At 34.0% G+C, this 72,089-nt stretch overlaps 1 protein-coding gene, 1 long non-coding RNA gene and 1 pseudogene across 2 annotated transcripts in view; all 3 read right to left on the bottom strand.

Moving 5' to 3' along the window:
- Positions 1 to 29,071: 29,071 nt before the first annotated feature.
- Positions 29,072 to 52,560, bottom strand: LOC115980802 (annotated as a pseudogene).
- Positions 52,561 to 57,695: 5,135 nt separating this feature from the next.
- Positions 57,696 to 58,938, bottom strand: LOC115979513 (cell number regulator 2-like). Its single transcript, XM_031101568.1, has 4 exons — positions 58,823 to 58,938; positions 58,574 to 58,645; positions 57,968 to 58,189; positions 57,696 to 57,855 (listed from the first exon to the last, which is right to left on the bottom strand). The coding sequence occupies exons 1-4, from the start codon at positions 58,881 to 58,883 to the stop codon at positions 57,779 to 57,781; spliced, it is 432 nt and encodes a 143-aa protein (XP_030957428.1). The 5' UTR covers positions 58,884 to 58,938; the 3' UTR covers positions 57,696 to 57,778.
- Positions 58,939 to 67,660: 8,722 nt separating this feature from the next.
- The window catches only part of LOC115979529, a 4,610-nt gene continuing 181 nt past the window's right edge, over positions 67,661 to 72,089 (bottom strand). Inside the window, exons 2-4 of the long non-coding RNA XR_004089076.1 lie at positions 71,609 to 71,796; positions 68,806 to 68,843; positions 67,661 to 67,738 (exon numbers count right to left, since the gene is read on the bottom strand). This is a non-coding gene — a long non-coding RNA (uncharacterized LOC115979529). The remainder of the gene's footprint in view (positions 67,739 to 68,805; positions 68,844 to 71,608; positions 71,797 to 72,089) is intronic.

Below are 72,089 nucleotides of genomic sequence, written 5' to 3'. Positions count from 1 at the left end.
ACTTGAAAAAAAAATTTATATATAATAATTAAAATTTATTTTATTTGTTTACCCTTAAAAAAAAAAAAAAAAAAAAATGAGGAACACTCTCAACCAAAATAAGGAACACTCTCAAATTTTATTAAAAAAAAAAAAAAAAAATTGTAACAGAGCAAGCCCACAAAAAAGCCCAACATCAATCCTAAACATAAAGCAAACCCAATCTAAACAAAAAACTACACAACAGATGGTAAACAAAAAACAACCCAATCTAAAGCAAACCCACGGATTCTCCAAAAAAAAAAAAAAAAAATCCAAAACCCAATACTGCAAATCACTAAATCAGAAACCTCAAATCACTAAATTAGATATCACTATAGCAAACCTAAAGACAAAAACGGCAACAGAGCAATGCAGCCAACACAAGCCAACAGATGGATCAGGCATTGCCGCATCGGAGATCGATCAGCCAACACAACGCGAGCTCCAGTCCAGAGCACATCGCATTGGGATTCGGGCATCTAAGATTGCTCATTGGATCGGATCGGAGATCGTCGATTGGTCACATCGCTCGCTTTGTCGTTCGACTCAGTCACGTTGCTTGCTCCGTCGCTTGTCGCTTTCTCCGTCGCCCATCACTTGGCTTGCTTTGGTGCTCCCTCAATCTCAACCTCAAGGTATTTCATAACTTCTCTCTTTTTTTCTCTTTGACTCTCTCAGTCTCTCTCTCTCTCTATCTGAAAAATAAAAATGAAAGTGAAATCTTAAAGGAAATGAATGGGTCACTCTCACTCTCTTTTATTCTTTTAAGACTTTAATAGTTTAACTCTAATAATTTATCTGATTCTTGGCTCAACTTAGCTTTAACTTTATTAATATTTTGGCCCTGTTCTTGACTTTTTCTTTTTGGCTTTATCCGTTAGTGTTGGTGTTGTTAGTGAGACTTGGTTAGATACAATTAATTGTTTTATTGTGATTTGTGATTGTGAAATTTTTTGATTGGTAGCTGGCTTTTGTGATGGGGGTTTGTCTCATTATCTGTTGAGTGGGTGGGAGGTGGATGGGCACATGGGGCTAGGTGAGGAATTTGAATTGGGGGAAGTAAATGCACATGGTGCAACTAATAAACAATAATTTAATTAATCAATAATTAATTAAGAGAAGCAACTAATAAACAATAATTAATAATTTAATTAACCAATATATTATAAAAGATAAACAAATTAAATTATGTTAGGCTAAATAATAATTAATAATTTTATTAATGAAACAACAATATAACAAATTATAGTTTATAAAAGACAAATAAATTAATGAAATAACTAAACAATAATAATTAATAATTTTATTAATATTTCAAATGAACTTATAGTTTATTGTTTATTCTTTTGCTAGAATTATGGACAAATATTTGATAAAAAAACCACATATCTAAGATTCATCTCCTGTGCAAGATTCATCTTTATCTCCTTGATGAAGGCTTTGGATCTTTCAACTAAAAAAAAAAAAAAAATTAGGAACACCTTGGGAAAAATTTCTAGAGTGGCCACTGCTTCCCAAACCATATGGATGCAATTATCCTCTTTGACCTGAAATCTCTACTGAGAATTACTAGATTTTATGGTCACTCTAAGGAATGTCGTAAACAAGAATTTTGGATTTTGTTAAGGCACCTTCACTCTCGTATGTCTTTGCCATGCATGGGTATGTATTGGAGACTATAATGAAATTCTATCCTCTTAGGAAACCTGGGTTGAATCCCCAAGAACACGCACCAATGTTAGCCTTCCATAGTACACTTCTCCATTGTGGCCTTATTGAAATGGGGTTTCAAGGCACAGTAGAGACGGCTCACTGGGAGAGGCGTTTGTCAAAGAAAGAATTGATAGGGCTTTCGTGAATATTGCATGGAGAGAATTATTCCCCAATTTTCGTGTTGTGCACCTATCAGCCTCTTATTTGAATCATGTGCCTCTATTATTATCTATCCATCATGTTTGCTAGGTCGGCCATACATGGCGGCTCGATGTTTTGCCTTTTTGAAAAAATTAAATCCTGCCAAATGGCTTTGATAAGGTGGAGCAAAATGGCTTTAGGTAATACTAAGGTGGGATTACAGGAAAAGCACCGGAAAGTAGAAGAGTTTACTCAACAAAATAATTTAGAACAATTGGACAGAATTTGGGGAGTGAAGGCAAAGATTTATTAGTTGCTATTTCATGAAGAAATGTATCTAAGAGAGTGACTAGGTAGAAGGAAAAATTTATTTCCAAGGCGAGGCAAGAAATCCAGATTAAAACTGTGAGATTAACGCTCTATTTGTTTCAATGTAAAATATTTGATCATAAAATATTTTCAAGTGTTTGGAATGACAAAATACGTGAAAATGCAACCCACCACCAACCACCTCAAATGAGCAAAAATCACCAACAGCCACCCCAAAATGAGCATAAACCATTAAACCATCCCCAACCACCCCAAAAACCAGATCTGGAAGAGAGGAAAAAGACAACCATCACCTAAAAATTTGACCATTAAACCACAAATCTGAGCACAAACCACCAGCAATCCACAACTAGCATTAAACCACAAATCCGATCAAACAACTACTTAACCACCCCCCCCCAAAAAAAAAAAAAAAAAAAAAAAAACACCACGAAATAAAAACCAATTTCAAATCACAGTTTCGTTTTATCTTTGCTTGCCATTAAAGCACCTTCTGGATGTTGATGGTAGATCACAACCGTAGCACCTTAGCACCTTCCTTTGATCGCGACTATCCAGATCATGCCGGAAAGCTTCCTTGACACAACCGGCATCACAACTGCCCACCAAGAAGCCTCCCTGTGACTTTCTTTTTCTGTGCAAGATGGGTATGAGAGAAGGGAGATAGATCTAATGATGGGGGCACCGGCAGAAACTAGAGTTGACTGGTGGTGCCTCAGACTTGGGGCCGGAGATTGGTGGGAAAAGGAATCGGAGGTGGCTGGGTTTTTGGAGAGAAATTTGATTTGGGAGAGTTTAAGCGTAAAGTTAGTAGGAGTGAAGATTGTGATAAGTATCGGGGTTTGAGGGAGTGAGCAAATGTAAAATGCTTTACCAAAATTTTAAGTGTAAAATATTTTACAAAAATTTGCTTAGGTTGATTTAGCTGATTGAAAATATTTTACTTTTAACCAAATATTTTACTATAAAACAAACATAGTAAAATTGGAATATTTTACATTGAAACAAACAGAGCGTAAATCCACATTTCCTACCTAGACTATGAGTATTTTCAAAATTTCAAAGAACATGTGTGACGACATTAATTCCATCCTTGCTAAGTATCAGTAGGGGCAGCTGAGAGATGAGAGGAAAGTCCACTAGATTAGTTGGAAAAAAAATTGTGTCAACCAAAAATTAGGGGAGGCATGTGTTTTCAAGACTTTCAAGGTTTTAATTTAGCCATGCTCAATAAACAAGCTTGGAGGTTGTTTAATAAAACCCTACGCTTCGATGTGTGTTCGGGACCTCTTTAATTTACAGACTAGGCAAAGGGACCGTGGGAAACTGCAGGAGTATTTTGCTCCATCCACTCGCCAAGAAATTTGGCATTACCTCTATCAAACCTGGACTCAGGTGATCAACTCATTTGGCAGGAAAATAGAGCCCAAATTTTCTCTGTGGAGTCCGCATACCAGGTGGCACTCCAGCTATAGCAACAACCTGTGGTAGAGAATTCAACGGCCAGGCTGAATGGTAATTCATGGTAAACAAATCTGGTCCCTAAGGTTCGAAACTTTGTGTGGAGAGCCTGTTTCAATATATTACCAACTAGAGACAATTTACAGAAGAGGAGGGTAAAGGTGGATCCACGCTGCGAGTTCTGTTGTCAAAGTTTAGAGATTGTTGGCTATGTTCTTTGGGAGTTCCCTTTTGCTCGGAATATATGGGCATTAGTTTTGGGGAAGATCCAAAAGTGTCTGAATGCTGCACTTGATTTTTTCCTTCTTTTCTTTATGCTCCACGATAAACTAGAACAGTGGGATTTGTAAATTTGAGCAGTCACAACTTGGGCTTTTTGGAATGCTCGCAACAAGTTCAATTTTGATAAAATCCAACTCCAACCAAGGGCCATTGCTAATGGTGCCTTAGTTTTCCTAAGTAAGTATCAGCGAGACAGCGACATATCGAGGCTTAGAGGAGATCCTGATGTGTTTCATTTTTTGTTGTAGCACAGTATTCTTTATTCTTTATTTTTTCTCTTCCAGCTTAAGCCTTGTGGGCGGCTAAAGCTGAACTTTTTTGTTTTCAACCTGGACATGGTTCCCAGGCAATGTTGACTCCATTGTACTCTTGTTATGTGTTAGCAATAATATTTCTGTTCTTCATCTCAAATATATATAAATATATATATATATATATATATATATAAATAAAAGGGGCTGACATATGTAACATTTTTACTCTTGATATTACCTCGCAAGCTGTGATATTTATTAGGCATACAAAACAAGTTGAAATCAGCTTGACAGTTTTTTTTTTTTTTTTGGCTGAGAACAGCTTGACAGTTACAAACATAGAGAAGAAGAGAGAGGATATTTACTCCTTTGCCAATCTCTCAAACATGTGTCATGGTCTTGGTAAGTCGGTGTACAAAAGTTTTGGACCCTAGCCAAGTTCAATTAATAACATAAAAAATTGAACTTTCATACTTATACTATGTTTGGAAGTTTGGTGGGAGAGGAAAGTTATAGGTCAAAAATGAATTGATCCCTTGTGATGAATTAATTGATTAATTAGTCAATTTTATTAATTAATCAAATTGACATATAAACACGTGGTAGTATAAACAAGTAAAGGAATCCCAGTACCTTATACTAACCTACAGTTGAACTCTTACCCTAATATCCAATTGGATTTATTCTATAGTGGACAATTTTTCCTTTTAATGCACGGCTCCAAGTACATTACTAAGCAATTGCGCGAATCCTAGTACGTGACTTCAATCACCAACTAGAGAAGGTTGTTGGCTGCAAAGTTCTTTAGTTCATCTTAACGATGAAAATCAAGAAAATTCTTGGTCACAAAACCCTAAAGTGTACAAAACACAGCAACTTCTTCACAAGAAAGATGAATTAGGGCAAAACTGTGTCTCTAGTTACAATTTGCTTGAACAAACCTTGCTGAACACTTGTGCAACTTGTGAACACTTTGACGGCCCTTAAAATAATTATTTTATATGTATAGGGTTATGAGAAAAGAAAACCCAAACACATAATCACGGATTGGAGTCAAAAGAGAGCTGAAACTCTGTTTTTCATAAATCTCGACAGATGCCTATTTGTCAAGCTACTGTTGAGCACAAGATTGAAACAGCTTCAAGCTCGATAGATGGCTAGTTGTCGAGTTTTAATGCCAGACACTTCTTCAGTTTGTTTCTTGGATAGACTTGCATGTCTTCAACACTTGATTTTGAAACATAATTTCTTGAAGTATTAAACATATCCTAGATCTACCCAAATATAAGTATAGTGCGTTTTGTCAAAAGATTAACCAATTACATAAAATAGTGACATATGTTCCTAACAAATAAATCACATATGTCTTAATAGAAAGTAGAGGGGGGAGTAGAGAGAAGGAGAGTAGTGGGAAGAAGAGTAAAGGGGAATGGTTATCCTTCACCTTATTTAGATGTTTTAAAAATTACGTAAAGGGGAGGGGAATAATTAACATTTTCATAGTTTGCAATTTTGTTAATATGATAAGGGTAAATTTGGTAATTCATTTGGTCAAACATTTTTTTTATTCTTTACTCTCCCTCCAAATCTCTCCAATTTGGAAGAATTAAAAATGAGAGATTAAAAGTAGTTAGAACCCCTTCAAATCCCTCCCCATCCTCCCTTAAAAAATATCCAAATAAGGTAATTTAATTTACTCTCCCTCCTTCTACTCTACTCCCCTCTACTTTCCTTCCATCTAAACAAGCTATTAATCTTGGGATTTGGACAGAGTTCATGGAATAAAAACCAACATCCTATATAAACTCCTAACACTCCATATGCCAATGTAAGACACATAAACTACATTTTCCACTACAGTGAGTGCTAAATTAAGCATCAAAGTAGCTTTGGTTGGCTTGAAAATGATACCGAAGCCAACTCCAAGCTTTACAAGATTTTGTCTTTGTAGTTCTTCCAATGTTCACGTGGATTTTATTTTTATTTTTATTTTTTTATAGAGAATTCAACTTATGGTGTCTACTCCTGATATAGATAGCTCTTTATTATCTGATCAAGCCATCAATTTCTTTTTGATATAGGTGAAGATTGAATCTCAGATTTCTTATTCAACCATCAATGATTTTACCAATTAAGCTAACTGGAACTCACTGTTCACGTGGAAGTGTAACCACTACTTTCTTGCATTTTCTTGCATGTATTGAGTTCTAATTAATACGTTAGCCTTTCATAAGGCCTTGATTACTCAGCCACTCCATTGTATTACTGGACATTTGGTTACATCAATGGTCATACATTCACCATCTATCTTGGCTCTCCTATTTTAGACTAGTACTATTGGGTCGGCTGAACTCTAAATTTCTTTCTTAAAAACTTTGTATTTGTTGGTACAATAATAATGAAAATAACACCAAAAGAAACTAAAAAAAAAAAAAAAAAAAAAAAAAAAAAAAAAAAAAACTTTTGAATATTATTTATTTGAGTTAAAAATACACAATACTATTTGAATTAAGGCATGACACTCGCTCTCTTTAAAGAGACTCAAGCCCCTTAGTTGGCTAATCCTTGTAACTGGTACAGGCCTTCTTTGAGTTGTATCCCCCATGATACAATAGCCCAACAAATGTTGTATAGCTAGAACAACTTTTGCACAAAATGTTCAAGCCCAAACCTCCACCAAAAAGAATACCCTTCCTTGCCAAGAATCCCTATATTTGTTAGTGTGTAGAATGATTGTATTTGTTGTAATTTTTGTTGTTATAACACTGTAACTTGTAATGGGTTTGAATTAGTCTATTTATAGGCTTAATGGGCCTCATGAAATTGATTACCCAAATTAACTTGATTAATTACTTCTATTATTTTGATGTAGTGGGTGCACGTTACAAGATTAATTGTTGAATATAATGCCAATGGGTTGGAGTTACAAAATAAATGGATTAGATAAAGAGTTTTTGAAGAATAAATATGCCCAACGGCTTGTCTATTAAATAAGTTAATGACTCTTCATTTTCCATAATAAAAAGGTCATTTATTCACCAATGGATAGACTATTTATTCTAAATATATCTAGCCTGATATTTTCTTTAATACATATTAGCACATTAATCATCACAATTAAAAAAAACAAAAGTGTCTCAGTTTTAATGTGGGATTAAACATTTTACTAACTTCTTATCTTTCATATTAACTCTTATATCTTTATATTTATGTTGTAATATAAAATCATTTTAATAAAATAATATTAAAATGCTCCAACATTATTAATTAAGAGCTTTGTCCTTAGGTGCTGCCATGGTATTAACATATATCCTATGGGGATCAAATAGCATTTGGATCCTTTGAAGTAAGCCTCAGTGGGAAACCTATGTGCACTAAACTCAATGGAGGAAGGAGTGGAATGATGAGGTAGCGAGTGGATTACAACAAGGAGTGGACTTCTTTGGTGCTAAAGGGCAAGGACATTGAAAATAGGCAAACAAATCATGAAAAAAATAACACTAAGAATTACAATAAAATACATGCATGAAAAATGCGTGGGCATGTGACTCTTAAAATTCCCTAACCCCAAAAATTAAAAAAAAATTAAAAAACTCAATTCAACACTACAACACACATTTAGGAGCATCTTTCTCCGTACTCAGGGAGTACACATCTATGCTATATATGGTGTATATTAATTACATTTGTGCTATATATGGTGTATATTAATTATTGATGGCAATTGTTCATGTGTTGGTATAAATTCCAAGTTAACCTTTATGAGTTTCGATGTTTTATTTTTTATTTTTATTGTAAATTACTTATAAAGTTTATAATAACTCTTTTGATTTCTCAAAAAAGAAAAAGAAAAAGAAAAAAGGACATTAGTTTCAAAGGACAAACACTTTAATTATAATAAGTCTTTCTCTATCAAAATTCATCAATTTATAACTCTCTAACTAAATAATCTATGTTTAGAAAAATGCCATACCATCTAGCCCCATGCTTTATTTGATCATTGAATTAATACATAAATTTCATTTAGAAGTCATATATTTAACATAATTGAGTTAATTTATTCTTTTGGATCCAAATTAAATGTATCATCATGGTTTACAATATCCCATTTTTTTCTCTTTCTAAATGAAATTATAAGAGTAGTAACTTTTGCATATAAGTTTAATCATATATGACATCATTTGGGGAGAGAGGGAGATTGTTTTAAATGAGTTAGATCCTTCTATATGTAGGAATCTAGTGTCTAGGAATTGAGTTTCTTTGTGTGAGGTGTTTGATTCTCCTGCTGCTGCTTTGATTAGAGATTTTTACTCAAATCTCTCTATTTATTCTGAGGTGACAAGTGGTCATTTGACTTCTTGAGTTAGAGGTAAAGAGTTACCATTTCTAAACAAATAGTTTCTGAAACTTTAGGAGTTCCTCTTGTTCGTAAACCCACATATCCATACACTAATTTTCCTCCTGCAGATGACATCATGTCTTTACTCTATGGTAGGTCTGTTTCTTGAGAATCTAAACCAAGAAAAAATTCTTGTGAGTTTACTGAGCTTAACTATCTGTATTTACGGATATCCTGCCATAACATTTATCCTATCTCTTATGTACATACTGTTCTTATAGATAGGTGTGCATTCCTTTATGCTTTCATTACTGATGGTTCTATATGTTTTTTTCTTTTTTCATTCAAACTATTGTTGATATCTATAGGAGTAAGAGTAAAGGTCAAAAGTTGTTCTTCCTTGTGAACATATATAAGATTTTGAGATTTCTAGGATTATCAGATTTTCCTCCTTTAGAGTTAGTACGTCTCACTACCCCTATAGAAGCCACTTTTTTTAGATGGTGACAGGCTTAGATGAAGAGTGTTGAACCAAGCACTAGGACTTCAAAGTGATCACGAGGTGAAGCTTCTACTATAGCTACTGCCTTTAATGCCATGCCTACTGCTGAGGAGGCACATATGGATCCGACTGCTACTGTGGATCCTTCTGGTGGGGATGATGATGTTGAACCTACTGTTACCCCTCCTCTCGCTTTGTGCCATGATGGGGTCTTTTGTGACTACTTAAGTAGCTCATGGATAGCTTCTAGTTTAGTTACCTATTGAGGTGGTTGCCTTTTGAGCTAATTTTATTGAGTATAGGAGTGTTTTTTCACCTCCTCCACCCTCTGACAATTGATGGTTGCCTTTGGCAATACGTAACAAAAAAGGGGAGTAGGCTTTAGGACTTTAATGACTTTGAGAGTTCTTGTTTGTAGGGGGAGTAGAGAGTTTTTGTACTTAGGGGGAGTTTGTCAAATGTATTTTTTTTCTATCTGTTTAGTGTTATTGTTTTTGTTTCACAAACACTGATGGTTCATTGAATATGATAGTATATTTGATGTTTATATTCATTTGATATTCTTTTCTATCTATCTTTTAAGCTTTGTGAATTCAAGTTGAGTTTTTATTTATCGGATTTCTACTGTATCTTCCACACATGCGTTTATGGTTTGTTTTTAGTGTTTTAGGAATTTACAAGTTAAATATTCTTTCAATAGCTGCTGTCTATACTAGCAACTAATAGTTAGTAGTTGTGTTAGAATTGTATTAGGGCAATAACTTGTATTTGGGCTGGTATTTGAATTGATCATTTCATTTTGTATGTGAGTTTTGTCATAGATTGCCAAAAAGAGAGATTGTTAGCTTCTAAAGATTTACAATTAAATGTTTAGAATCATATTTTATTTGTGTTGGCAAACCAGGAATAAAACATGTCTAGTCTATGTGTTCAGTAATACTTAAAGGTGTAGGTTTCATGCTTCAAGTTCGAGCTGATTGCAGAAAAGGGAAGTTACATTCTACCAAGCTCGATCGATCGAGAATTAGACTCTACCGATCAAGAATCGCAGAAAAATGAATTTTGTAGAATTTCAAATCAGACCCAAGCCCGCGAAAATGTTTAGGGTTTCATTCTAATTTGTCCATATTTAAAAGGGAAACCCTAGCTACATTTTTTAGACTTTTGGAAGACTTGTGTGTTACTCTTTGTGAGATTTGATAGGTTTTGTATCTTCTAACTACACAAGAATCTATTGGAGCAAGATCTACAATCAAACGGCGGTGAAACCTAGTTGATGCTACAAGATTATTACTAACGGTGATCTAAAACCTCTGAGTGAGATCTCAAAGTCATAAGTATAGGTGCTTGTGTTATAGTAAATCCAAAGGGAGAATGAGTCCATTGATTCGAAGCTTGCACGTGATTGTGTTAATAAGTTACTACATGAGGTAGCAATAGATTTATGGTTAAATCTGATTGTAAAAAATTCGATTCTCTTATAGTGGATTTGCTTTACATGAGGTAGCAATATCTTAAACACGTTCACTTACACCAACTTCTACATATTAATTCATCAACAAGGCATCACAACATCATGAAAATTATAACACATTAAACATCCCCTGTTCACAAACATGCACCACTCCCTCCATTGATCAAGAGGAAATTTCGTCAATAAGAAAGTCCAACACTTTAAGTAGTCAAGCTCACCTTCAAATTCATCATCAAACCATTTGAAGGAGGTCTTGTGTGTAGGTATAATACCCCAACCATCATATTATACATATAGTAATGTATACGTATCACAACATCATGAGCGGCGATATGGAATGATATTTACTATCCACGCATGTATGTGTACTCGCATGACCATTAATTAATTTAGGGAATGATTATTTATTTCCTATAATATTATGATTAGTATTCATGCATTTCATGCAGGATCATATGTTGGTATTAAGTGCATAACAAGATCACCATCAATATCGCACGGACTCATTTATGGGTTTTGCGAACTTGACGCTTGACACCTTCCCATCTTACTAATTTAGCCTCTGAATGCAAGTGTCTCTATTTGTAGACAATTTTCTTATCATTTTTTCCTTATTTTTTAGATTGTAACTAGGAAACAAATTGCTGATATTTTCTACTTTGCAGAATGTAAGTAGGATAAAATGTTATGTAAATTTTCATTTTCTTAGATTGTATTTAGGGTCAAAATTATGTTTTTTTTTTTTTTTTTTTGGATATATTGATATAATTCAATTAATATCGATAATTATTTATATTCATTCCTAGTTTTCTTATTTTTCCTTAACTAAATTAAGTGCTGACTTCATAAACACAAAACACACCCACACCCACGATGTAAGGTTGAATTTATTCAACCATCTAATTGGCTTTATTCCGTGCCAAATTTGCTTGTATTTCAGTATTTAGTAACCCTGTATTTAGGTGGGTTTGATGTAAGGGTAGTGAGTGAGATAGAGTGAAGTTTGCTCAAGAGTGTGCAAGAAAACAGAGACTCGCGACTTGGCCTCGCGGGTGACTCGCGGCTGCAAGCCGCCAAACGCAGCACACGTGCCAGGCATGCCGGAAGGTGAACAGTCATGCTAGCTAGAGCACTACAGGACAAAACAGGACAACTGGCCATACGGTTATCTCGCGACAGGATCTCGCGACTTAGTCAAGCCGCGAGCCACCCCTGTTTTGTAAAACCTGACGTTTCACATTCCTCTCCCACTCCAGTATAAATACCCCTTTTACCCCACATATGTAAGAGAGCTTCCAGAGAGAATTTTGAGAGAGAAATCCTAAAGAAAATCAAGATTGATTCACCCACAATCTATACATTAGAGTCTCTTCAAATTCCTCAACTCTCTTCCTCTCCATTGTCAAATCCTTGAGAGGCATTTTACCAAACCTTGTTCTCACCATTTTCATTACTGTGAGAGAGTTGTTTAGATTTCTGGGAAGCAGTTAGGAAGGAACCAATCTTCATTGGTTGATGCTACGGTCTAGTAGCAGAATCCGGGAAGTTAGAAAAGAAAAAGGTTCGGCGCAACCTCGTTGGAGCAAGAAGTTTGAAGGGCTTAGGTGCACTGGGTAGATTAGGCTTGGAGGGTCTATTGCTGTCCATGTATTCCAACTATATTTTCTAGTGGATTGTTTACCGCTTGGAGAGCGGCGGAGAGGTTTTACGCTGAGGGCTTCGGTTTCCTCTTCGATAACACATCACGTGTTGTCTTTGTGTTTGCATCTTCCTTCCTCTCTATCTTTGCCTTTTTTATTATCTTCTGTGGGTTGTGATTTTAATTTGACTTAGATAGTTTTTCCAATTCCATATTATAGCTTATGTTAATTTTCCGCACACTAGTTGTTTGACATAATGCTTGAATTGGTTAAGTTGTAATTTGGGGGTCTAAACGTTCAAGAGTGTTTATACACATATTTGAACTTTCATTTGGTATCAGAGCGGGTACACTCTTATTGGTTTCAATACCATTGTGTGATCCTTGACTCCCTTTTGAGATGGATTGGTCTCAATCCCTAAATGCACCTCCATATTTTGATGGTAGTAATTATGCTTTTTGGAAGGTTCGCATGAGAGCTTTTCTGTGTTCTATTGATGAATCTGTTTGGGATGCTGTTGAAATTGGTTGGATCAGACCTAAGGCAGCCAAATCCACATGGGATAAGGCAGCACTTGCTATATCTAATACTAACAGTAAAGTACTCAATGCTATTTTCTGTGGTGTGTCTCCAGATGAATTTCACAGGATTTCTCACATTACCGTTGCCAAAGAAGCATGGGAGATTTTGGAAACCACCTACGAAGGCACGAAAAAAGTGAAAGACACCAAGTTGCAAATGCTGACCACTCGGTTTGAGGAGCTCAAAATGAGTGAGAATGAGTCCTTTGACTCTTTCTATGGGAAGCTAAATAAGGTGGTTGTCAGCAAGTTCAATTTGGGGGAGAAAATGGAGGATACTAAAATTGTAAGGAAGATCCTTCGATCATTGCCGGAAAGTTTTCGTGCTAAAGTGACAGCAATTGAAGAGAGCAAGGACCTTGATGACATCAAAGTCCAGGAGCTGGTTGGTTCTCTTCAGACCTATGAGATGTCGCTGCCCAATCAACGGAAGAGTAAATCTCTTGCTCTTAAGACCATTAATGAGAAGGTGGAAGATCATGACTCATCAGAAGAAGATGTGGTTGACAAAGATGTTGCATACCTTGTTAAAAATTTCAGAAAATTCTTGAAATTCAAAAATAATGGCAAATTTGATGATAAAAGAAAATTCCAAAGTTCTGGAAGGGAGAAAAGGGAATTCAAAAAGAAAGATGGAAAAGAATCCCAACCTACATAAGGTGTCACTTGGTTCGAATGTAACGGGCATGGACACTTTAAGAAAGAATGTCCGAATTATTTGAAATTGAAAGGCAAAGTGTATGCCATGACATTGAGTGACTCAGATTCATCTGACTCAAAATCTGAAGAAAGCTGTGATGGAGAGTGGAACTATTCAGCTTTTATGACTATTGCTCATGTTGAGTCTTCAGACGAGTTGAATCTGCTTGTACGAGACCTTGGAGAACATAGTGATGAAGAATCACTGGGAATTGTTGAAGAATCAGATGCTGAAGAAGATGAAAGCACAGCCAATCTTCAAGAGAATTATAACTCACTTCTAGAGAAGTCGGGTGAGTACACAAGGGTGGCCAAGGCTGCTGTGAGAAAAATGAAGAAGACAGAGGAGGATTACAAAAGTCTCCTAATCCGATATAGGGAGGCCAAATGTGAGATAGAAACACTGAATGGTGAGCTGTCCGAAGTTTACACAAAAGTGAGATTTCTTGAGCAAGAGATTGTGCAAGCAAATGCTAAAATAGAGAGGGTCACCACCAAGAAGCTAGATGATGTTATTTCATCTTAAAAGAATTTTTCAGACAAATCCGGATTGAAATATACCAGAGGAAGTAGCTCATCTGGAACTGTCACTAAAGAAGTGAAGTTTGTAAAGGCTAAAGATTCAGTTGTAGTTGACCTTGCTGCTGAGAAGCTCAAGATGGAGGAGAAGAAGAATGTGGAGAACCAACGGGTGTTGAATCCCTGCAATCAGTATGTGGGTAGGTCTGAATCTCGTGCCAAGTCACGCCCACGACCACAAAGAGGTCCTAGAGCAACTTATGTGTGTCATCATTGTGGACTTCAAGGGCATACTCGACCAAATTGCCAAAAGCTGAGAGTAAAGAAAAGTGCAACTCCTCAAAGGCCACGAGGACCTAGAAATGATAGAAGAGATTGGGCAAGTGAACAATCTAAAGATCAGAATGGTGATCCCGGAATGATGAACATGATGAAGATGATTGGTGCATTCATCAACTGCTTGGAAAGCTTCTCACGAAAGTTTGAAAGCCCTAACTCCCGTACCCAATCCTATAAGGAAATCACCCCAAACGCAAGTGACATGTGGGTGAAAAAGGGTACTCATGCATAAGTATTACAACATGTCCATGCATTAATACTTCTTATGCTTTGCGACGATGTTTGTTTGTTTGCTTGGTGTTTTTGTTGTTGGTTGGTTTGCTTGTCTTCTTGTGCATACTTTTATTTTATTTCGTTTTGGATCAATCTTTTTCTTCTTTTATGTCAAAAATCCAAAAATCACATAAAAATTAGAAAATCAAAAAGTTTGATTGACATTGTTGAGCTTTAGTCTCAAAACTTGTTTTGCCTTGTACCTTTGTGCTAATGGCTTTGTTCATTTTCGAGTATTGCTTGTCTCTTTGTACTCATATCACTGTGGAAGAAATCTTGAAATCTATGTGATTGTTGTAAATAGATCTTCAATCTTGTCATGAATGATTAGTGAATGGTTATGTTGATCTTGAGATATGCATAGACTTGTGTCTATATATCTTCCCACTTTTTATTTTTGTTTTTGCTAAAAAGAGCTCACCAAATGTAAATCTCAAAATGAAAAGAGATATTGAGCTGTAAAAGCCTATCACACATTCTAGTATTCGACTAGGAAAAAGGGTAAGCGACCTTATATTAAAGAGAATGTTTATTCAAAAAGCCAAAGGCTTGTTCATTAAAGTGAAATATCAAATATCACTCTCATAATGAGAGGTGATTGTCTCAAAAGATCAAAATGATCAAATGTTATGTTTGAATGTGGAGTCAAATGAAAAGCTCCAAGATATGTTATCAAGTTTTGTGGGAGGTCATATATACATATTTCTATAATTGAGATGGATCACTTGATCTAGTGCTAATTGTGTATGCCTTGGTTGAATTGATTATTGAAGTTTCACATTAGACTAAGGACTATCTCATTGTTGTTATCCACACACAACACACAGGTTTATGTTCAATAAATTCCATATTCATTTGTGTGATTGTACTTGATGAAATGTGTTTTCACATGCTCAATCTTTGTTAATTCAAACACAAAAAGATTTTTGAGTGTTTTTAGGTATTTTTGGAAAGTATTTTGTTTAAAAATCTGAAAATTTCAAAAACCCAGTTTTGTCCTGTTTTGACAACTCTGTCGCGGGTAAGTCAAGTCGCGAGCCTCAGTCGCATCTTCGCGGGTCATTTTTGGCGACTTGTTCACGAGTGGAAGGTCCAGTCGCGAGGGTTACTCAGAGATTTTCGCGGCTCAGCTCACGACTCACTCACGGGTAGACCTTCCAGTCGCGAAAAACACTTAGAAAAATTTTTCAAAATTTTGTCCTTGAGTGTTTTGGAGGCTTGAATTGGCGACTTTGTGGCAACTCACTCAAGTCGCGAAAAACGCGTGTTTGGAAAAAATAGGGGCAGTTTTTAAATCTTTTTCAGTTTTTCCCTCGAACTTCTGTGACTGTTCATCTTCTCTCTATACTGTCTCCTTCCCAAACACTCCGTGTACCCATTTTCAAACCTCATTGGTGCTTCATTTCTTATCCAAATCATCAAGAAAAGGTATGGGTCTTGTTTTCCTCATCTCATTTTCCCTATTTCATGGATGTTTTTATTACCATTTGGATTGATATTGTGTTCGAAACATTCCTCTCTTTGTGTGATGGGTATGGCTTGTTATGTTTGTTGTTGTTTTCATTTGTTTTCATGTTGAGTGGTCACAATGTGTTTTTTCATTGTTCTGATATTTGCCTGTTGTTGATTCTGAAAATCTTTTGTAAAATGGGTTTGGTATTTATATGACTTGCTCATTTCACTTGTTTGTGTGTTGATGTTGGTTTACGGCATTGGTTTACTATGCTTTTATGTTAACATAATGTGTGTTTCACTGCCATGTGCTCTAGTTTGGGTGCTCTGTTACTTCATTTTGAAATTTTTTTTCCATGTTCATATATTTTGTGGCATGTTTTATGATATCTGTTCTTAATGTTCGAATGCTGTATTTGCTTGCATATCATGGTCATGGTAAACTGTCTCATTGACAGTTTTGTTTGATTTTGTCTCTCTATGCCTTTTTGCGCTATCACCATTTTGCTGCATCTGTCACATTGTGCTCCTTAGTATTGATGGAAGTTTGGTTGGGTCTGCACTATCTTCAGTTCGTATTTATGTTTTGAAATCTCTGTTTTTCACTTCTATTTGCATCGAATCATGTTGATATTTATCTTGTGTGGTACTGTTGTTGGTTCTTTGCTGTGGGCCTATTCTCTTGTAGATGTCTCGTCGATCTTCCAGGGGTAAAGACATTGTTGCTGACGATCCAGCGACGCCAGTTGCTAAAAGGACTCGACTATCATCACAGGCATCTCAAGACCCCAATGAGGAGAGTTTCAGAACTCCGCTTACCTCACACATCTACTCAAACATCTTTGACAAGTCAACTCCTATAGTGGAACGTGTGGTGGAGTTTAACACCTTAGGGACCACTTTTATCCCTCGAATCTTTGAGAAACGAGATTGGGCAAACTTGTTTGGGAACTTTGACGATCCAATGGATGAGCTGGTCAAAGAATGCTTCTCCAATGCAACTGATCTTGGAGCTGAACTTATTTTCTGGGTCAGAGGAAAAGAGTTTGGTATTTCCCCAAACTCCATCGTAGATCTTCTCGGCATCACTAGACCTCAGAATGTGGATCTAATTCCGTACGATGATTGAACTCCAGAGGTTGAAGAAATTCTACAAATCCTAGGATCTGATCATGAAGTATCCAATACAGGAACATCCATCAGCACCACAAAGTTTGCACCAGAGCTGACCACACTGAAGTTGATCATGTTCACTAATCTCTACCCACTGTCCAACACTACATTCATCAATCTTGGGAGAGCTCTATTCCTTTGTGATCTTATTACAGGAGCCCCCATTGATATATGTGCTCACATCTATTACACCTTGAGGAAGACCGTGGTTCGAACTGCAGCTCGAGGAATTATTCCATTTTGCAGCCTAATCATGAAGCTCATTCTTCGTGAAGGCATTGTTCCTCCTACAGATGGAAAAATATTGACCCGTCAGCGTCCTATTTCCATGTTCACTCTTCAAGATAGCAGAAGTCATTCCTCTAAAACACCAAGGAATGCTCACATCTCTCCGGTTACTCCATCTGCCCCTGAGTCAGAGACACCTGCACATACCACATCTACTTCGCGTGCTGTTCCTGAAGCTCCACAAGCTAGTATTCCGCAAGCATAGACTGCTCCTCATACTGATAGAGTGGGCAGTTTACTTGAGCATATTCAGAAACGCATTGATGAGATTGTGACAATTCTCTACTCCACAAACAACCATGTTCAAATGCGTCTCGAGATTATGGAGAATCAGCTAGACGCTATTCAACAAAAGTTGGACGACAGCCTTTAGCTATTCGTGCCAAAAAGGGGGAGAAAGTTCAAAGGGAAGTGTGCATAGTGATAGGGAGAGTACACACATACTTTTGACATACTTTTGTTTTAAGTCTTATCCTCTAAACTTATAGGTTTATATTTTTGGACTTTTAGTGTTTATATGGGTTTGATACACTGTGGTTTTGGTGTATATTTGTTTCTAACTCATAACTTATACTCTTGGTTTAATCTTTTATATATTTTGTTGATGTTAATTCAGTTTAATTTTGTGTTTGTACCCATATGCTTTTGTAAGCTTTTAGGGTTAATGTTTTATGCATAGTTTGTAGGCTTTATGGTATGTACCTTGCTTAATGCAACCTTTATGCTATGTTGAAATCAGTACTTTAATCTAAATGTCTTGCATTTTGATTTATGTACTGTCACTCTTGTGCCCTTGTAGGATTATTCCTAGATGCATATACTTTGTGTATTATGCATTGGTTGAGTGTTGAGCATACAAGTATCTTGCCTTGTGCTTGTTAACTTGTATGTCCTTGTATTCATTCCAAGTGTGAATGAGCACTGTGATCACTACCTTGTGGTGTTCACTTGGTTGATCAAGTCATGGTTTGTTTCTTAACTCCATCTTTGCTTGATCACATATTGCCTGTTTCATATGCATTTTACGATTTTCTGCTTACAATGATCATGGTATATTGTTGTGTTTCTGGAGTCTTATGTTCATATGATTCAAGTGCTTCACAGCTTCTAGAGTTAGGTGTGAGTGAGTTTTGCTCAACTGTTCCCAACTCACATGTTAAGTCTAGAGTCTATTTTAGGGTTTTGTCACAGAATAGCCAAAGGGGGAGATTGTAAGGTTGAATTTATTCAACCATCTAATTGGCTTTATTCCGTGCCAAATTTGCTTGTATTTCAGCATTTAGTAACCCTGTATTTAGGTGGGTTTGATGTAAGGATAGTGAGTGAGATAGAGTGAAGTTTGCTCAAGAGTAAGCAAGAAAACAGAGACTCGCGGCTTGGCCTCGCGGGTGACTCGCGGCTGCAAGCCGCCAAACGCAGCACACGTGCCAGGCATGCCGGAAGGTGAACAGTCATGCTAGCTGGAGCACTACATGACAAAACAGGACAACTGGCCATACGGTTATCTCGCGACTGGATCTCGCGACTTAGTCAAGCCGCGAGGTCAAGCCGCGAGCCACCCCTATTTTGTAAAACCTGACGTTTCACATTCCTCTCCCACTCCAGTATAAATACCCCTTTTACCGACATATGTAAAAGAGCTTCCAGAGAGAATTATGAGAGAGAAACCCTAAAGAAAAACAAGATTGATTCATCCACAATCTATACATTAGAGTCTCTTCAAATTCCTCAACTCTCTTCCTCTCCATTGTCAAATCCTTGAGAGGCATTTTACCAAACCTTGTTCTCACCATTTTCATTACTGTGAGAGAGCTGTTTGGATTTCTGGGAAGCAGTTAGGAAGGAACCAATCTTCATTGGTTGATGCTACGGTCTAGTAGCGGAATCCGAGAAGCTAGAAAAGAAAAAGGTTCGGCGCAACCTCGTTAGAGCAAGAAGCTTGGAGGGCTTAGGTGCACTGGGTAGATTAGACTTGGAGGGTCTATTGCTGTCCATGTATCCCAACTATATTTTCTAGTGGATTGTTTACCGCTTGGAGGGCAGCGGAGAGGTTTTACGCCCAGGGCTTCGTTTTCCTCTTCGATAACACATCACGTGTTGTCTTTGTGTTTGCATCTTCCTTCCTCTCTATCTTTTCCTTTTTTATTATCTGCTGTGGGTTGTGATTTTAATTTGGCTTAGATAGTTTTTCCAATTCCATATTATAGCTTATGTTAATTTTCCGCACACTAGTTGTTTGACATAATGCTTGAATTGGTTAAGTTGTAATTTGGGGGTCTAAACGTTCAAGAGTGTTTATACACATATTTGAACTTTCACACGAGGACTTCAAAAAACTACTAAGTTTAACTTAATTTAACTTTTTTATTTTTTATTTTTTAAATTAAGGATCTTCACAGTAGAGACTACACTGGGGACATTTGTTGACCCTGGATTTTGGTAGTTGATCGACGCCTAACACTTGCGTGTAAGTTTCATGGTGACACACGAGTAGAGTGTGTGATTAGTGAAGACAATTGGGTGATGTGTGTATATTAATTAGTGAGTCCTTTTAATATTTTATTTTTAGGAGTCGTCACTAACTATTGTTTTCTAAGATGTGATTAGTGACCTATGTCTAATTTATGATATTACCTTTGTAAGGTTGAATTTAATCAACCATTTTGTTGGCTTTATTCCGTGTCAATTTGTTTGTAATTCTGCATTTAGAAACCCTATATTTAGGTGGGAATCATGTCAGGGTAGTATGTGAGAGAGTGTGAAGAAAAGCTCAAGATTGTACACTCAGTAAGGGACTCGTGATTGGATCTCGCAGCTTGTAAGTCGCCAAAGGATGCACACAAGTGAAGCATGCAGAGAAGCTGAATAGTCATGCCAGCTGGAGCACTACATGACAAACAGTCCAGTCTGGCCATTCAATTAGCTCGCGGCTTGGACTCGCGACTTAGTAAAGTCGCAAGGCCGAGTCGCCAATCCACTCTGTTTGAGAAAAACTGACTCTTCGCATTCCAAACACATATCAGTATCAATACCCCTTATACCCACGAAATGTAGAGAGCTTCCAAAGAGAATTTTGAGAGAGAAACCTTAAAGAAAAACAAAATTGATTCATCCACAATCTTTACTTTTTGATTTTCCAAATTCCTCTACTCTCACCCTTTCCATTGTTACATCCTTAAGAGATTCATTAGCCAAATCATTTTCTCACCATATCCATATCTGTGAGAAGGTTTTTTGGTGCTTGGGAAGCAATTAGGAAGGGACCAATTGATATTGGTTGATGCTATGGGTTATAGCGGAATTCGATAAGTTAGAGAAGACAAAAGTTTGGCATAACCTCATTGAAGTAGGAGTTTGGAGTGCTTAGGAACACTGGGTAGATTAGGTTTGGAAGGTCTTCTGCTGTTCATGTATCCCAACTTGATTCTCTAGTGGATTATTGACCGCTTGGAGGGCAGCGAAGAGGTTTTACGTCGAGGGTTTCGGTTTCCTTTTCAATAACACATCGCTATGTTGTCCTTGTATTTGCATATCCCTTTTCTTAATCTTTGCCATTTAATTTCTACTGTGGATATAATTTTATTTGGTTTAGATTATTTATCAATTTTTTTATAAGTTTATCTTCATATTCCGCACATACATTGTTTGATAATTAGCTTGAATTGGTGATTTATATTTTGGGGGTCTAATTATTCAAAGTGTTTTATACGCTATTTGAACATTCAACCTTATATCAACTTAGTGGCCAAAGTAGCCAAAGAATTTGCTAACTTATTCTCTCTTCGATTAATCAACTAGAAATTTATTGACAAAATTCCTTCATCAACTCTTGCATCATGGCCCTGTGGCCATTGGGGGGGGGGGGGGGAAGCAAGTTTGTACTATCTAGTCTCTAAGCTCCATCCACCTATTTGATCACCAACTAAAAATCTCCATAAAATTTAACCTCTTTATTCTTATTCTTTTGGCAGTCTTTAACCCTATAATGAGGGCTCTGTATTTAGCTTCACTGTTGGAGTAGGAGAAATAGAGCTTGTACACAAAAGCGTGTTCTTTATGTGGGAATTTTAAGACCACCCCAACCCTATATACCTCCTTGTGCTATGGATGAGCCATCAAAGCGTATGCGCTATTCTTCCTCTTCCACTATTAGAATCTTCGGTTGAGGAAGTGAGAGATCATTGGTCCTTAGGAAATTGTCAAGCAAGTCAGCCACATTGCCCTTTGATGGTGATAAGTCATATACACTTCATGTCATGGCTTGAAACCAAGATGGCCCATTAAGCCATTCTTCCAGAAAGTTGAGGCCATGTCAAGAGGTATTTTACGGGGTTGCTTATTGTCACTGGGTGCACCTCATGTCCGAGGAAGATCGACGAGATCGAATAGTCACTCCATGAGTCTTCGAGCAGTGGTATAACTTTTTGCTCTAGGTTGTCATTCAGTAGAGATGATTAAGGGTCACACGAGAGTGTGGAGAGAGAGATGTTGAACTCGTTTGCTGGGTCGTCCATTGTGGCAACTCAGCTTGTCAACAAGGTGACTAGATAGTTGAAGAAAGGGAAATCCTTTATTGCTTTGGAGATAGATTCTAAATTGGTAGAGGGAGGTCTAGATAGGATATGAGAAAGCTACTTGTTCCTAAAGAGTATCCGACTTTGTTTGCCAGTAAAAAGTGAAAATTTTTGTTCTGAAGGGGTTGGTTTTTATGAGACCAACTTTTTTGTGGGTCTAAAAATTTTTGTTGAGAGTCTAAATTTTTTGTCTCATTTTTCTGCTCCAATGTATACTCCAACAATAAACACCTATACATGTTAACCTATTTAATTAAATCTGATTTTTCTTATTTAAATTACCTATTAAAAAAAAAAAAAAAAAAAAAAACACCTCCCCACCACCACCATCTTCAACCTTCATTGGCACTAGCCACCAATGCCATCAACGTCATAGGTCACAGCAAATTATCATCTCCGGTCACGTCAAAACTACCTATTTAATTAAATCCAACAAATCCCCATTGTCACTCTCAAACCCGCCAACCATCATAGCTGAAACCCATGTTTCAAACCCACTCCTCATTCTTATTTTTATTTCTCTTCCTAGTCTCCTAGATCATTTTTCTAATGTTTGCTCATTCATTTTAATTCTCTTTTATTTCCTGATTGTTATATTTATTGTTGGGAAATTTAGACCTCAGTTGATAGAATAAACAAGTTTTAAACCTAAGTTGTCAATTAGATTTATTATGAATAAATCTTGTTGAAACAAATAAACATCAATATCATGTATAATGGAAAAGTAAATAAGACAATATATGATGACTCAGGAAAACCAATGAAACAAACTAGTTTTACAGTAAAAACCTGGGGGAAAACCTTCCCGAAAAGCAATCCACTATAATAAAGAGAAGTTTTAGATTTAGTATAAAACCTTTGTCCCTAGACTCTACAATCCTCGTAGATGAACTTATAGTAGAAACCTTCTACCGCTTCAAAACCTTTAAACTTTTTAATATATGAAAACCACCTTTTTTGCACAGATCCCAGTACATGACTAACCAATGATGCACGACTCTCAGTACGTGACTAAAACACCAACTTGAAGAAGATTATTGACTGCAAAGTTCTTCACTTCATTAACAATGAAGATCAAGAAGCACTTGGTTACAAAACTTTAAGGCGCAAAGACGCAGTAGCTTCTTTCAGAGAGAATAATACACTCGGTCACTTCTTGCATGTGTTCTCCTTGTATTCTCTTATGTGATGGCCTTTAAAATAAGTCTTATATATGTCTAGGGTAGTGAGAAAAGAAACCCCACACAAATACATAAGTATGGGCCGAAAATCAGATCTGAAAATTCTGATTTCATAATTCTTGATAGATATAGCTATCGAGCTATCTGTCGAGACCTCGATAGATGCTATCTATCAAGATAGCTGTCAAGACTCATAAAACCTCGACAGATAGTAACTATCAAAAATCTGTCTAGCTTTAATGAACAACCCTTTTTCACTTGTTTCTTGGTCCAATCTTCATAGCTTTAATACTTGGCTTGATTTTCTTAAAGTACTAAACACATCCTAGATCTTCCCAATTACAAGTAAAGTGTGTTTTGTCAAAGGATTAGTCAATTCTAAATGACATATGTTCATAACATATTCCACATATGTCCTAACACTTATGATCAAATCTATTTTGTGTTAGTTTTTCTTTGATTTGTTTTGTTTTATCTTTGGCTGATTTAATGATTTGGTTTCTCTTTGGAGTTTCTGTTGTTAGGATTTGATGATATTGGCTTGAATTTGAAACATGGGTTTGAGCTATAGTGGTTGGTGGGTTTGAAAGGAACAGTGGGAAAATGGATTGGATTTAATTAAATAGATGGTTTGGCCATGACTAGCAATGTTGATGGTGTTGAAGGCTAGCAATAGGTGGACAGTTGTAAGAGGGAGGTAGGCGGCACCGACAGAGGTTGATGCACTACAAAAACTTGGACCTATAGTGGCGTTTGTGAAACGCCACTATAGGTACTAAATACACCACTATAGGCCCATTTTGGCTATAGTGGCGTTTACAAACAACATTACTGTACCGCCACTATAGACCAATTTTTTTTTCTTCGAAAAGGCTATAGTGGCGTTTGATAAACGCCACTATAGGCTGACCTTTTTCCAAAAAAAAAAAAAAAAAAATTGGTCTATAGTGACAGTACAATAGTGGCATTTCACAAATGCCACTATAGCCAGAAAACCAACAAAAAAATTTTGATTACCAAAAATCAAGAGAATTATTATTTTTTGATGTGAAAAAGTTTTTTTTTTTTTGTTTTTAATTGAATTAAGATTGTTATTAAATTAATATTACAATTTTAATTAAATTAAAATATACAAAACAAAATACATAAATAAAACAAAATACAAACACTATAGCTATCTATCCTAGCAAATTCAAAATGAAACACAAACCCACCTAAAAAAATTCAAAATCAAACACAACATGCTCACATCCAAAAAATTTTTTAAAACAAAATGGCAACTCCAAATACAACCACCATATCTATCCCAACAAATTCAAAATGAGACACAAACCCACCTAAAAAAATTCAAAATCAAACACAACATGCTCACATCCAAAAGAAAAATAGCAACTCCAAATACAATCACTATAGCTATCCTAGCAAATTCAAAATGAGACACAAACCCACCTAAAAATTTTCAAAATCAAACACAACATGCTCACACCCAAAAGTAAAAAAAAAAAAAAAAAAAAAAAAAAAAAAGCAATTCCACCCCACAAAGCAAAGTTAACGGAAAACAAGGAATAGACCAAAACTATTATCATAAAATAAATAGACCAAAACAATCATAAATTTTTTTTTAAAAAAAATGCTTACCTGTAACTATACAACCAATGGCTTCAAACACTATCTACAAATTTGAATAAAATCAGTAAGCTGCAACACCATCTGCAAATCCAAAACCCACAAACATTAACACCACCACAAATGAAACAAAAGAAATAAAATCAAAATGGAGAGGAAGAGAAAAGAATCAATTCAGGTGTGAAATGAAAGAAGAGTGAAAGAAAAAGAAAAGAAGAAAGATGGAGGAGTGGAGATAAGGGAGAAAAAAAAAAAAAAAAAAGGAAAAAAAAAAAAAGAAAGGAAGTCTGAGACTTGGTGTGGAGAGTTAACGGAGAAAAAGAAAGAAAGGAAAAAAAAAAGAAAAAAATAAAAAGAAAAGAGAAAGGAAATCTGGGGCATGGCATGGAGATAAGGGGGAGATATGGGAGAGTGGGGGTAGGTGGGGGGTTTAAATGTTTTTTTAAATTTATATATATATACATATATATAAATGATATATCCACAACATTTTCATAACATTTTTACACCAAATTTTAAGTAGCAAGTTGTTACTGATTGTTATTGTTAGGGTATAAAAGTAATCTTATTATTAGGTTCAAATTTGAACCAATAACAACTAATCACCTATGATTTGTTGTGAAAATATTGTAAACATAGCATCTCTCATACATTAAAAAAAAATATATATATATATATATATATATATATGTATATATATAAAGAGAAATGATATATCAACAACATTTTTATAACAAATTTTAAGTGACAAGTTGTTACTAATTGTTATTGTTAGGGCAAAAAAGTAATTTTAGTGTTAAGTTCAAATTTGAACCAATAACAAATAATTACTAATAATTTTTTGTCCAAATGTTGTAAAATTATTGTGAACGTAATATCTCTCATTTAAATATAAATATATAATAATATATACATTTAAATAAATAAATATATATATTATATTCAAATATTTTGGAATATGCCATAGAATATTTTATATTCCATTACCTACGCTGAAACTCACTCAGTTCAGGTTTTTTTTTTTTTTTTTTTTTTTTAGAATATGCACTTTTTGACCTGTAAACGCCACTATAGGCCCCCTATTTTATTTTACTTTTTTTGGCTGGATCCTTTTCTTAATGGTTTTTTTTTTTTTTTGTGCTTATTAAAAAACAAAAAAAAAAAAAAAATCTGAAATACAAAGTCTCTATAGTGGCATTTGACAAACGTGTCGAACGCCACTATAAGCCCTACCTAACGGGGAAAAAAATAATAATAAAAACCGCCTATAGTAGCGTTTTATTTGAAACACTACTACAGACCCATTTTTTAAAATGCCACTATAGGACACTCCAAATGCCAATATAGATATAGCAGTGTTTATAGAAAACGTCACTAGAAGTCCAGTTTTTTGTAGTGATGGTGGAAGTGGTGGTGGAAGGTGATGAGTTTTTTTTTATTATTATTATGTAATTGAAATAAGAAAAGTCAGTTTTAATCAAATATAATCAAATACGTGAACATGTGTAACTAGTATTTATTAACAGAGTATAATATAGAAAAGAAAAAAATGAGATAGAAGATTTGGATTTTTTTTTTAATGTTTTTTATTTTATTTTAATGAGAGTTACTATCCTTGCTGGATGTGCTCCCGCCCATCTAACTCCAATTGCCTGGCAATTACTGTTAGCCAGCGTCAGATCTTGTGGCGGGAGTGTAGTCAGGGAAAAGGTAGTTTGACCGTGGATGTGCTGCTCCATTGTTATAAGCCCCAGAAGGTGTCTACGTCGATGGGGTTTTATAACCTTGTCGCTCGTGACCCCTTTTCGAGATTAATCCAAGGGCTTCATTCCTCCAATAGGGATTGGATCCAAGCTTTTTCTTCGTATGTGGGCTAGACTAGGTCGCTCACTCGCTCGTCTAGAGAAAGTGGAAGAGTACGAGTTTCTCCCCGTAGAGTGTTCATGGAGGGTTTAGATCGCAAGACGGTGTGTGAGAGTTCATCATTTTCTTTTGTATGCATTTTTTATTTATTTATAACAAACTAACTTTGACGCGTCCTTGCCATTTCAGTATTTGGTCGTCCTGAGATAGACTGTCTCCAGGATTATTTTACATTGCTCAGCCAATTTTGTTAAATAGAATTTTTTGCTCTTGATATCGTAGAACAGTTGAACCATCATTGTCCAAGACGGAAACCTCTAGCTTGTCATTTTTTAACCTTATCGTGGAAGGTATTTAATGAGTGTTGTGTGATTTTAGAGAGGTTAGTTTTTCAGTTAAATGTGTCTTCTGCAACAGACATCTACTTAAAGAGATGTGTGCTGGAGAGAGCTTCTTGATTTGTCATTTTCTGATTCTTTTAATGCATTAATAAATGCTCTATTGCTTTTATTAGAAAAGAGAAAACTAAAAAAAAAAAAAAAAAAAAGTAAATATAGTGAAAAAGTAAAAGAAAGCATGCATCAATATATAGGCTGTTTTGTATGTTAAAATACTGGTGAGAACATCCAAATATCCATTTCTTTTACTGCTGTCACAAAATTGCAAGAAACGTCAATTACAATATTGTTAAATATATTATTTTATTATGTAACAATCCAAGAGTTATAATTTAGTGTAAAGCCCATCTAGGTTAACCATAGTCCTTTGTGTGTGTGTGTGTATATATATATATATATATATATATATATATATATATATATATATATATATATCATGCTTCGGGTTCATTGTAAAATACATTTGAGAATATGGTGTTAATATCAAAGTTGTAGCCGCCAGGTTAGGGTATTACCCCATGGTTGAATCATGTAATCTTTTTGTTCCTTAATCAAATTAACATGTAATTGTACATGGCAGCACAAACAAATCATCAATTAAATAAAGTATGCAGAGGAAAATAAATTAACACGGTGATTTGTTTACGAATGGAAAAACTTACATGGCAAAAACCCCACTGGGTGATTTAAGGTCACCACTCCTGAGAATCCACTATTATCAAAACAAGCGATTACATATAAAGGAATTTCAGTACCTTATACCAACCTACAGTTGAACCCTTATCCTAATACCCAATAAGACTTGTTCTGTAGTGATAATCTCTTCTTTCAATGTACGGCTCCCAGTATGTGACTAACCAATTGTGCGGATCTCAGTATGTGACTTGATCACCAATTTGAGAAGGATGTTGGCTGCAAAGTTTTTCAATTTATCACACGATGAAGATCATGAAGTTGCTTGGTCACAAAATCCTATGGTGTACAAAACACAGCAACTTCTTCAAGAGAAAGAAGAACTAGGGCAAAACTAGGTTTTCGATCACACTCTTTTTCACACTTGTGGAATTATGCTTTAGTGCAACTTGTGCCACCTTTTACGATCCTTAAAATAATCTTTATATATGTTTAGGGTTGTGAGAAAATAAAATAATCTTTATATATGTTTATGGTTGTGAGAAAAGAAAGCTCAAATATTCATTCACAGATTTGATGAAAATTAGAACTTCATAAATCTCGACAGATACCCTAACTGTCGAGTCACTGTCGAGCCTCAAGCTGAAACAACTCTCTTTAAACCTTGATAGATGCTAGCTGTCGAGTTTTAAAATCTTGTACTTTCTGACTTGATTCATGGACAGACTTGCATGGTTTTAACACTTGAACTTGAAACCTTGTTTCTTGAAACATTAAATACATCCTAGATATACCCAATTACAAGTAAAATGCATTTTGTTAAAGGATTAGCCAATTACATAAAATGTTTATATATGTTCTTAACATTGAATCACATATGTCCTAACAATTTTCTCTTGCCTCTTGCTTTTACTCTTTTTCTACAATCTTTAATCCTTTAATTCAATTTTTTTTTTTTTTAATTTAAATGTTGTCTCAATTTTTAGTCAAATTATTCCACTCTCTACCTACAAGATATTCCAAAAATCTCATGAATCGATAGTGTCAATAAATTAAACTTAAGATTTACATCACACACCAGACCAATGCACCCACCACCCAAATATCCCCTTATTCCTTTAGGGTTTGCTTAATTAATAAAACATAGCCTTGGGGGTTTGCTTAATCAATACAGCACAATTTTTAATTTACATATATATGCTAAATCCAGAATTAAAAAAATATATAATATGGCATGACTCAAAGGACAATAAATTATTATTAAACAACAAATTAAAATAGACTTTTAGTGCATTAAAATAATTTTCGGTGCATTCTAGCGGCTCATGCCTCCTTCAGCCATTGGAGCTGTTGCCATCACTCCAGGAGTCTGTTGTTTCACATTTCCTTGCCAGCCTAAATAATTAAAAAAGAAAAACAAAATTAATTAAAATGATAATCAAGAATAAAAACTAGAAAAAATATTATCATTTATTTTATTTTATATATTTTTTGTAGGTTGATTAACTCTTTTATTTTTTTAATGAAAAGATTTAACTCTTTTTTACTGTACAACAGATTCTTTAATTTTATTTCCCCTATTTTTTATATAGATAAATTAAGTAAGGCATCGTTTATAGGATTGCATCCATAATATATGTTACCCCCAATCCTTTATGAAAAGGACATCTCTTTTAGTTCAAGTAACATCAGCAATACAACATCTTTTTTTTAACGCCTGGCAATTTCAATTCGGTCTATAAATAAATTCGGAAAACATATTTAAAATAAGCTTTGAACATAATCATAAAACACTTTATGATTATGGTTCAACCTAACATCAAGTAACTACTCAAAACTTAAAATTTAAACAATTTATTATGAAATATTTATAGATCTCCAATGATCCTTATATTTTACTAGTATTAGCATATAAGAAGATAGCATATAATAAGATAATGTAATTCAATAATTGATTTATCAAAATACCAAATACCAAAGTAAGGAAAGGTTATATACTAGTACAATATTATATAGAGTTACATTATGTGCAACCTGAAAATATATACATTAACATATATGATGTGTGTACGCATACAAATGTGAGTATATACATGTCTATGTGCATGTATATGCGCGTTATGTATTTCAATGTGCAAAGAGGATAAAAGTATCTAATATTTCTGATTCATGCACCCCAAGCACTATGTATGATCTTCTGGGTACGGGGCATATTTTACCAATGGTCATGTCGAATCCGCGGCTTTTGAGTTCACGATACTATTGGCACAAGGCACATGGCTCACAGCACCAATGAACCAGGCAATCCCCACAAGGTTTCTCCCCCAACCTGTATTGCTGCCTCAGTTTGGAGCGATAGAAGCACGAGTACAAACATCCACGACCAGTCGAAATTGAAATTAATGTGTACACCGCTCCGCTAGCAGCACAAGCTGCAATACAAGTCACCACCACACTTATTAACAATCAATCACACCAATTACCATCACCATTATTTGCATAATACATCAAATCACTGAAACCAAATTCGCCATACTTACACGATGATCCTCCATCTACGATCTCTGCAATTCGCCCAAAAGTAATACACGGGCACAACCATGTTATGCAACCTGTGAAAAAGAAAAATACTGGTAATCAATTGGGCAAACATACTCTCTACATTTTAAATGTAAATATTTTCCTAATTTTGCCTTTCAAAATATATGCATATATTAGCGAATGTGAATATTTTGTAAAATAGTGAATGTAAAATGAGTGTGAGAGAATACTTTCTCTAATTAGTATAACTTGTAAACTTAGTAATTTTTTAATAATTTGATAGTCACAGTTTAAAACCTAGACGTCTTATTTTTGCCATGTGAAAGGGTTTAAATTTCTTACAATTTGGGACGACTTCACAACAGTCGCAGAGGCCAGTGGACCAAGGTACTGGAGCTGATCTGGACTCAATTTGAAACGCAATTGTCTGGGACTTCTCTTGAACTTGGATTGTGGAGTTCTTTTCGGAAGCACTTGGGTTGGACATGATGACTGCGTGAAATGATATGGGTTGGGTTCGAATAAATGAAAGAAAAGGCTGAAGGAGAATTTGAGAACGCTGAGGAGGCAGGGATATTGTGAAGAGGTGCAATGATAGTGCTCGAGTTATAAAGGTGTCCTACGAAAGGATTAACTCAATAATGGTTTTTTTTTTTTTTTTTTTTTTTTTTTTTGAGAAAGTAATGGTTCTTGTTTTAGGAGCCGAGTTTTTATTTGGAAACATATTTCGTCTCACATTTTAACATAACTTGCACATTAATCAATGTGTTATTAAATTTTATCATTTCCATGTTGACATTATATACCATTGGTATGTTAAAATTAATTTAATCACCATTTGACATGACTAGGGGCTAGGGGTTTTGAAGCATTTCACCATTTAATCACCATTTTGAAGCATGGCCCCCCAAAATTTTGATATATATATATAATTATTTTAACATTTTCAAAATTTAGTCCATAAAAATAAGAGTTGGCACCCCAAATATTTAAATTAATCCAATAATGCCCTTGAAAAAAATAATTGGTCTAATAGTAATAGAGATATAACTTTATTTTTCGCAATTCTATTTTTTATTGTAAAATGTGCTCTTATATCTATTAAATATTTGATAAAATTTGACATCAAACATATTTGAATTTATCTTTTTTAACCCATTATGTGGCAATTAATAAGTCATTGACTCATTAAAAAAATCTTATCACTAAAATTACACATAAAATGTGTTTTTAGTTGCCACATAATAGGTTAGAGCAAAATAATTTCAAATATTTTTAGAGCCTAACTTATTCCTCCAACTTTTAAATCATTCATGTTTTTGAAAATTTGTTCATTAGTTCAATTGAAAGATTTTTTACTTACTTTAGCATAAAATTTGATAATTTGTATTTAAAATGAAATTTTTAAAAATTTCACTATGAAAATAGAAAAAATGAATTTTATTTTATGAAAGATTGTCATCAAACATAATTTTGATTGAAAATACTAAGCTCATTTTTTATTTTTTTTGTTGGGTGTGTGTATATATATAACTTATCATAAAAAAGTGTGTATATATACATATATGTGTGTGTGTGTGTGAGAGAGAGAGAGAGAGAGAGGGTTGTCTTGATATATATATTAGTGCCGCAACTTAGGCCCCCCAAACATAAAATCCTGACTCCACCCCTCCATGAAAATTTTTAAATCATAAGTATATTTCGAATTTTTTTAAAATAAATATTAAGTGGTGCTTACAAAATTTATTTATACTTGTGTAAAGATAATTTTTAGTATGAACTCCTAAATTGCATCATTAAACTTACTTTTATAATAGATTATAACCCACAATATTTTTTCAACTCTTAACTTTCCAACCAATCAAAACACTAAAATAAAATAAAACTAAAATGACCTAGTTCTTTCACGACTCAATCATTAATTCAAATAAATCCACATTTTTCTTTTACCCCTATGCATAAGAGATTAAGACGAGATATGTCAATTTTTATTCTATTCTTCATTTTTTTATCAAAGATATGTAAACAACATAATATTTTCATAATTTTAACAAATATCAATTGAGTTCAATTGACACATTTTGTTGTACCGTTTATTAGTTTATTAAATATTTCATTTTTATGCTGAAAAAGTTTATAAGATAATATGACTTTTCCCTCCAAGTATGTGTAATCTCTCATTCCACACACATCAAGTTATTACAAAAAATAATCATTTGGAGCTCAAAATATTGATTAGGAGTTTTGATCTTCATTAGGACCTCATTGGTCTTACAAGGTCTTGAGAACTAACCGACTATGATTTTTCACACTAATATATAACATAATATATAATATGTAAATGATTTAAGCATCATACTTTAACTCGGCTCTCAAAAAGTTAAATTTTTAGCTTCACTATCATTAACATATATATCAATTATAACAAAGCGCGTGTATCAATGCGTCTCTAGACTTTTGTTACGGGTCACGTACGTACAGGGCAGCTATGAGCAATTTCATTATTTTGCTCAAGCAGCCATGACTAAGATATTTTTGTGCTTTGGCTTCTTTGCAATATGTGGTAGAAAAAATTGGTAACCCAGTGGCACACGACAGATCAGGATTGACTAGCTTCGAAGAGGGCTACCGTGTCGTCAAAATAATTTGCGGTGTGTGGCACTACTTTGATGCTTGGTGATGTCCCATGCATATATATCATGTACGCAGGCCCATCACGTGGCCCATTTTGAAGAAGTGTGTCACACGCAATGCACATTCAGTAGTATTTAGATGTCCTTTGGTTATAATGGGATATATTGTCGCATCACCCATTATCCTAAAGTGGTACGGTGCAGTGGAGATTATAAGTTATAACACGGTGCGGTGGAGATTATAAGTTATAACACAATGCCACGTCTTTTTTCCTCAATGAGAAACTAACAAAACAAAGCATTATGTTTAGAGCTTAGAGCATTCATACCAGCTCGTGGATAATCATCTAAAATATAAAAGTGCCCCAATTTACATATTTTATCCCAAATCATTCCACATCAGTTATTGTAAAAATGTCTAAATATACATGATATCTTGTAAAATGAACAGTAACCGTACATATATACACGGTTATTATTCACCATATAAATAATTTTTTATTTTATTTTCCCTCTCCTCTATCAAACTACTCCTCTTCCCCAACCATTACAACAACCCAGCGCGCCAGAATCAACTGAAAATTAACCCAAACACAACTACTGAAAATTAACCAAAATCAACCTAGTATCAGTTGAAAATTAACCCAAAATCAACTGAAAATTAACCCAAACACATCTACACAGACAAATCTACACAGAGATACACTTGCTCAAAAAAAAAAAAAAAAAAAAAAAAAAAAAAAAAAACCCAAACACATCTACACAGAGATACACTTGTTTCAAAAAAAAAAAAAAAAAAAAAAAAAACACAGATACACAAACACACCCACACACAAACAAACCCAAACGAACAAACAACAAAGAGAGATCGATGCTTATCGGAACGATAGGTGTTTGACTGGAACAATCGGAGCTCGTGGGTCTTGCTTGATCGGAGCTCGTGGGTCTCACTTGATCAGAGCTCGTGGGTATGGGTCTTGCTTGATCGGAGTTAGGGAGATACACTAACTGATCGGTGCTTGTGGATCGAAGCTAGGGAGATCGGTGCTTCCCTGATCGGAGCTGTGGATTGGAACTAGAGAGATCGGTATAGAGATGATTCAGAAAATTGATTTAGAAAGGGAGATCGGTATAGAGATTATCGGAGCTAGGGAGCTGTGGATCGGTATAGACCGAGAGGGAGAGTTGATTCAGAAATGGGTATAGAGATGGGTTATGGGCAGAGAGTTGGCATTAGAGAGAGAGAGAGAGCTGTATCAGAAAAAATGGGGACAAAAAAAATGGGTTGAGAGAGAGAGAGAGAGAGAGAGAGCTCGCGTATAATAAGGGGTTACTTGAGAAAATAAATAAAAAAATTGAGAAAATTGATTATTTAAATAAAAGAGGTGATAAAATAGATGAATTGGTGTGGGTGTTTTGTAAAAGTAGATGTGTAAAATAGAAAAAATAGGTTTTTAGTGTAAAAATAGATGTGTAAAATAGACGGACTGATGTGGTTGCTCTTATTTTCTATCCAAAAAAAAAAAAAAAGTTTAAAGCTTAATGAGTAGGGTTTATTATACAAGGTATTTGTGGGGCCCAATAATTTAAGGACCAAGCCCAATTGCTCCTGGAAAATCCGAAGGCCCAATCCGAGGAGAGCTGTGGCCCAAGCTCTACAGTGCAGAGCACAAAACAATTTTTGGAAGGCAGCCGAGGACAGTTTGGTCCTCGGCAGATCCTGAATCCCACCGAAATGAAGGGATAAAACTGGTATAGGGACGAATTTGTAAGGAGATCCAAAATATCTTGGGGAAGTTATCCTTACTACCCTTCCAGATAAGACCCAACACATGACAGAGCCGTACTCTGCAGCCTTATCAACCATACCCAACAATTCTGGGATTAGACTGATGGGACAAATATCAGTCTTGTAAAGATTGACCCTACACGTGGACGAAGGACAATGAACACGGACGAGTATAAAAGAAGAAAGTAAATAAATCTGAAGGGGAGCCCATCCCACCAAAAGAAAAAGAAAGATCACATGGGGGAGAACATCTCAACAACACCGGACTTCACTGAAGAAAGTCCGTCGTTGGATAACCGGGGTAAGGCCTCAATGGTCCTCGGATCAACTCCGAGGAGTCCCATCCCATAATGGGCTTCAGGCCCAACTCCTTTTTCTACCTGAATTCCTCTAAAGCTAGGATCGGACATCGCCCCGTGACCAGCGGCTAGCTTTTCAAGCCCACTCTCTACAAATCATATTGTGAGGGATCTTTCGTACGCGAGCCCAACATCCTTATTGGGCCGCCAGAGAATTGTGTCCTTACAATTGGCGCCGTCTGTGGGAAAGCTTGCGCGTTGGCACAGGTGGCGGTGGAGTCAGCTCTCTAGCAAGCAGAAATTTCTGGGATTTCCCCCGTCTCCGGCGGCATATAGTTGTTGCTCCGACGTAAGCTTCTGCTAGGGGCTACGCCTCGCAGTGCTAAGGGCGCGGGCGTCTCTAGGGGCTTCCGGCCTCAAGCCAACTATCCCCGCCTTGGTGAAGGGGCTGGTGGTTGAAAAATAAAACAAATAAGAGAAATCTTATAAATTTTGGACAGAACCAAGGCCTTGCATGGTCCTCGGACTCAAGCCTATGGGGAAACCAAGTACATAAAAGAAATCTTACAAGTTTTGGACAGAACCAAGGCCTTGCATGGTCCTCGGACTCAAGCCTATGGGGAAACCAAGTACACAAAATAAAAACTGTTACTAGAGCATTAAAATCCATCCGAAGAGGACTTCTCGTTAACAGTTGGGTCAGTCTTTAATTGCACGGGTTCCCCGGTCTACCCGCAGATCCCCAGTGCCAAAGGGGCTAATACGATACGGCACAGTATGTTGTCCCAAGGGCACGATCCAAGGGCACGATCCAAGTCCATCGCTGCTCGGCTGCTCTCTCGGATATTCGTCTAGCGTGCATCACGCAGCGCTCAGCAGCTATCTCGGTTAGTTCCATAAATTCAATCTATTGAGGATTACCATTGTTATACTTGATAATATTTGCGAGTTTAAACTAATAAGGGTTTGTATTAAAGTGTTCTTCCGTCCAGAATATTGTTAAAGGCATGTTTAGACTTAATATTCAGACCCAAAGTGGTTGTTGCAAAAAAAATAACATATGCATAAAGAAATAAACACATCTTTTATTAAGACAAAAGAACAGTACAGTGTACAATAAAAGCTGAAACCAGCTTACATTAGAGTTAACTGCGTAAGCAAAAGAAAAGCACAAAAGAGTAAAGATGATGCCGAGGAGATATCTCAGAGGAGAGGTTGGCTACTGTTCCAAGATGTCGTCTAAGGAAACTATTCCTCGACGCTTCTACATGCCCATAACTCAGGCAGCCAAAGAACCTGACCTCAGGCTAACACCATCTACAGAAAAGATGCAGGGAGCCGGAAGTTGGGAAGCCCCCGCAGAAATTTGCCTGCTACAAGGCAGACGGCGCTGATGGCGGAAATTCCTTCTTCGGGCATACCAAAAATCTGGCATGACCAGAACCTGCTTCGGATTTTGACTAAAAGAAGGAGAAACATCCTTTCCCCTCTCTCGAACTGAAATATTCTCTTGAGTCTACGCCTCCTTGGCCCGTACCTCACTATCTGGAATCTCAAGAAGACACGGCACTTTTGTGGCGGAGAGAGCTCCTTTGCCCCAATCCTCGCCTCAAACATGATGTACTGAGAGAGGAGACTGAAGAATTCGTGCGAAGGTAAAGCAACTCTCTCTCCTATTTATTTAAAAGATGAGGTGATGGCATTTAATTCACGCAGCATCCCAAGGAACGCTACAGACAAAATGTCTCCGGCTCGATTTCCCATGCCGTCTGCAACCCTAAGATTAAAGGAGCCTCGTGAAGACGCACCTCGAATACTGGGACGCCAAAAAGTACCGCGTGACCAAAGACTACGGAAATGCCTCTAAATCTGTGGGCCTAATAAATTCGCGGCCCAGGCCCGTTCAGCATGGAAGCCCACGGACTATGACCCACACCAAGAAATAACCTTCGCCGAGGACAACTACTTGCTCGGCAGATTATGAGACACCTAAGGAAAGGGCATAAAGTAAAGTTTGGACAGAACCAAGGCCTTGTATGGTCCTCAGACTTTTGGACAGAACCAAGGCCTTGTAGGTCCTCGGACTCAAGCCTATGGGGAAACCAAGTACAAAAAGTTATTATTATTAAAGTTTTGGACAGAACCAAGGCCTTGTATGGTCCTCAGACTCAAGCCTATGGGGAAACCAAGTACAAAAAAAATTATTATTATTAAAGTTTTGGACAGAACCAAGGCCTTGTATGGTCCTCGGACTCAAGCCTATGGGGAAACCAAGTACAAAAAAATTATTATTATTGAAGTTTTGGACAGAATCAAGGCCTTGTAGGTCCTCGGACTCAAGCCTATGGGGAAACCAAGTACAAAAAATTATTATTATTAAAGTTTTGGACAGAACCAAGGCCTTGTATGGTCCTCGGACTCACGCCTATGGGGAAACCAAGTACAAAAAAAATTATTATTATTAAAGTTTTGGACAGAACCAAGGCCTTGTATGGTCCTCGGACTCAAGCCTATGGGGAAACCAAGTACAAAAAAAATTATTATTATTGAAGTTTTGGACAGAACCAAGGCCTTGTATGTCCTCGGACTCAAGCCTATGGGGAAACCAAATACAAAAAGTTATTATTATTACAAGTTTTGGACAGAACCAAGGCCTTGCATGATCCTCGGACCCAAGCCAGGGGGTAAGTATTACTTTTTATTGGTCTGCCTTATCATGCCAAGCACTTCCATTAAAGTTATGGCAACATCTTTTTATTATTAAGTATTTTGGTCTTAGTCGTCATTGATTTAGATGCTATATGATTGTGCCGAGCGGCGCTTACAAATTTATAAAAAACAAAGAGACAGAACATGCAAAGTGAAATAGAAACAAGTTTTATTAATATGAAAAATTATTACAATATACAAAGAGAGGCTTCAACCAGCCTATACAAAAGAGGGGCTGCCGAAGCAGTACTAACATCCACAGTACAGATAAGCAAACGGTCAAGCGCCTTTTTAAACTTGTCTTCAAGGTCCCTCCGATCTCTGCCTCATAGCTGCTCATACTAAGAGAAGAACTCACTTCAAAAAAAAAAAGAAGAACGAAAAAGAAGGAAATAGTAAGGAAGAAATCAATGAAGAAGATGGAGGACATGAGTAAGGGAAGGAGGAGAAGAAGAGTGGGAGAAATGAAAAGACAAAGAGAGGAGCAAAAGAGGGAGAAGGACAGCACCAGGGCGGAACTGGTGCTGGGAAGACTATAAGAGGAAGGCGGAGGAAGGCACCAGTGAGCAAAGAAGGGGAGAAGCAGAAGCACTTCGCCCCTGCCTCAGCCCTGATTCCTAACACACTGGTGCCATGTTAGGTACGCTCGTGAGGAGCCGAGTGGTGCTGGTATTGGGTGTTCTCGACTCAGCCACGTCGAGAATTCGACATGACGAGCCCCTGCTTCGGATTTTGGCTGAAAGAGAGGCGGGACAGATCTTAAGTCTGCGCCATCCTTGCCCCGATCGAGCCATTTCAAGCTTTATCGGAACATGGTGTTTTGAGGAGGGGCATGGTACTTTCATCGCTCGTTATGGTGGGCATGTACTGATATGGTGTATAACAAACGGGCTAAGCAGGCGCTAGAGAAGGCTACGGGTTTCAGATTTCAGAAGGAAAGAGAGGAGTCTGCACGAAAGTGATGGCCTCCTGCTTGCCTTCTTATAGGAAGGGCAGAACGAAGGGTATTAAATGCATTCAAGTTTCCCAAAGGAATCTGAAGAAAAAAGAGGCATCCGTTCCGTTTCCCCACCTTATCAGATGAGCCGCCGGACATAAATGAGCCTCATAAAGGGGATTCATTAAGGGCGCGTCTGGGACAGCCAAGCGGCATGAGTAGATCACGGGCAGATTAAATGAAATCCCTAGAAAACCGGCTAATCTCCTGGACAGGTGGAAAACCGCTCACATAAATGCGGGGTTGAACTAAACAAGCCATATTGAGGGCCCGGGTTTGCCAAAACCCTCCCTTCCAACCCGGAAGTCGGATAGAAGGGTTTTGAGGGGCTATTGTGGGGCCCAATAATTTAAGGACCAAGCCCAATTGCTCCTGGAAAATCCGAAGGCCCAATCCGAGGAGAGCTGTGGCCCAAGCTCTACAGTGCAGAGCACAAAACAATTTTTGGAAGGCAGCCGAGGACAGTTTGGTCCTCGGCAGATCCTGAATCCCACCGAAATGAAGGGATAAAACTGGTATAGGGACGAATTTGTAAGGAGATCCAAAATATCTTGGGGAAGTTATCCTTACTACCCTTCCAGATAAGACCCAACACATGACAGAGCCGTACTCTGCAGCCTTATCAACCATACCCAACAATTCTGGGATTAGACTGATGGGACAAATATCAGTCTTGTAAAGATTGACCCTACACGTGGACGAAGGACAATGAACACGGACGAGTATAAAAGAAGAAAGTAAATAAATCTGAAGGGGAGCCCATCCCACCAAAAGAAAAAGAAAGATCACATGGGGGAGAACATGTCAACAACACCGGACTTCACTGAAGAAAGTCCGTCGTTGGATAACCGGGTAAGGCGGTCCTCGGATCAACTCCGAGGAGTCCCATCCCATAGGGTGCGACGTCTAGGGCTTAAATGTTCAGGCCCAACTCCTTTTTCTACCTGAATTCCTCTAAAGCCAGGATCGGACATCGCCCCGTGACCAGCGGCTAGCTTTTCAAGCCCACTCTCTACAAATCATATTGTGAGGGATCTTTCGTACGCGAGCCCAACATCCTTATTGGGCCGCCAGAGAATTGTGTCCTTACAGTATTTTATAAACCCAAAAAGTAACTGATATAGTGACTTCAAGGGTAATTACTATCCAATCTGATCTGTCTCTTGCATTATTAGGACCATACCAGTATGTTAGTCTGGTAAAACCTTGGAACAAAACAGCCCCCAGTCTCAACTAGTTTGGTCCTAATTGGTTCTAACTTCAAGCACGATTTTCAACTTAGAAATCATGACTTCTAGTCACAATTTATGATTATAGTTGCTTTTTAAGATGTGTAAAACTGTCTAAAACAACTTGTGTGCAACAAATTTAACCTTTAATTATTATTCTTTGAAGCATATTCGGGTGAAAGAAATTGCGCAACTAATATATTTCTTTGGAAAAAGTATTATTTTGTTCCCTTTGTTTCTCAGAAAAAACCAACTCTTATTTTGTTTATTTTTTAAGGCGACTCTTTTACATACAGAGAATTCCAGACCCTAGAAGAATGTTAGCAATGTGGTTTTTGAAACTTCAAATTAATGTAGCGATGTAACGACAATTAAGAACCAAAAACATGGGATAGTCTTGTTTCAATTTTGTGATTTTTGGTAACGATTTATTGTTACTTGTTAGTGGCCACTCCACATTCTAGTTAGGGTGTTCACATGAACATGAACTTGCCAAAAAAAAAAAATTTATATATTAAATTCACATATTTTGACCACCCTATTGAATACCCTAACTTGAGAATTAAGAATTAAGATTCAAAAAATATAAGAGTAATGATACTTTTTATCCACTAATAACAATTGGTCACACAAGATTTCATGTGGAAATGTGGTGAACGTACCATTACTTCAAAAATTATTCTAGTCCCCCAAACATAATCCCTAATTCTTTAAGCAAAAATATATATAAATAACAACAATAAAACTTAGATAAGACCAAAAATAACCCAAACAAAAATAAAATTAGAGCAAACAACAATAAGTGAACAAATTATTAAACAAAAAACCTATTAAAATTAAAAAATTAAAACCTCCAATTATTTAGATCTATATATCGTCAACTCATTACTTAAATTATATTCCCTTATTCCATTTTCCCTAAAAAAACTGTACCAAAAGATATATTATGATCATAAGTTCTCCTTGACTGTGTCGGTAGCTCTACTCTTCTTAATTTTGCATTCACAATGGCTTTACTCTCCTTGGCAACTCGACTCGTAGTCGTAGCAAGTACCATCCATTGCTCTCTGCCTCTCCCCCACCCCCACCACCCCAAACTTGTTTCCCTCTCTCCATTTTTTTTTTCTCTATCATCATTTCAAAATCCCTCACTTTATTACTCTAATCTTAGTATTCTTATTTCCCATTTTATCTGTCAGTCTATTTTTTCTTTTCCTTTTTGTTAGTAAAATGACATTGTAATACTTCATGTTTTTTTTTTTTTTTTTGGTGACGTCAATATATTCGAGTTTTCTCTTTATTAGATTTTGTATAATTTAAATTTTGTAGTGACCGTCCTAAAAAAATTTCTAGAGCCGTTAGTGAATATTAGCCAATCTTCCAAGCTGCCGACTCATCCCTACATCCATAGCCAAAGCCATTACCACTCTCTATTTTTGTCTCTCCGCATTATCTTGCCATCCTACACCTATTCGTAAAGGAAAAAGAAAAAATCATTTCATTATGTGAGAGTAGTATGATTGCCCAACCAATGGCAGAACCAGGAATTTTTTTCCAAGAAGCCAAGGTAGATATAATAAAGTTCTTAAGTGAAAAAAAAAAAAAAAAAGGTTAGTTCATAAATTAACTTTCACTTAACAAAGTTGTGCCTTGCGCTCCTTCATGGTATTAAAGTCATTTATAATTTATTCTAAACTAAATTATTTAGCAATTACTTTATGGGAACAATATTTTTTTATTTACATTCAAATCTTTGAGCTATTGTACGTGTTTCGGCACTTGAAGTTTCAACATTTGATATAAAGGATTGTGCATTATCCTCTAAGTTTGTAACACTTTTTCTTTTAAAATATGCATCAATGATAGATGGTTCCCCATAAATTATTCACAATTTGAAAATCGGAATATTGAATTTTATAATCTTCAATTTCTTGAATGGATAGAATAAAAAAGTGTGTAACAATAATTTAATTTAATTGGTCAAGCCACTAATATCAATTAAACAAACAATTAACAAAAATTACTACTATCAAATTATAATAAAGGGTTTTGCTAACGAGTGCCCTTAGAGCACTCATTAATAATCTACTTTAGGAAAGTTTTAATACTACTTTTATGGCAAATGAAAAAGGCTGTCAAAATATTAATTACTTTTTTTTTTTTCATTTCTCATAAAAACTTTCTTTATATGAATTATTAACCAGTGCCTTAAGGGCACTCATTAACATTTCCCTATAATAAATTGCTAAAATATTTTCTAGGGAGTCTACTAATAGTTGCTTAGTTGGAAAGCACAAACTCAACAAAACAATAAAATAAATAAATCCTAGTCTAGTCTAGTGATAACTTTAATTTCAAACCACACAATTTATCAATTGCACTTTACTCTACTTCAACAAAACGTTCAAAACTTGAAAGTGTCGCAAACTTAGGTCCATTTGGTTGGAGAAGTGGAAAATTGAAAGGATAGAAAACGAGGAAGAGTAGAAAAGTGGGAGGATAGAAGAAATTTAGTTTTCTCCCATTTGTGTTTGGTTGGGAGGATGGAAAAGTGGTTAGATGGAAAACATATTTGTTTGATTGAGAAGAAAAATGAGGGGATGGAAAATGAAGTTGGTATAATTATGTCTCCATTAAATTAAAAAAAAAAAAAAAACAATAACACATATTTTTATTAAAAAATTGTTGTACGGACACTTCAATTATTATTATATATATATATTATTATATATATTAAATAATAGCACAATCCAAAGAAAGATGAGCACAAAAAAAAAAAAAAAAAAAAAAAAAAAAACAAAAAACAAAAAAACAACGGGGCGTAACCCATATGAAATTGAACATGGGCATTTTCATCATTTTCTCTTGTTGAGTTTTCCCCCTTAGTTTTCTCCCCATTTTGGGGAGAAAACATTTTGGCGAGCTTCGGGAGAAATACTTGGGCCTCACCATCTTTTATTCCTCTCTTCCTCCCAACCAAGCACATACTAAAAAAGTTTTCTTTCTACTTTTCTTTTCTCAATTTTCCATCCTCCCTAACATCTCTTCAAACAAACATACCCTTAAAGTTGCAATTGCAAAGCAGAGAGAGAGAGAGAGAGAGAGAGAGAGAGAGAGAGAGAGAGAGAGAGAGAGAGAGAGAGAGAGAGAGAGAGAGAGAGAGGCGTATGGCTCACTAGTCACCACTCAAACTCGATTGGCCAGGAGACTCAGGACTTCAGTGGCATCAAAGACTCAAAGGGATCATTGATCGAAGTCCCACATGCACTGGCTAATGGGAAATTGTTTCTAAAATAAATTCAGATTTTATTTTGGGAGTAAAGGGTTGTGACTTGTGAAGTTTAAGTTGTGTTTTGTGAAGTTGATGTTGCGATTTGTGTGTATTTATTTAGATTTTTTAGTCCTAATTGAATTGGCGATGGTATCCTAATTAATAAGGGATTTAATTTTTTTTTCATAGTTATTGTTAATTTGTTTATGGGCCAAAGAATGGGCCGTGTTTTTTAGGATTAGAATGGGCATATATTTTTTTTTGTCAAAAATCTTAGGGGAGGCTTTGTAATTAAATTTTTTCTAATTTTTATGAGAAGTGTTTCTTTAAGTACTATCATGAAGGGAAATTTTCAAAACTCAGGAGGGGGCCATGGCCCCCTGGCTTTGCCAGTGGCCCAACCCATATGTGTGGGATTACACGCCAATTATACTTGTCCTGTGTTGTTAAACTACTTCTTGTGAGTAGGTCCAAATATCTCAATGGATAGGATCAATTGTATAGGAAATTCAATTTAATTTAATTTTTATTTATTTTTTAAATGGGAGGTGAAATAGAGTTAAGAGTTAATCTCAAGACTATCTACTCTAATAAATTATGTTGGGTAAAATTTCTTTCACACAGTATGTAATACATTGTTAAATTGAAACATGAATTAAACTCAAACACATTGTATGAAAGAAACACTGCCCTATTAAGTCAAACTATTGTTTGTATAAATAATTTAATCTATTACAAAACAACAATTGTAATTATTGTACAATTATTCTAACAATTAAGTGTACTTGTTGTACTGTCAAGAGACATATAGTTCAATCCGCACATTTTGATGTTTTCGTTAAAGTCATCTGTGGTTCAATCACGTGTAGATTTTTTTTTTTTTTTTTTTTTGAGTAGAAATAAACATGTTTAGTTGTTGTACTAATAGTACTACCCTTATTAGTCTTATGTTGCTTTTGGAAGCCTCTGGTTTACTTATTGTCCTAGTAAGATTAGTCATATTCTCATATTAATCCTTGGTTTTGGGCTATAGATTGACCCTAGTTAATTAATTCAATTATCCAAGTTGATTAATTATCCAAATTAATACAATATCATGGAGGCATGAACAAATCACCAAAATAATCTAGAGTTTAGCAAAAATTAAATTTAACACGATGATTTGTTGACTAATGGAAAAAATCTTTCACCAAAAAAAAAAAAAAAAAAACCTCACCAAGTCAGGCACTACTCTCAAGAATCACTAATCAAAATCAAGAAATTACAGTACAAGGAATCTTACCCAAACTTGGTCTATCCCAAAGTACTTACCTACAGTAAAATCCTTAAGCCAATTCTAATTGGTCTTGATTTTGTAGAGACTTCTTTCCATTGCATAGGCCCAGTACATGACTAACTTCTAGCAACTTAAAACTTGTTGTTAGATGCAAAGTTCCTCAATATACTTGTAGAGAAATAAGCACTTGATCACAAAACCTTAAGGCACATAAGAACACAAAGCTTTACATTTTTGAACAAGATCTGTTAGAGCTGAAGCTGTATTGGATATGGACAAAAATTTTCTTTGGGAAGTTACTTCAATCCACCGTGTAAAAAATTATAACACAATTCACATATGTTTTTACTCACTAATCTACTTAATAATGCTGTAATTTGTTTGAATGATTTAATAAATCACTGGTTAGCAATCCTATGACGTCATAAGAGTCTAATTAATGCAATATCAGTAAGATGTCAACATGGCATAGTAACGTCGCATGAAGTAGTGACATGGCACCAGGTCAACCAATCCTAAGGGCTGAGATTTTACATGTCCCTTTTAAGTATTATAGCTAAATCCACACTACCAAATCTGTTGTAGTATTTAAAAATTGGAAGGAAAAATAGTTAGTTAGAGCATATGCTAATGCTAGAGTTTAGGAAGTTGTTAGATGTCGTGCTTTATTAAATTAATCTAACATGCGATTAATACGTTACAACTGTATTCTTGCATTTGATAAATGTGAATTTTTTTTTTTAATAGATACTGTTAAAAATATAGGGCCAAACTAAACCCAAATAAAGTAGCCCAATAGTGAGCCTAGTCCAATCCATTGTCAAAGAGGTGTATCTCTTGGTTTTATACCCTTTGTTTGTTTATATAAAGGGGTCAAGAGCTCACTTATGCAAGAAATCAAAATTTTCACTTACATGTGGTGTTGTAGATAACAACACACGGACATCTCTCCATATTTCTTGTCAATTTATCAAAGTATTTAGGTTGTGGATGTTGTGTGTTTGCTCTCATAAGAAACACCATGGTCAAGTCACAAAAATAAAAATCTTCAGAGACTTTGAATTGTTCAACAAATATGACAGAGTAAATCTATGATATCTACTTTTGATAATAACTCTTTAATATCAGATCAAGAAACTAATTGGTTTTCATTCGAGAATAATAGACTTTACCAAGCGATAAATGTGAATTAGTTACATGTGATTACCAATAAAATTCCTAGGTTATAAATTTCCATGTAAATGTATTATAAAAGATAATTAGATTAATAGTAAAATTTCATATTTGAATTTAGATTGATGTGTGAATTCCCCCTCTTGCTCTATCACCCTCTCCCTCTCTCTAGAATCCTTCTATTTCTAGAAAATACGTGCATTAATCTTTTTGTATGAAAATTTTAATTAAAAATATTTGGATGATTTCTCAAGCATATTTAGGCTAATGTCAATCATGTTCATAACATTTAAAAACTGAACATCTTAATCCAATAACCCAAACAGCTTGTAATTAATGTCGTTACTTATTTTTTTAGTTACTTTCTTTCTTTATCATAACTATCTTCTCTTTGTCACGTCTCTTCTCCTTCTCGTCTCTCTCTTCTTTCTTCTTTCTTCCTCTAACCCTCTTGCCTCTCTCTCTAATTTCTATTTTTTCTCTCTTCTCTCCCTCTCTCTTTTCCTCTAACCATCTCAAATCATAACCTTTGACTCTCCCATCTCTCTATCTCTCTTTGATTTCTATTTTCTCTCCTTTCATCTTTCTGGTGGCATCGTGGTGGTGGGTTCGCTGATTTATACCTTCTCTTTCTTTGTCTTTGCAATGGTGACATGGTGGTGGGTTTTGTAGTGAGTCAATTTTAGTTTGGATTAGTGATAGAGGATTTGGGTTTTTTTGTGGGTGTGTTGGAGTTTTGCGGGTTTTGATTTAGATGTGGTTTTATTATTATTATTCTATTAGCCACGTCAGCATCTAATATGCTAACAATGCACTCTGTTTTCCACATATACATTTTCTATTAGTAGGTTGACGACAGGGACCAAAACGGAAATGATTTTTTGATTTCAAGGACTAAAGTAGGTAAAAAATCAATTTAGAGACTGAAATGAGAATAGACCCAAAATGTAGGGACCAAAAGTGTATTTTCGCCTTCTTTTTATTTCCCACCTGATATACTACATGTCTCCCGATAACTCTTTCTTTACCTTTGTGCAGCCTAAGGCATTAAGCTATTCTCTCAGCTTTGTTTTTTTCCTTATTTTTTATGCCCAACTCCTCTTTATGCTCTTCGACAACTTCATAGCCACAAATAGCTTTCTATACAACTCAATGCTTCTTCTATCATCACCAATGACGTAGCTACGGCAATGGGATATCCGTTAAGAGATACTTGGAAAATGTTCATGGGAGATTAATTGATGTTGTCCGGGTCGGCTATGCAATTGGAAGAATAGTGAAAGCTATAGCAAAGATCCAACTACGATTTTTGTCAATTGAGCAACTGGATTTGTGCGATTTAGGTAACACAATTAGCTGAAATTTTTGTTGGGTAACCCAAAATCACAATTTTGACCGAGAATTCATAGAGTCAATGCAACCAAAAATTAAACCCAAAATAATGATACCTATGCAAGAGAGAGAGAGAGAGAGAGTGAAGATCAAAGAATAACATTCTTTGATGTCTGATTATGCTTCTATGGTACCTTTGATGCTTCATATGCAAAAAAAAAAAAAAAAAAAAAAAAAAAAAAAAAATTCTGTTAAAAATAGAGGAATAGAAAATAGAGATTTAGAGAGAGAAAGATAAAAGGGGAAGAAGAAAATAGAATGTGTCAATGTGGGGGTAGTTCTGTAGGTTGGGTAGATGAGATATAAATGGTATGACCATGTTTTGATTTTTCATTTGACCACCACTTTTTTTTTTTAATAATTTCTTTTATTATGGTTTATGAAGACTACAGTAAACTTATCTAAATACCTTATTCTCATCCAATTGAGAGAGTGTATAACACAAAAAATAATAATAATAACAATTATAGAGCACATGATTTAAAATTTTTCTTTTAATTAATAGTTAAAGGTGGTGTATATATGTTTTTTTTTTAAATAAAAAATTATGGTATTACATCTTTAAGCTTTATAAAACATTGCTCTTTTCCCATATATTGGAAATTTGGTATTTATAAGTAGACTATGTTAAGAAATAAAAAAATAAAAAAACTTTGTGTAGCTCTTTTGAAAAAAAAAAAAAAAAAAAAAAAAAAAGCACTCACACAAGGGAGAGAGACACAAAAGCACACCATAAACTCTACTCAAAAGTCATGGTTACTTTGTTTAGTTCCTAGAGATGTATATTAGGTCAAATTTATCATTTTTCTTTCATGATTTTAATGATTCTTTAATGTATATAATCATTACTAGTGATTTTCACCATATTAACGATTTTGCTCACTAAAATTTTGGAAAAAATGTGTTGTAATTAAGTATATATTTGTTTCATTAATATAAACGCAATGATATATACAAAATTACATTATATTAATGTAAAAAAAATTGTTATTTTATGGATCAATTCATAATTTTAATTAGTGATTAATTAACATACAAAATTAATTACGAATGTTTTTTTAAAAAATAAAAAATAAAATTAGGATATTATGTTCCACAATTCAATCCTATAATCCAATCCAATTAGATCTCCAATGATCCTACGTAGGAGACCAATTTTAACAACCTTGATTGGGTTTGATCAAGCACATAGAGGCATTGTAGAGATCAATGGTACCCATCAATTTCTACATAGTTGGAACCCAAAACATTTTGTAAAAAGCAAAAATAAATAAATAAATAAGATAAATAAGATAAATTTTAATAATAGAAAAATTGATTACATATAAATTGTTGGTGTTATATATATATATATATATATCTCACACAATTTGATGGTGGGTGGATATATCAAATACAGTAAGCTTAAGAAATAATGCTCTACTCAAGTCTCATGTCTAATCATTCTATTTGAAATTCTCACAAGCAGAGAAATATATTACCCATAACCCTAGGGGAAAAAAATAAAGAATGTGTATGTGTTTTTTTTCACGCTATAAAAAGTATCCAAATTAGAACATTGATGTGAGATTCGATTATTCTAATGAGAAGTGAGCTTCCCATCCAACAATAAAACATTCTAATGTTGATATAAATATATATATTTATGGCTCAATTTGAAGTTTTTTCTTCAATTCTATCAACATTCAATTGTAATGGGCTTTGTATATAAATAGAATTATTAAATATTTAATAATTCTATTTATATACTAAGCCCATTACAATATTAATATTTAATGACATTTAAAGTTTTTTAGTATATTTTATATATTTATGCAAAGTTTTCTTGTGCGTCGCACATGTTAGCAACTAGTAGTAACTATAATAAAACCAACTGTTCCTCTCTCCTTGTTTGTTTGTTTGTTTGTTTTTTTTTTTTTTTTTTTTTTTTTTTTTTTTTTTTTTAGATTTTTGCTTCAAATTTTCCTCCTTTCGGCTAATTGCTCTGTTCGGCCTATGTCGCAATCAGATTCTGATTGTAGTTAGTCTCTGAGTTGGACCGCATATTGGCGAGTAGTTGCAAGTTATTCAACCAAACAAATGTGCGTTGAAGCACTAACAATAAAGGGGGCGAAGGACTATAATTACTCGTTGATATTCTTCTTTGTTCACAAAACCCCATTTTATGGTACCAGAAGAGTAACACAATTTGCTCGTAGATTGGCTTCGCTATGTGTTGTGGCTGCATGAATGTTCACATGAAACAAGACACCATTTCAAATATACATTTCGCAGTGAGTCTTTTGCCCCACATTTCATGTATAATACGTTCATGTGGGCATCAGGGCATGGCACTAGTGATGCCAACTTTGAATACTACAAGATTCCTTTCAAATATACTTTTCGCAGTGAGGTTTTAGCCCCACAATGTATAGAGAAAATCATCTCAATGGTCAGTCTCATGCATGTTGCAATGGTAATATACGTTCATGAAAGTCACGGCAACATGTTTGACAGATGCTTCAAACAAAATACTAGTACGCCAAACCATGCATGGGGCAAGGACACCCAAACAATATATCGGCTGGATTGCACTAGTGCCATTCTAGTCTCTAGATTTCAATACCAATTGCTTTTGGCCATTTTCTACTCAACCACATAGTATGACCTTATATATAGATATCTTACCTAACGTGCTATGTCTTAACACATTCTATATACATTTCTCTGGATTTATGCAACAAGAAAAACTTTAACAACTGTTGTAAATTGTGCTTTGCAGAGGCCAGGATTAGTTTTTACTATGGCTTTTGGTGTTCTACCTTCTATTTTGGTTGTTTCATAGTAAATAAGAACCTTAATGATTCTTTAATTAAAAAAAGAAAAAAAAAAAAAACCTTTAACAACAAAAAACAATATAAGTCAATTATTTGTGATGCAGGTGGAAAGCCTCAAGTGTTAGGGTCATATTTTATGTAACTGACTAATCCTTTGACAAAATGTACTTTACTTGTAATTGGGTAGATCTAAGATAGATTTAATATATCAAGAAATAGTGGCGGCTCCAGGAAATTTTTCCAGGATAGTCATTAAGAAACTTAAATTATATGATATTTAATAAAAAAGATAGTTATATCTCATTATCAATGTTACAAGCTATATCTCTTTCAAAATTATAGTTAAATAAAATTTTCTTGTAATTTTCTTTTTGTTTGTAAAGACCCAATATATTGTTAAAATGACCAAAGTTTAACTACAAACTTAGTTATACCCTAAGACTACAACTTTCATTAAATAAATTAACATGACTATATAAATTAAAAATCTAACCGTTGAATTGTATATTTTTTATATTCTTAAATACATGTCAAGTTTCATGTCAATTAGATGTTACTTACTGTTTGATCTATTAACTTATTTTTTGCATATAATTTTATACTACAAAGACTCGAAAATTAAACATTTGATTGATAACATAAACTATTTATCTTTAATCTTTTTGAGGTTTTGCAACTGTGAAGGATATAAGAAAAAAAAATGTAATCTAATTGTGGAATTGTTAAAATTCGTATCTAATAAAAAAATATTGAGTGGAGTTGTAACCTTAATTTACAACCAAGTTTGTTGTTAAACTTTGTCCATAGTTTAATTATATTGGACCTAAAAAAATTTAGGATGGTCACACATTATTTTTTAAGGTAAAAAAATCATAAATTTTTAAATTTTATATATAAGAATAATTTTTTTTCCATGCCAAGGTGGTCTTGTGACCACCCTGACTTTAACTTGGAGTTGCCAGTGTCAAGAAATATGTTGTTCAAGCATATCAAGTATTTGTATTAAAAGGCATAAAAATTGGTCTAAGAAACAAGTGGAAAAAAGCTATTCATTAAGTATCGACAAATAGCTCAATAAATGTCTGCTATCGAAACTTAATGTGAATCTCGATAGATAGCTTGACACTAGCTTAATCTATCGAGAATTACAATTTCAGAATTCCTAGGTCTAAAATTCGGCGCAAGCTCTTTTTTTTTTTAGGACATATGTGAATCATGTTAGTAACATATCTCAATATTTTATGTAATTGACTAATCTTTTGACAAAACACACTTTACTTATAATTAGGTAGATCTAGGATGTGTTTAATATTTCAAGGAACAAGGTTTCAAGTTCAAGTATTAAAACCATGCAAGTTTGTCCAAGAAACAAGTGAAGAAGTATTAGATTTTAAAACTTGACAGCTAGTATCTATCGAGATTTAGAAGCTGTTAAAACCTTATGCTTGACAGTTAGCTCGATAGATAAGCTATCTATCGAGGTTTATAAAAAACAGATTTTCAGCTCTAATTTTCATACAATCTGTAGGTATATGTTTGGGCTTTCTTTTCTCACAACCCTAAACATATATAAAGATTATTTTAAGGGCCGTCAAAGGTTGCGCAAGTGTGAAGCAAAGTTGTGTTCATGAAAATTGTGACCGGAGACAAAATTTGTCTTAGTTCATCTTTCTCTTGAAGAAGCCGTTGTGTTTGTACATCGTAGGATTTTGTGACCAAGGAGTTTCGTGATCTTCATCGTATGATAAACTAAAGAACTTTGTAGCTAATATATTTCTCAAGTTGGTGAGTAAGCCATATATTGGGATCTGTACATCGATTGGTTAGTCATGTACTGGGAGCCGTGCATTGAAAAGTAGAAATTGTCACTACAGAATAAGTCCAATTAGGTATTGGGGTAAAGGTTCAACTGTAAGTTGGTATAAGGTACTGAGATTCCTTTACTTGTAACCGCTTGTTGTGATAATAGTGAATTCTCGAGAGTGGTGACCTTAAAATTACTCGGTGGGATTTTTGCCGCGTTGGTTTTCCCCATTCACAAACAAATCACCGTGTCAACTTTATTTTCCACTGCATATTTACTTAATTAGTGATTTGTTTGTGCTATAATGCGTTTTACATGTTAATTGAATTAACTAATTAACTTGACTAAATCAATTAGTTAATTTATCACAAGGGGTCAATACATTCTTATCCTATCATGTTTGTTTAGGGTTTCCTTTCTCACAATCCTAGACATATATAAGGCTTATTTTAAGAGCCGTCTCACACGGATACAGAAACCAAGAGATTTATTTTCTCTATGAGAAGTTACTTCGTTTGTACGTTATAGGGTTTTGTAACTAAGTGCTTCCTAATTTTTATTGTTGATGAAGTAAAGAATTTTGCAGCTAACAACATCGTTCAAATTGCTAGAGTTAGTCATGTACTGGGATCCGTGCAAAAGGTTAGTCACAGATTAGATATTTATGCATCAAGGGAAAAAAAGCTACTATAAGATCAAGTTCAATTGGGTATTGAAGTGAAAGTTCAATTGTAAGTTGGTATTTTAGAATAGAATAGGATAGTAGTAAGATTCTTTATATTTGTAACCGCATGATTACTGATTAGTGGATTTTTGGAAGTGGTGACCTTAAAATTACCTGGTGGAGTTTTTCCCTTGCGAGAGGTTTTCCCCATTTGTCAACAAATTACCATGTCAATTTAATTTGCGCTGCATTTAGTTTATTTGATAATTTGTTGGTGCCTTAATGATTTTCATGCAATTAAACCTAATTAGGTAACTTGGGTAATTGAATTAATTAACCGGAGTCAAGCTATTTTAACCTTACATCAAGAAATAAAACACATCTACTTCAAGAAAATAACCTTGAATCTACAAGGTTGGAGATTTGTGCATCAAGAGAAAGAAGGCTACTACAAGAACAAGTTCAATTGTGTATTAAAGTAAAGATTCAATTGTAGATTGGTATTTTGAGATAGGTCAGGGTAGTTGTAAGATTCCTTATACTTGTAACTGCTTGATTGTTGATTAGTGAATTCTTGGGAGTCGTGACCTTAAAGTTACCCGGTAGAGGGTTTTTTCCTAGAGAAAGGTTTTTCCCATTTGTCAACAAATCACCATGTCAATTTAATTTTCGTTGTATTTAGTTTATTTGGTGATTTGTTGGTGCTTTCACGATTTGCATGCAATTGAATCTAATTAATCAACTTGGGTAATTGAATTAATTAACCAGAGTCAAACTATCTTAACCCAACATCAAGAAATAAAACACATCTACTTTAAGAAAATAACCTTGACTCTACAAGGAGAGAGATTAGAATCCACCTTAATAAGATTATAGGAAAACTATGAAATTTTATTAAATGAAAATTATAAATTTCCTTGGAGGCTACAATGTATCTAAAACTAAATAATAATAAAAAATTAAAAAAAAAAATCCCCAATGGCAAATGATTTTCCCTATTAAAAAAATGATATAAACATAAAAATTGGATCAAATTCAAACTTTGAATCAAATGTCATCATTTGACGTTTTGACCAACTAGGGGTCAAAGTTTTGTTCAACACTTCACCTCTACCTAAATTTTGTTTGGCACTTAGGGGTAGGCAAATGACACTTCAAGTGTGTTTGCCCTTCACTTGGTGAGTTGTTCGAGTGATAGCCCAGTAAGGCCCTGATAAAACACGTGATATTATCCATTACCATTACATAATGTGGAATTGATGAGTTCACACTAAAGACCCCATTTTTTATTTACAAAACAAAAAGTGACTTGTTTGCAAATTTGGTTATTTGCTCGATTTTTCATATTTGTAAATTAATCCACTCATTATTTTTGAGATAAATATCAAATAACCAACCTTGAGGAGTTTTGTAATTCACACTCAAACTCATCAACCACGGCTTCTACTCTCTATAAATAAAGGATGGTTCGATGCTAATAGTTAAGCATTGAGAGCTCTTTAAGAAAGGCATTAGGTGAAGGAGAATTATTGAAGACAAAAAGGAATATTTTAAGAGAGGCATTGTGCCCAAAATGTTTAAGACAAAAAGGAATGTTTGAAGGGGAACTATTCAAGCATAGGAGGTGTTGCCCAAAGAACTAACTTGGAGGCCGATTTTTGAAGGAACCCCCAACCTTGTTTTGCCAAAACTCTTTGCATGCAAGTATAATTTCCAAACTAATCCTATTTTGATCTAGTTTTGTAATATATATTGATTGCCAAAACATTTTCTTTGTTCATATTGGATGAACTTGATGAACATGCTTACCATAGAAGTAGTGTTTCATATGCGCATGTGAATTTTACAAATCCTAATATGCTTGATCTCTTTTCTACATGAATAATCATCACATGCTGTATTTTTGTTTTCGTTTATGTGGCATGTTTGGATTTGGATGGTTACTTTCAATGACATGACCTTCAGAGACGGACCTAGGCTAGCCTTGGGCTGGGGGGGCCATGCCCCAACACCCCCCCACCCCAATCCCCAATTTTGTAAAAAAAAAAAAAATTCTTAGTATGTGTGTACACAGAAAATTTTCAATTTGCCCCAAAATATGCAATCTTGGCCATCTCCCTCCAAAAAAAAATTATAAATTAGCCCCAGAAATCCAAGAGTATATGTTCTATTCTATCCCTTTTGCCCAGTTGCCTAAAGAATAATTACAATAACCTTTGGATTATAACCAAAAAAAAAAAAGCACAAACTTGGTCCAAAGAAACCCAATTGCCCAAAAAAATATGAATTATCTGCTGGCAAAGAAACCCAATTATCCCAAAAATAACATGAATTACTTGTAGACAAACTAATATTGACAACAAAAATAAAGCACAAATTTGGCATTATGAAATGTATGATTTTTAGTTCATATGGTGTGAACTATAAAGTGCTTAATGTTATATTTTTTAAGTTACTTTTTAAAAAGTTTTTAGTTGTGTTTGCTGTAATAAATTTTTTGGTAATGTTACTTTTAAGAAATGAGAGAAATTTGTCAATCTTATGTCAAAATATTATTTAAATGGTTAGGTAGATGTAGGATAAATTCCTTATAATTAATTATTGTTGCCTTTTTTTTTTTTTTTTATTATTTAGATCATGGAAATATAATGTTCAATTTTTTATTTTTTTTATTAAGAAAAATTCGAAATAATTTAGAAGCTCATATTGAAAATGCAGTATTGTTAACATCTAGTTTGATGTCCCAATTTCTAAAATCCATCAAATAAATTTTTGAAAAATCACCATATATAAAATTGGTAATAGTTCATTATAGAATAATCTGGAATAACCACGAATATATTATGATGTTAATTAACACAATGCAATTGAACAAGCTTATGTTAAGTTTGGTCTATACCATTTTTTTTTTAATTTTTTTTATTATACTTTGGCCTCCCTCATTTCTGAATCCTGGGTTTGTTATTGACCTTGACACTGTTCTAGTCTTCTAGAAGGCTTATTTAATAGGGCGGAAGGGTAACTAACCCATTTTCACTCCATAACTCAGCCTTTGGTTTTAATTAAATGAATGTAATTTTCATTTTTAGATAATATTTAGGAAGTAAAGCCATGTAGATTTTCTTAGATCATAAATAGGAGAGAGAATGCTATGAATTTTTCTTTTCACATACAATTTTATAATGAAAATTCAAATTTTAAATGAAACGAAAGAAATTTTTATTTTTAATTTTACATTTTTATAAAATAAGTGACGATTCCTTACCATACAACTTACTACTACCAAAGCATCACAAAAGCCACCTTATCCATGTCTTATTTTTGCACATAATTTGTGTGATCAATATGAGTGCAAGGTGACTTTGGATGTTCCCACTGCTCTTTGCCGCTCAAAGGGCTAACACATTATGATCGATTGAGATATGAATAGTAAGTGTTTATAATTCCTAATAATGTTTTCTTTGACCAAGCACCTTGTCAATATCTTCATTAATTTTACACAAGGTTCATTTAATGGATGCGAGGACAAAGAAATATATATATATATATATATATATATATATATATATTTATATTTATATTATATAAAGACACTTTTCCTGGTAAAGCGAAAGATATTTTAATAATTAATTTAATTTCTCCCTTTTATTTGAACAAATAATGTACCCGCATGATGCGTAAATTAATTTAATTATTATATAAAAAAAATATATTTGAAAAATAATATTAAAACTATCGTAATATATTATTGTGAATCACTTAAAAATCCGAATTTAACATCTAGCTCTTTAGATTCAACTTAAAGAGGGGCTATGGGTACTTAGTGTGCAATTTTTTATAATATTATATAATACAAATTATGAAATACATGATTAAGATAATTAAAATAAATATTATGTTTCATTTTAAATTTCTTGAAACTTATATTATCTAATTTTAGTTAAATTAAACCATACTAATAACTATTAATTAGATAATAAATAGAAGTTTTTTCCTGAGTAGTTTTTTTAATTTCTTGAAACTTAGATATTAGACTTTAACCTTAACTAAAAAATCCCAACAATTAATAAAATAAATTTTACAATGAGGTTGTAGCCAATTGTTGCAACCAAATCTTCTAGAAGGCAACTTTTATTATATAATATATCAATTCACCATCTGAAAGGAGATTGAACCTAAAAGTACAAAATTCCATCAATTAGTTCTCTTTGTATTTAGTACATATTACCTTGTTTGCATAAAAATTACAAGAAATTTTTATGGGCAATCTTAACTTCTTCTTTTTTATAATTCAATAATTAAAGGATAGGGGAATAGAATCCTAAGGGTCTGTTTGGTTTGAGCAAAAAAGTGGTGTATTCTGTATTCATTTTTAGTTTTCGTGGGACTCTCTACTAAAAACTTGTTTGATTGTATTTGTATATAGTTTTTATTTTCAATATCCCAAAAAAAATAGGATTTGAATACAAAAATTGAATAGAATAGCATTTTTGTAAAAAACCAAATATGTGGATTGCTCTAAAATTGACTTGTCCCATCAAAAAACACTCTCTTTCAATTGTGTTGAATTTTTAATTGAAAAATATAAAGTGAAAAAAGAAAAAGCAAAAACTAGACTAGAAAATAATGTAAAACACGAAATGGATTGGGTAGAGAAAATGAATACAAGATTTGAGAAACAAAAAATGGGTTTAGAAAATGAAAAGAGAAAATGAATCTACCCCCAATGGTAACCCAACAGAACCTAAATGTCTCAATCAAAAACACATGGAGCACTAAGTGAACTACAAAGCTCTTAGTAGTCTTATCCTAGTACATCTCTTTGACAAATAACACTTACTATCGAACAAAAGTCCAGCCTATTTTAAAACCCCTTCAAATCACTTCAAGATATATATATATATATATATATATATATATATATATATATATCTCGCCTAACCTAGTACATCTCTTTGACAAATAACACTTACTATCGAACAAAAGTCCAGCCTATTTTAAAACCCCTTCAAATCACTTCAAGATATATATATATATATATATATATATATATATATATATATATATATATATATCTCGCCTAACCTAAAAAAATAAGAACAGAAGAGTTAATCACCTCAGTTGTTCCAACATATTATTTAAAATTTACTACATAGTACTTATTATTCAACAAAATAAGCTAGCGTTCTGAATGGTTACTTATTTAATATTAATTCAACATTACAAGCTAAAGTACCACATAAATACAACAGTTAACATGATAAGTTTTTATTGATTCTAATATAAGTCCATTATTGACTTTAATTTTTTTATTTATCATTAACAACTTATCACACCAACCATGGTCAAATTTTGTTGTGTAAACAGTGCAATATTTTTCAAACATTGACCTTGTATAACTCAATACACAAAGCAAATCTTCCAGCATACTAACGCATCATCTCTCCTTCCACAACTGGGGCCTTCGACACTGCTTTATTGTGCATGTGCGGATTCCCTCTCCATCCTAAGCAAAACCAGGAAAATCCCATCATTGATAGCCCATGAAAATTTTCATTTTCAAAGGATATATTTATCTCTCACACACAGACACAGATAGAGCGAGAGATTAATATTACCAGTAGACATGTCGAAACCGCGATTTTGGAGCTCACGATACTCTTGGCATAAGGCACAACAATGGCAGAAACAATGAACCCCAAAGTCATCACAATGATTCTCCCCCGACAAGTATTGCTCTCTCAGTTTTGTACGATAACAGCATGAATAGAAAGGTCGAAAAGTAGAAGAAGCATGTAAAATACAGAGCAGTGTATAAAGCGTCCCATTTACGCAACAATCTGAATGTTGCACAAAGACCAAATATACATCTTACAAGTCAGTTTTTATATAACTATTTATATGCATATATGTATAAATATTGTACATATTCCATGTATATAAACGGTCACTAAATAGTCTTCATTTTCTTTTTCTTTATTTTTCTTTTTTGCCATGATTATTGTTTAGGGCTCTCATAGCACGTCACTGATCTCCAAGTATTATAATTTTCGGTGATTCTGTCCCACAAAAATAGTGGGAGAAATCTCTTCGGGGTGGTCTAAATTAAAGGTGTTTGATATATAGAAAATTTGAACTCATAACTTCATGTATCAAATGAGATTTAGAAACCATTAGATCATAGGCTTGAAGTTGATCATAATATACGTTTTTGTAATACTTACAGGATGATCCTTTATCTAGAATCTCCGAGATGCGGCCAAAAGCAACGCATGGACACCAGCATGTCAAACAACCTGTGACAGGAAAAGATTTGAGTCTTAAAACTAACAATATTTCAATCACTATAAGGAGATAATTTTTTATTCTGTAACTTAGAAAGAATAAGGAACAGAAAAGAAAATTTTTGACATGATTTAACAAATATATAAACCTTTTTAATAAGCAAGGAAAGGAAAGGATAAGGAATTTACAGCTATTCCAGTCAGAGCAACAGTCAAAGAGGCCGGTTGACCAGGTTCGATCACTCGGCATTTTCGATCGAATTATCAGGTCAGGCTTTTAGAGACGCATACGTGTAATTAATGAATCAAAGAAATGGTAGAAAAGCACAGAAGTTGTGCTCGCAAAGAGTTGATGGTTGGGATGGTATTTATAGAGAGAAAAGAATGAAATAAATTGGGATATATGTAAACATGTTTTCTTTTTTTCTGTGTTCACACACATACTTTGCCCCTTTGTCATCATTGTATGGAAAAGTCCAAATGCTTAACTAAAATGATAAAAAGGAAAGCATTGTAAGATGCCCTGTCCTACTAAAATTTAAGAATATACTAAAAGAAATGAGAAGGTTTGTTCTAAAGTTGGAGTTATATATATATATATATATATATATTATACATTTATATAAATGCACTAAAACGTGACTCTAAATCTTGATTTAAAATTTAAAATTGTGACTTACAGTCCATTTGTTTTGAAACATTTTTCAATAAAATATTTTAAGGTTCATGTAAATTCTTTCAAGTATAAATTACCAAATCAGTGACTCAACCATAGAAGCCACCAATGGCAGAGATCCAGTGATCGAAGTGACTGAATTGTCACTCCAACTACAAGATCAACGACACTAGCCATGCAGTGACAGTCTCGACTATCGGACCATAGACATTAGCCATAATACTAACAGTTCTAATTGTCGAATTGGTAACTCCAGCGACCTGACAATTAACACCCACTATTAGAGCAGCAACACTAGCTACAAAAATGGTGACTCCAATGACCTAGCCACCAAATGGGGTGAGGAAGACCATTGTTTATTTTTGTAATATATTTTACCAAGTTTTTAAATGTGACGCATTTTACAATGGGATTTATGGTCAACAGAAAACTTTTTACATATAAACAAAAACCTGAAAATAGGAAAATATTTTACAAAAATATTTTTGTTTCAAAACAAACAGGACGTTTGATTCACGATTTCAGTGTTTTTACACACTTATGTGGATGTCTACCCTAGGTTTTAAAAACCGGACCGGACCGGCTAGTCCAACTAGGAATCAACCATAATCCGCTCTGGTTATGAGTAAAAACCGAAAATAACTTAAAAATTGAAGAAATTTGAAAACGGATGGTTCAAACGAAAAATCGGGAATCGGCATGGTCGAACCGGTTAATGACCGGTTGGGATTTTTTGACTTTTTCCAGCCTAAAACTACGTCATTTTGGGCAGAACCTAAACACTAACCCTAAGCCTAAAGTCCTAAACACACTCTACCTCACTCACGCCTCATCTCAAACTCACTACCTCACTCATGCACGCCTCTCTGACCTCACTCAACTTAAGCTCACACCTCACGATCTCTGAATCAGTGAATCTCTCAATTTTTTTTCCTTCTCAGCCTCACATTGTCTGAACTTCAAATATGCCTTTGCTTCGAATCTGCCTCACTGTTTTTTTTTTTTTTTCTTTTTTCCTTCTCACCCTCACGGCATCTCAGTCTTGGTCCCGCCCTTTGTGCTCCACTCTCTGCTTCTCAGCTTCATCAAGTATTGATTGATTTTGATTACTTGATAGTCTTTCTTTTATTTGATCATTTTCTCAGTTTTTTTTTTAATTTTTTTAATTTTCTTTTCGGCATCATCTTAGATTCTTCGTTCATGTTCTTGGCTTTATCTCAGGTTCTCCGTTCCGTGACTTCATTGGTAAGTGGTAACTTCTATCAATTATTAGTTTACAATAGCATAGTAAGTGGTAACTTCTATCAATTATTAGTTTACAATAGCATTTTAGTTTATTTGTGATTTTGTGTATGCTGTGGATTTGATTTACAGAGCATTATTATTGTGAAATATAGCTTACAGAGTATTATACTATTGTTTGTGTATGTTGTGTTGATGAATTTATTTGTTAATAAAATGATTAGCTTATAACAATTCTTTGCCTAGTTACATATTTTAATTAGACTATTTATGATTTATGAGAAATGATTATTAGAAGCGTTATTTCATTAATTGTTTTTTGGTTTTAGAATTTGTATAGATATGGACATTGAAGTGATTGAGGATGATGATGACATCAATTTGGAATCATTTGGTGATGAACTTTATGCTCCTCCTAAATTTGGAGATAAAAATCATCCTATTCATGTTGAACATGAAGAAGATGAGGATGAGGATGATGATAATGATGCTAGTGGTGGAGCATTTGGTTCACATGATGATATTGATTTTAATTTTCTTCATGACAAATGAGGCTTGTGTTATCAAATGAACCTTAAAACTTAGTAGTTGTTTGTTTGAAACTTTAAAACTTATTTGCTATTTGGATGTAATGAACTTATTTGCTATTTGCCATTTGGATGTAAATGTAGTGACTAATGAACTTATTTATTTAGTTTTGTTGAAATTTTATCATGTTAAGGTCCTTAAAGATGAATGTTTTGTAATGATATTACATATTATGTTAAATTCTTTAAAAAGATGTTATATACTTGTATTTTTTTAAGGAAACATATTTATTACTATTGGTTAGTTAGTTTTAGTATATTAAAAAATTGCTAATTATTTATATAATTTAAATAAATAATAATTAAATGATTTATGACGTCACCAGTTCGACCATCGATCAGACCCCGATCCAACCAGAAAACTGGTAATTAGCTCCTTTGCCGGTTCTTTCACCGTACCGGTTTTTAAAACCTTGTGTCTACCATCATGTCGTTGTATACTCTCAATGACATGTAATGCTTAATTAATTATCCAAAAAAAAAAAAGGGATGAAACTAATACCAAAGGGTGTGTTTGGATACTACTTATTTTGTTGAAACTGAAAAATTATTATTAAAAATATTGTAGATAAATATAAAAATTAGTTGAAATAGTAAAATGAGGCCCATGAATAGTGCCAAAAAATGCAGTGAGACCCATAAATAGTAGCAAAAATAAGCTAAATAATGAAATAATTTTAATTTTTCATTTCAATCCAAACGCATACCAAGTCTTTAACTGGTGTATATGAAGGATACAAGGTGATTACTCCAATTCCCTTAGATTTTAGTTGGACACATGAAATTAAATAAATACCACATATTTTATATTTATATAAAAATAAGAAAGATTGAAAGATTAAATGGGAGGAAATCTATCTTTAATATCATTCTCATATGTGATATTTGTCGGAAGTTAAACAGAATTTAAAAATAAGATGTAACTTATATCCCGTGGATCAGAGGCAAAGTAGCTCGTAGATCCATTTGTGCCCAATTTGACAGAATTTTCGGTTTTCTTTTCTGGATTTTTAATTTGGGTGTTCGGTGGGTTTTTTTTTTTTTTTTGGGGAAGGTGTGTATGGATGTGTTTGTTTTGATGCTAAGAAAAGGTTATAAAGATAGGCATGAATTTTTTTTTTTTTGGTTTATATAAGTTTTGGATTTCGGGTTTAATTGGTAGGGGAGAAAAGTAGGGTAATCTGTGGAGAGAAGAGAAAATAAGAGAGAAAAGGATAGGGGTGTGTGTTTGTTCCATTGATTTATTGATTTCCCTTCATATTTGGGTTAGATACGAGTACGATGTCATACATTATCTTTAAACATGAGGCAGTGCCATATTGGCAATTGGAAATGATTACAATCCTCGACATAATAAGTTGAAGTCGCAATCATATTTGACCTAGAGTCTCTCTAGAATCGTCAATCATTTTTTTGTTTTTGATAAAAGATTATAAATTTAGTACTTTAATAAAGTTCAAAAAAAATGCCCCCACAATTTTTTTTCTTGTAATTACATTCCCCTCTCTTGAGATTTGAAAGAATGACATCCCAAACTTAAAGGGAAAAACATTCCACTTGAGATTTAAATAAAATACCCTCCCCCCTTCCTAAACATTAGTAACGAAATATTCTAAAATTTTAAAATATTCTCTTTACCAAAGTTTAACAATGGTTTGTAAAAACATAATTGATAGAATTAAGTTAAACTTGCAAAGTTTATCAAGTACCAAAACTTGCAATTACAAATCTCTCTACAATCCATTAAAAAAAAAAAAAAAAGGTCATACTGAATTTTTTTTTTTTTTTTTTTTTTTTTTTTTTACAAGATAGAAAATTTCTATTCTAATATAATCTAAGTATATATGTGTGTGAAGTTTCTTCTAAGAGACTTGAACCTCAACCCTTACCTCCCACACCCCACAAACATTTATACTTATGAAGTGACCACCTCACCAAGGGTGCGTGGTGGTGAATATTTTAAAATACTTTTTTAAAAAAATTTTGATTTTAGAATTGGGGATCAAGAAAAAAAAAAATCTTCCTTCTTTATGGGAGTTCTTCTAGGATAAGTCACATATTTGATCGCCTTATCTATTAATAGTAGTAATAATAACATTAATTCTTGGTAGTGGCCCTAAGATATTCATTCAAATCATTTAGATTTGAAAGTTGTTGCAATAATTGTGTCATTGTGTGAATTTCCAAAATAGCCCCTTTCATGGCCAGATGATTTTTTATTTCTTACCCTCTATATCTATTGCCTTTCATATTTTGGTTAAATGGATGTCAAGGAGGGAAAGTGTTGTTTTTCTTGTGATTTAGAGTGGAGTGTCATTCTCCCAAATTTCAATGGAGATGAGTGTAATTATTACCCTCTTATTTTTTTTCATAGATACAAAATGCTCTCACATTGATTGTTCATAATTTTGTTTAGGTTTCAAATCCCCTCTCTCCCATTATACCTATCAAATTATTAAAGGAAAAGAAAAACATAAAAGGGTGTTGCAGTGCTCATGGGTGGCTGGGTGGGTGCTACATTGTGGTGGTGGTGTTGCAATGGCCGAATTTGCCATAGTAAGCATTGTTGTTCCATTTTTTGTATTTCACTTTATATTTTACCAATCATCATACATTATATGTAATTTCATATGAAAGTAACAATTAGTCACAGCTTACTAAATAAGATAGTTGTTGATAGGCCAAAAATGTATTGACCCCTTGTAATGAATTAATTGATTTATTAGTCAAGTTTATTAATTAATCAAATTAACTTGCAATTGTACGTGGTAGTACAAACAAATCACCAATAAACTAAAGTATGTAGTGGAAAATAAATTAACATGGTGATTGTTTACAAATAGGGAAAACCTACAAGGTAAAAACCCCACCGGGTGATTTAAGGTCACCACTCCCAAGAATCCACTATTATGAAAACAAGTGATTACAAGTAAAGGAATCTCAGTACCTTATACCAACCTATAGTTAAACTCTTACTCCAATACCCAATTGGACTTGTTCTGTTATGACAATCTCTCATTTTCAATGCACAGCTTCCAGTACATGACTAACCAATTGCACGGATCCTAGTACACGACTTGATCACCAACTTGAGAAGGATGTTGGCTGCAAAGTTCTTCAGTTTATTACACAATGAAAATCATAAAGTTGCTTAGTCACAAAACCCTATGGTGTATAAAACATAGCAACTTCTTTAAGAAAAAGAAGAACTAGGGCAAAACTAGGTTTCTGGTCACACTCTTCTTCACACTATCGAATTATGCTCTTGTGTAACTTTTGTAACATTTTACAGCCCTTAAAATAATCCTTATATATATTTAGAGTTGTAAGAAAAGAAAGCCTAAACATACATTCACGGATTGGATGAAATTCATCTTGAAAAACTGAACTTCATAAACCTCGATAGATAGCCATCTATCAAGCTAGTTGTCGAGCCACGGGCTTCAACTACTTTTAAACCTCGATAGATACTAGTTATCGAGTTTTAAAATTCTACACTTTCTCACTTGATTCTTGGACAAACTTGCATGGTTTTAATACTTGAACTTGAAACCTTGCTTCTAGAAGCATTAAACACATCCTAGATCTACGCAATTACAAATAAAATGCGTTTTATCAAAGAATTAGCCAATTACATAAAATAGTGACATATGTTCCTAACATTGAATCACATATGTCCTAATAGATGTGTAAATGGAGTATGGTAAAGATTGTGATTTTTGAATAACTCTTAGATTTATGCTACTAGGAACTGACTTTAATGACAAAATTAATCAATTTTCCCACTTGAAAAACTCACAAGGAAATTTGAAAGTGATTAATAAATTTTACACATAGGCACAAAGTCTATTTATTAATTGCTGCTTAACTATAGCTTATGCTAGTGTGACCTTATTTAGAAAGAGTAAAATTCACCTCCTTCTTCAAGCATGTTTCCCTAATTTCATGATAGGAAGGTGGCATAAGGCCAATTCCAAATCTATATCGAGACCATATCAACCATTCACACAAGCTCTAGATTTTTGATATAATTAAAAGGAATGGCACTAACTAGAGTAGAAGAATCTAGCAATTTGTTGGATCAATTTGTCACTTTCTCCTTTTTCAAACATCTGTTTCATTGTTGCATGCTTTGTTTTTGTAACAAACTTATTCATGGAGCCTATATATGCGGATACCCTTTCCTTTTGATGAATATAGTTGTTGTACTTAATCCAAATCATCATCATTACCATCATCCTCTTCTATAGTATTCAATCTCCTTCTTTGATTTTGATTTTTTTGATTTTTGATTTATTTTTTATTTTTTTAAAGTCTCTTCTGAATGGGCTTTCAAAATACCCCTACAACGAATAATTTTGCAATAATCAGTCTGACTACTGAAAAAAAAATTTACAAGGAGGAGATTTGAAAGTAATTAAATTTTGCTGGGGTTGTGTAACACATTTTGAATAGGCACAAATTCTATTTAATTATTGCCTCTAAATATTTGGTGGAAGTGACAACGTTGAGAATGCATTGTTGGGCCTAGTTGTCTTTTATAGTGAGAACAGACTAATACTGGCAGGGTTGTCTTCTTTGAATAGGAGCAAATTCCAATTTGCTGCTTAACTATAGCCTATGCTGGTGGTGACCCATTCGGTGGAAATGCCCCATTGAGAATAGTTGCTTAAGCCTAGCTTCTTTCATAGAGTGAACAGTGAACAGACTAACAATTATTTGTTTTGTAATTTTTCAAGATTATTTTTCAAATTTTGACTACTGAGATTTTTTTTTTTTTTTTTAGACGGTTGGGATGTTACCAATTTATTGTGAATTCCAGAACCCGTGACAACAGCCATACACCCATATGCTTTAACTTACAAGTTTGCAAAGCTCCACTAAAGTTCAAGAACTATTTACCAAAAGGAATTCAGTAAAATAAAATAAAAATTAAAGTTCTGGTAACTATCTTATAAACTAAACCTGAAACTTCAATAATGGCATCTTCAATATGTCAATAGTAAAACGAAATTTCGAAAAACATTACAAGCACCTCCTCAGTCCATTATGATAGTCCAAACTTGCAACTTCTAAAAAATTGAAAATATAGAGAGAATATAGTGATCTTGACAAGTCAACTAATATCCAAAATCCCAATCAGGTGAATTATATATGAAGAGGATAAAATATGGCTTGATGGGCCTGTTGTAATGGGCCTGACGGATCTGGTTCTATGGGCCGATATGGAGGAATAGCCGATCATCTACTACTATAAAAACCCCAATACCCTCGCAAGTGAAGGTACGCATAATTTACCCTCTCTAACACTCTAGAGTTGTGAGAATAATTCTAACTTGACCTTCGGAGGGTATTTGGCCGGCACCACACCGGTGCTCTCTGAGGTCTTCTATTATTTTGTTGTGCAGGTCTACTTTGAGTCGCGAGTGCTGTGTGACCTATTGGTGATATTTTCGACATCATCAATATATATATATATATATAGTACAACTATCTACTTGAGGTATCAGTCTTAAGCCTCTATCAGTCCCCTATTCTCCTCTATCATTCTTTGTTTTTGTCATCTTAAAATAAAATAATTACAGATCCATTTGTTTTTTTTGTGTTAATCACTATAATGTTGACTGTTTAGTATTAATGGTACGTAAATTTGTTGGTTTTTTTTTTTTTTAAAATAATTTGTCGCACCCTATTATTTCTTTTCAAGTTCCTTAGTTTCAGTCATCTTAAAATAAAATAATTGAAGACCCATTTGTTTTTTGTGTTAATCACTATAATGTCAATTGTTTAGTACTAATAGTAGATTTGTTTGTTTTTTGTTGATTTTAAAATAATTTGCTGTGCTCTATGATTTCTTTTCAAGTTACTACAACAAAAGTGAACTATGGTGACAAAACATTTCATCACAATATGTCCTTATTTCGTCACTAAATACATATGGTGACGAAACAGCATTTGTCACCTAAGCTCCGTCACAAAATGTATTGATGACGAAAATGTTTCGTCACCAATATAAAAATGATAGGTGACGAAATTTTTTCGTCACCAATAAAAAATGATAGGTGACAAAAGTTTTTTGTCACCTAATATTTTCATCACTAAACCTTATTTTCAATGACGAAATATTTCGTCACCAGATGTATTTTTTTTTTCCCAATTTCAATTGATTAGGTGACGAAGTTTTGCGTCACCGATTTTTTTTAAGTTCAATAGATCAGGTGACGAATTCTTTTGTCACCAATTTCTGCTTATAGTCAGATATGGCGACAAAAATTATTGTCACCAATTTTTTTTTCTATTAATATTTTTTACATTTACTTGACATTACATTAATCTGTTCATTTCTAACCAAATCCATAAAAAAAAAAAATAATAATAATAAATAAACATCCATTCATTTCTAACCAAATCCATAAAAAAAAAAAAAAAAAAAAAAAAAAAAAAAAAAAAACATCCATACAATCTAAAAATGCAATAAAGATGTTCACAAAGTAATTACAACCATTTATATACAAATGATGTCTTAGCTTCCAAACTTTATAGAAAATATTTGAGTTCAAGTAGTCCACAAAAGCTATCGTTTTGCCACCAATCCTATATCTGCACAAGTATAAAGGAAAATATATCAATAACAAACTTGACTGCAAACCTATATCCCTGATAAGATGTACCACAACAAAAAAATATTATTATTAGTAAAACAATGCAGAAAATATCCACAGAATACCCAATAACAAACTAGACAAAATAATCATAATGCAACATCATATGAAGCCAAACTATCAAAGAAAGAAGGCCCACAACATTCTCATCAAATAAAAACCAAACCCACATTACAAACCATAGAGAAATCATAAAGAATGCAGAAAAATCCCAATTAAAACAAAACAAATAAAGTGAAATCCAAAACAAAAACCCAACCACCATCATAAACACAAACCCAACCACCACAACGAAAAAAAATCCAAACACCACCAAAACAAAAAACCCACTACCAATTAAACAAAAAACACAGCCACCACCATTAACACAAAAACCCAGCCACTATCATAACAAAAAACCCAGCCACTATCAAAAACAGCCATTAAACAAAAAACTCAGCCACCACCATAAAAAAAAAAAAAAAAAAAAAAAAAAAAAAAAAAACCCACCACCACTATTAAACAAAAAACACAGCCACCACCATTAACACAAAAACCCAGCCACTACCATAAACAAAAAAGCACAACCACCACCATTAAACTAAAAGCACAGTCACCACCATTAACACAAAAACCTAGCCACTACCATAAACAAAAACCCACCCACTATCATAAACAAAAAACTCACCACCACCATAAACAAAAAACCCACCACCACCATTAAACAAAAAACACAGTCACCACCATTAACACAAAATCATAATCACTACCATAAACAAAAAACCCAGCCATCACAATAAACAAATAACCCGCCACCAACATTAATCGCCATATAACACCATGCAAGTCACCTGCTTGCTCCAAATCAACAACCCACAAATATATCAAGCATCACCAATTTCATTAAACAAGTTTAAATAAGATTTTCAATTCAAATCAACGTGTAAAATTCAGTTTAAGTTTTAGAAGACAAAACCCTAGAGCAAAAGAATTTGGGACTAGTCTTAAAAGACCAAAAATCCTTACCTCAGCTTATACTTGCAGAAAGCCAAGGAAACTCAACCCTGCACAAATGAAAGTTCAACACAAAGTTTAATGGTCATAAATAATTATAATAAGTCATAAGGCTTGGTTGGCCCGCACAAGAAATCTATTTACTTTTGAAAGAAAACGTAGTTGGGGGAAAAACCATTTAAGTGGGTAAACTTTGGTTACAAAAAAGAAATTGCACCAAAAACTTCATAAACAGAAAAATGTATCCCAAAAGTTTAGCGCCTGTTTGACAGCCCTACTCAAACACAAAACTACGCATTTTAAACAACATAACACATTTTTCCACACACTTTTTCACCCGCACATATATCAAAAACACTCAAACTAACTCACCAAATAGGCCCTTACAATCCAAAGAAAAAAAAGGAGAAACAAACACTTAAAAGCAATCATTGCTAGGGGTTCAAGTGATAGCTCAATGGTAATGGCATCCTTTGTAGTGTCTCATGTAAGTTGTTCAAATCCCACCTCTCCCTCGCCCCACTATCTACCTAACCCAAAAAAGAAAAAGAAAAAGAAAAAAAAAAAAAAGCAATCATTACTGATGGTCTTGAGGAGCTGCAGAGAATTTGGGCGTACATGATACTGGTGTTGTTATTGGATATCCTATGGAATTCAGCATTTTTTGGGTGGAAGGTGTTGTTCTCAATCACAAGGAGACTTAACAGCAAAGAATTTTTCACTTCACTTAATGGAACCTAGACGAAAATATGTTCCTTTATTTTCTGCAACAGTAATTCCACTAGAATGTCATTTTAATTTACTCAAATTGGTAGATATTGAAATCAAACTTTACTTGATAGGTAAGGACTAATGATCAAAGTAACTAAAAATGAGAAATAGAATAGAAATATTGTCATGCTAGCCCATCTCCATTATCATTTATCATATACTTCTTTTCCATCCCAAAAGAAGCAAGCAGGAAATATAGAGACTCACTTCACTGATACATGGGTATACATATGCTAGATTACAAAAAAGCAATATCAGGAATGCGAAAGAGGATTAGCAAAAAAAAAAAAAAAAAAAAAACGAAAGGTATAAATATAAATATTTTTTTAATACAACAAGCCTCACCGAAAAATGAACAAACAAACTTGTCTAGGTTCTATTCAACTTGAATTATCATCACCATCATCGTCATAAAGTTAGTTCTGCCAAACTCATCAGTCGGGTTTAGGTTAACGACAAAATTAAGTGGATGCCATGCCCAGTAATTAGTTTACCTTGCTTTTTTATGTTTTAACTCGTGCCTTCAATTCAAGGATTCATGAACAAGAATTGAAGACCAAATAAATCTATATATATATATATATATATTGGAAAAGGAAAAAAAAATGATGTTATTCCATGAGTTTAATAGTATTTGGGTATAATATTCTTAAGCTGTGCACATGATGCATGTCAAAAAAAAAAAAAGAGAGACGTGCTTTGACTTTACAAATCAATTATATATATATATATATATATATATATATTAGGATAAGGGATGTCATTTACAATGTGCAATGCATGTTAGAGTTTTATCCAAGAATTTGACCTTAGCTAAAGTTCTTCTAACATAAGTTGACATTATTGATAAATATTGCTGTATCTTTGTTTTGACTAAGGGATTAAATTTTCCTCCATCTTTATCAATGGCCTAATTGTATTAGGTTCTTTTTCCATTTCGTGAAGCATAGAAGTAATAAGATTAGTTTTTTTTTTTTAATTAAATAAAAAACCCAAAAAAGGTTTCTTGGTGTAATTACGCTTCTACTTCTAACTACTCCAAAAAGGTAAGAGTTTGAATTTAATCCACCAGCACCCCATATGGGGGTGGCCTCAGCTTGACTCCCTCCCCCTTTAACCAGGAAAAAAAAAAGTTATATAGAAAGATAAGAATTTCATGCAGACTTTCGAGATTAATAGCTACTGGCATTTTAATACTTAATGTAAGGAATGTAATTGGGTGGCGTCAAGCATGAAAATCTCATCTGGTTTTTTTAATTATCTTTTGCTAATTATAGAAGTCTATTCAAAATTCGTGTAATGATTTTAATTATAAGAATGCCAAGTTTAAAGATTGTAGGTCCCATAATAAGAGCACATCTATTAGGGGGAAAAGTGTAGTTTTATGGCTAAGTATAAACATTGACAATTTGACAATGACAACGTCCTCAGCCCCAAAAAAAAAAAAAAAAAAAAAAAAAAAAAAAAAAAGGAGGAAATATATACTTTTAACAGGTAGTTTAAAAGTGATTTTCTTTGTGAAAAAAACTGATGTTTAAGCCATTTCTGTGTATTGAAAAATCTAACAATACAAACATTGGAATTAAAGTGTAGGGGTAACTCCAAACATTAATATACATTTCTTATCAAAATCAAAGTGCAAGGGGACACTCATACATAGTTTCAGTATGCTAGATTCCTACTGAAAATGCTGAAAGACATTTCTTCAATGCAACACCATATTATTATTCCTCCCATCTTTCAGAATTTACTTCAAAATAACGAAGCATGCACCTACATGGATCAGAACAAGGATAGGACTAAAAATATAATAAATTAACCAATCTGAGAGGTTTTAGTTTTGCAGTGCCACTCATTCCAATTCAGTACTCTCTAATGTACACATTTCGTTACCAAATCAGTTTGTACCATCTATTAGAAATGAGTCATTACACATGATTTTAACCAGTCCAAGTGCTTACTAAAAAGGGAGGAAAAGGCAAGAAAGAAAATATACATATTATCACAAGCATATCAAAGAACTTGAAGAAAAGTGCATCCTTACAGAGAAGCAAAGGTGTTCAGTGCTGATAGTCATCCATTCCTCAAAGACTTTATGTCCTATTTTGTAGAAAGCCTTTGGTGCAAATCATCAGCCAATGCCTGCCTCAAGCACTCCCCGTGATAATAAAACGACTTCTCAGCGTCAAGTACCCTAGGTGAACCCCCAGTCTCATCCGGCTCCCTTGCAATCTGACACAAATTATGCAATCAGCCTCAAAAAAATAAATAAAAATTTAATCTTTAAGGTCCCAGAAAAACCCAGATTCAGCATCAAACAAAAACTAACAAAACGCACAAAAATTAAACTTAAAAATCTAAAATATTAAGTCACAAAATTGCATTTATTTAATAGACACATTTATGCACACACATGAAGGGCAAAAAATTATAATAAGCAATGTACAGAATCCATAATGATATACATAGAATTGCTGTTGAGTTTAAATATTATAAAATCAATAGGGATTGTTGTTCCATATCTC

Source organism: Quercus lobata, chromosome 3 (assembly GCF_001633185.2).
Source record: "Quercus lobata isolate SW786 chromosome 3, ValleyOak3.0 Primary Assembly, whole genome shotgun sequence".
Lineage (NCBI taxonomy): Eukaryota > Viridiplantae > Streptophyta > Magnoliopsida > Fagales > Fagaceae > Quercus > Quercus lobata.
This window is presented reverse-complemented; position numbering and strand designations above follow the sequence as displayed.

What these genes read in the sequence shown, in the direction of transcription:
- LOC115979513 (XM_031101568.1), bottom strand. Translation starts at nt 58,883, where the DNA reads ATGCCGAGTGATCGAACCTGGTCAACCGGCCTCTTTGACTGTTGCTCT. An exon ending in TTGCTCTGACTGGAATAGCT is followed by an intron (nt 58,646 to 58,822) that starts GTAAATTCCTTA and finishes TTCCTGTCACAG; the next exon opens with GTTGTTTGACATGCTGGTGT. An exon ending in CGGTTTCGACATGTCTACTG is followed by an intron (nt 57,856 to 57,967) that starts GTAATATTAATC and finishes GGTTTTGCTTAG; the next exon opens with GATGGAGAGGGAATCCGCAC.